Source organism: Aplidium turbinatum, chromosome 8 (genome assembly GCF_918807975.1).
Source record: "Aplidium turbinatum chromosome 8, kaAplTurb1.1, whole genome shotgun sequence".
Lineage (NCBI taxonomy): Eukaryota > Metazoa > Chordata > Ascidiacea > Aplousobranchia > Polyclinidae > Aplidium > Aplidium turbinatum.
In genome coordinates, this window is record NC_137479.1 from 2,390,325 (window position 1) to 2,462,413 (window position 72,089).

Here is a 72,089-nt window from a genome sequence, read left to right on the forward strand (position 1 = left end):
TGGTTTTCAAACGTTTGCAATCCTTAGCGCTACTTCATAGGACTTATGTTAAGATTTTGTATGAGGGTGTCTGTACATATGTTCATGCGCAGCTTTTAACTCGTGTTGTTTCTCCTTCGTTTCGTTTTGTATCCCCTTAGAATTATTTAGACTTATTTTTAACCCTACGTTAGTACCCTGGGATGTAGGAACACCGTTAGTACTTCGTGGTGTTTCAACACTCCATCACAAAAATTAGTGTTCATTACAAACAAAATGAACATATTGGTCTCCAACATTTATTTAATGAACAAAGGTACACAGCAAGACACCATGAAAGGTAACTCAAAGCTGAAAAGGACAGTTTTTTCTGTCTCTATATCCAAATAGTCATTACTCTGATCCATCATCATTTGATGCAGAATCTTGGCAGGTAATGCAAAGCACAAACAACTTGCTGTGGTCACTGCACACGTGTTTGCCACAATTGGTACACACTGTTTTTACTTTACGGTCTCGTTACCTCACACATAATGCACATCTCTTTGCACCTCCTGATGATGTCGGTGTCTGTGAAGGTGTTAAGGATTGTACTGTCTCTGGAAACATTCTTCTGATTCTACTTCTGAGATCTCTGTGTAGATGAGTGTTCTGCAATCTCCTCTTTAGAGCATCTTCGATGAGCTGCATACATATGCCCTTGATAAAAATGCGGCGCTTTAGCTTGTTTTCAGGGTTATGGCAGTAAAGTATGTATGAATTTATGATTGAAATGTTCAGCAAAGAGTAGAAAGTAGTTAAATGAGTTTCGCTTTTAGCAGCATGATCGTTGCTTACATAGCACATGACTAGGGAACTGTGTTCCGAAAGCTAGTGTAATTTGATATTGCCAAAAAGAACTTGCAGCATCAGGCTATAACAGATCGTTTGAATCTACACTGTGAAGTAAAGAGTAGAAAATCGTCAAGGGCCAACGCCGGCTATTTCTTGCAGTGTCGTATTCACCTGACATTTGATCAACCGTATCAACTCCTCCTTTGGTCGAGTTGTAAAAAGTGATAATTTCAGGCTTCTTCATGTCACCAGACTCCGGATCAATTTTGTTACCATGATGCATGCTACTGAAAAGTACAACGTTTTTCTTTTTCTTACTTTGAGGCACGTAGGAGACTAGTGTCACGTCATCTCCAAATCCAAACACACTGTTACATGTAACCCTGTTCTTGACTGATAAAAATTCTTGGGGAATCTCACGTTTGTTTTTGCGAAGTGTTCCCACAGCAGACAATTTATGGTCCTGAAGTAGACTTACGACTAGTGGGTAAGTAAGTGGTATACCAATTATCAAATGTAACATTTCTGCCTGATCCTGAGATTTCCGAGATAAGTCTTGTAACTACAGCGAAAGATGAGTTTTCAACTTTGAATGGTCCATCAGGTTGTTTTCCTGCATAAACTTCCATTTTGCAAATATAATAAGTTTTAGCATCCGCCATTGCTTGTATCTGTATTCCATACTTTGCTGGTTTGTTTGGGATATCTTGTCTGAAGGGACATCTGCCCCTGAAGGCCACAAGCATCTCATCAATTGTCACAAACTCCGATGGTGAATAGTTCCTCAAACAATTTTCAACAAACATCTCAAAAAGGTCTCTTATTGGGGCAAGCTTATCCAATAGTCTTCTTGATGGCCGGGTAGCTTTGTCATCAAACCGTATGCAACACAGTAAAAATCGGAAGCGGTGCAGTGACATTGTCAGTCGAAACACTTCTATGCCAGTGCCACCACTTTTCCACAAATCATCAAGGTTCATTCTGTTGCTATGAATGATAGGTACTAGCAAATAGTATTAGACCAAGAAAAGATTTTATTTCTACAATATCAGTGTCCCTTGCTTTACTTTTTTGAGTGTAATTCTCTCTCTTTTCACTGATAAACAAGTTGGTCTTTTCAACTAATAATTTAATCATTTAAGGAGTGATAAATAGTTCCCAAAAATCAAAAGACACCTTTGCATTTAGGGCTGATCCTTTAGGTCCTACTCTTCCACGGAAGATATTCTGAGGTCGGGTACGAACTGCTGAATTAGGCATTTCTTTCTGCCACCATGTTTTCTTGTCTTTTCCTAGCCATCCGTCACACTTTGGTTGTTTCTGGCATGGCTGTTGATCTGGGTCATCAGATTCTGATTCATGGCAATCAGAATCAGAAACAACTTCATTTTCTGATACAAAATCTGATTCTCCTTCACTATCATCGTCAGCATCACTTGGAATGTCACATTCTTGCAACATGCTTTGTATCCTCTCTATATTCCTACTGTGACTATCCATTTTATATCTGAAAAGATAAGAAGAACAAGGCCTAGGACAGTAAAATTTTCAGATTTTTCCTACCTCTAATATTTACGAAGGTACTGAAAAGAAGAAGAATGTAAGTGCTGCCAACTCAAAACAGCAAACAATTTATTACCCTGGGGTGCTGAAACACCCCAGGGTACTAACGTAGAGTTAATTTCATGTTTTGAACATTCGGTACCGTAACTGCTTTGTTTGGATTTAAAGTTTCATTGAGTCATTTCTGAGCGCCACCAACGATATATTACGGTTCAGCACACTATAGCATCACCTGTTGTTATGAAGTCAAATTTTAAATGAGATCTATCGCATTGTTGAGCAAAACGTGAACGAATTTGTTTACCGCCAACACTTTGCTACTTCCAATATCACTTTTATTGTAATCTATTAGGTCTAAAAGTAGATACTGATCAATACAAAAAATACCGAATTATTTTCAGGCTAATCGCGTACCGGAAGTCAAGTGCTTGCGTACCGACACCGGAACTCGTACCACAGTTTGAGTAGCACTGTCCTAGTTCAACATCAGATGACCCATAACTTCTAAGTTCTAAACCGTCTGTATGCAAGATTGAGACCGCGGCTTCCAGTGACATCTTTCCCTTGCCTACCTCATCCCTTTCCTATCGCTACAGGACTTTTGGGGATAAAGCTAAGACCTGAACTTGAGCCTGCGCTGTGGAGTTTTCAGATGAAGTACAGTGTGTACAATCTTAGCTTTACCCTAGCACAAGATTTGTCTGCTCTGGCTCAGCATGCTGAGACGAGGGCAGTGAGGTCCTTGAATTGTAGATTTTATTTCAGACCTTCCTTGTCTTAGTCTTTGGTTTAAGAACCTTTCCAGGAAACCAAGCGGCCAAGATTTCTCCTTGTTTTTAACCCAAACCTAACGCCTACCAGTGACCCTGACAGATACTAAGCCTACAAATCCGGACTATTGCAACCATGAGAATTAAGGGATAGCTCCACATTCATTCAAAGCACCAAGCACTTGATTGGAGATTTCTCACGACTTGTTTTTTTATGTCTTATCCAAGAACAACCAGCGTTCATACACGTTAAATAATTGAAACAATGTTTTATTGCGAATCAACTCAAGAACATTTCAAACAAAAAACTAAAATGACAAAGAAAATAAAACTCTTGGTCTTTGGCTCTCACTGTGTTTATTTCTTTCTCTCGTCTAACCCCACCATCCCTTTTTATGTTTCAGCAAGTTTGTAGCATACTTAAGACATCGAACGATATTTCATGCTGCAGATAACATGTGTTTTGTTCGTAGGTCATTTAGAATTAAATAATGTCAGTGTGATAAATTTTCCAGCAGCTAATAAGCCAAACACTATGATGTGTACAAGCAGTTGCTGGAGCCAGGTAACTATACTTCTGCATAATAAAACAAATTTTCTTTGTAGGCAAACAGTACCCGCGGGCCGCGGCAATTAAAGAATTACATCGAATCGCAGCAGGCAGTAAAGGCTAACAATGATATCTCAGTCATAACATTTCCCAATCTCCCATACTTGATAAACTCAGTTATTCTTACTTAACAGCCCTGAAAAGTACATTGGAGCTAAGACTCTCACAACCAAAACGAGAAATCATTCTTAAAAGTTTTTTTCGCAAATTAACTTTCATGACAAACAAAAATTTGTAATGGTTCTCTAGGTCACTGCAATGAACATTTTTCAAGTGGCCTATTACTTCTTTAACACTAGAACGGCCGAGGTGTCGAAATCGACACTTTTAGAAATTTATTTCAGTATCTTGGGCCTTAATTGTTATCGCAACGTTTTCAAACTTTCAGTAGCTTCCCAATTATGCTTAAACTTGAAAGTTCAGTATTATTTTTCTAAAAAATCTTCTTATGTTATCTACAATATGCGGATATACCGCCAACGGCGGAGGTGTCGAAATCGACACTTCATACAAATTTAATAAGATTTGTAAAGTATAAAAGATTTTCTGTGTGAAAAAAACTAATTCAATAGTTTTCACACTTACTTATAGCGTTTCTCATGGTAATTGTCCAACGCTCGGCTTGATGTATGTTATCTCTCGCCTTGATTTTACAGTAGGTCATCGTACTAAGTTTACAAATACCTTACACAAATCTATCAGCGATTTGCAACAGATAAGTTTATTCATATTCGAGAGCCACTGGAAGGACTTGTTGCTAATTGCATCAACAATTACACTCCGGATTGGAGCCTGCCAATCGATTAACAGCTATTTCCAATAAAAAACAGATGTCCTTTTACCGTGTTCATGCCAAACAAACCAGACAAGTTTGGCATGAAATTCTGGGTGTTAGCCGAGGTTCATTTCAAATACGTATGCAATACCGTACCGTAATTATCGTACCTCGGAACTATTGAAAGAAAGCAACGAAATGGAAGGCTTCTCGCCGAGGATGTGGTGATGAGGATCACCACCAATTTACACAAACGAGGCGGGTACAATGTCACAACAGATAACTTTTTTACTAGGGTGAATCTTGCTGGTTTGCTACAGGAAAGAAATATAACCATTGTTGGAACTGTTCGAGCTAACAGTAAAGGACTGACAAAGGAGATGACCAAGTGTGGAGGAGAAAGATTTTCCAATAAATTCTTCTCCAATTCAATGAACAGCTGCATGCTTCTAAACTATCAGTGCAAAAAAAATGCAAATGTCCTTTCCACTATGCACGACAGCCCCAGTATCGTTGCAGCAGAGAAAAAGAAACCCTCTGTGATCCATTTTATAGCGAGAACAAAGTAGCAGTTGATGTATTTGACCAAATGGCAAGTAAATGCACCACACATGCAGCAAGCAAAAGATGGCCTCCTGCAGTTTGGACAAATATGCTAGATATTGCAGCGTTGAACTCTTGGATTATTTTTAGAAAACGTTCCAGCAGCAACATCAGCTGATGTGATTTTATCCTCCAGATTGAGAGCTTGAGAACTGCTCATGTGCTGAAACGAAAGCCGAGAGAGAGAAGAAGAAGAGCAGGGACGTGCAGGGACTGCAGAGACTACAGAGGGACTGCAGAGAGAAGAAGAGCAGGGACGACAATCTAGAAAACGCAGAAAATGTGCTGGACATTATTGCAAAAACAATACAGTTGCCGCCACTGTCGAAAGTGGGAAGTGTGATAATGGTGACTAGAAAGTCACAGAGTGCAAAGGCTGCACTGGGTAAAGTGGTTGTTGGTTTGTTTGATTTTTTTCTCCTGAATAAGAAAACCTTGCGCTAATTTTATGATAATTATGTCTTCGCTCTGTTGAATTTTTAGATCATCGTACAGAGTCAAGATACAGATACAGTCAAGCTTCAAACTGATCAAAACCTGGTAGCCTACGTCATAATTTTCGTCTAAAACCAAACAATGAACAGCGCAAATGGCTGACAAAAGTAATAAGTGCTTCAGATAATTTTATCACTGCAAAATAAAACGAACTCTCATTGTTAAGTTTGCGGAAAAATAAAGTTTCTGTGTAAAGTGTCGATTTCGACACCAGCGACCGTTGGAGGTATACTTATTTTTCAGCCGTTCTAGTGTTAAAGCTATTTAGTGTATTCAGAGTAATCGAATAACATCAAATATCTGCACAATATAATGAGGATATATTTTTCCTAATGTTCCCAAAGAAACAATTTGTCGAATGCAGGCGCCAGAGGTACACTAGCTTGTTGAAGAAAGGGCAAGGCAGCTGATCTTCATGTTGACTTCCAGGCATGCTTTCAAGTGTCCTGCTAAAGACAGAACAGCATGCTCTTGAGCGATGTCGAACCGGCGCCCTTTCGAGAGTTGTGCCGAATAAGGCACTCACTACCTGGCTATACAGCCGGTGTAAGCCTCATAAGCATTTGTTTCAGGAGTAAGCTGGGTTTCGAAGCGGAAGAAGACCAAGTTAATCTTATGACCCTAGACAGTGAAGATTGCTTTAAGGCCAAGAAGAAGAAGGCCTTGCCAACAAACTGCTCTGCTAGGTCCCGGACAGGCACATGGTCCGCGTGATCATGGAGCTCGTTTACAACAGAAGTTTTACCTTCAGCACCAGAAATAATCAATTAAGCAGGTTTGGTGAGTCCCAAACTTGATCCAAGTGTCAGGGGATGAGAAGATAATCCACTACGCCATCCTCCGCCTGAGGTCTCCCTTTTCTTAGATATCTACAACATTATATTACAACATCAACAGGAACCACTTTCTGCTCATATATCATTCTCTGGCAAACACGATAACCGGGAAGTAAGCTTAGGCTAATGATTTGGAAACTTTGCACTTGTCGAATGATTAGAAGGGATCTAAAACCAGGACATGTCGACACTTTCGGCATACCTCCGGAAATGGAGATTGAAGCTTAGCGAAATTAAAACAGTGATGACAGTTTTCCATTTAAACAACCGACAAGCGATATGTGAGCTCAAGATTAAGATAGATGGAAAAGCCCAGTCTTCCTGCCAAACTTGAAATAGGTTACCTAATGGTAGCCTTGGACATGTCGTCCACTTAAACATTTAGAGCCATAATATCATAATTTCAATATTATTCAGGCTTGTCTGAGTTCATAATAATAACATTTTGAAAGCTTCTGTTTGGACTCAAACGTCATCTGAGTCGAGCATGAGCATTGAGGTCTCTTTTGTTTAGCGATGTCGACTCCGAGAATATCGTCTTTTCAATGGCGATGTTTTGTATAGTTCTCCTTTCTTTTATGGAGTTGTGGACTGACGATGAAAGAGACGATGAAGCAGGATCTTCCAAGGCTTACATTTGGCTGGGAGAAAAACAGGTCGAACAGAAAGAGCAATCGGTTGGAATTTTGTTACATCAGGTTCCCTGCAGAGACATGCTTGAGTAGGTTCAATGCGAAATCTCAAACGGCAAAAGATTCAATGACAGACATGTTAACACATTAAGAAAAAATTTACGCAACAACCACAATAACAACATTTGCTATAAAGATTAATCTCACAAAAACATAGCCAAAACATTCACTAAGTGCGTTCGCACCCTCTTCAGCCCTAGGGTATCGATCAAACCCAACTTAAAACCCCACTGTTCGACATTAACAATTCACTGGCATAGTTGCGACACATTCCATTAAACAGGTTGGCCATCCCTGGATCATTAGCTGGGAAGGAATGAATGATAACTAGCATGTAAATAACGAAATTGATATTTAGATAAACCTACGTATTGATTGCAATAAATGACTCAGTAAATTAGGCTTTTATTGCCTTGCTTCTGTGCAATTAGGGTCATAGAATACGACATTTCATGGCGACGTCTCATTCAATAAAAATTAATGGAATTCATAACAAACTATTTGAAAATATGTTGTTATTAGAATCAATTAGTTAAGAATTAGTTGCTAAAAGTAGCAGATGTTAACAGATTGTATCAGACAACGGAAAGATCGGATATTCTGAGGTGAGGATAGAACGGTAGGAGACCCTACACATCCATCAACGCTCTGTACTCGCAAGATCCATCCTGCACATCTTGTTATTCAAGGTCCAGGCAAAGTAGTTGGCATGACGTATGTGGAGGCAAAATGTCATGCAAAGGCATCTTCCCTGTGACTTTGTCGACGTATTCCTTATACTTGATTTCTTTCAGCATTTTGTAACCTAACTTTGCTGCAATCTTTTGAGTAAAGTAGGATGAGGACAGGCTGGTCAGGTACCGTATCTTGTTGTCTCTTGCCACCGAATCAGCCCTTCAAAACAGAAAATCGAATTAAGAAACAACACTTGTCGCCTTTCATTCTGATACGCTGGAAGAAGTAACTAAAATGACTTAAAATAAAGTTGCCGTAATTTTCCAATATGGCGTAACCACAATGACGCATCTATTGAAAACTGGTTAACTCTGTCTTGAGATGACGCTTATAAAAAGGAAATATTTTGCAGTTATTACACTGTCGCTAGCTTTTAGAATGAACTGATGAAGGCTTTTTTCGAAGTGTCAAAATTTTTTACTTACAGAAAAAGCTTTCATTGTTAATTCAAAATAGATTAATTACACAGCATAAACAATAAGCTTGTTAAAGATTAGTAGGCTACATCAATAAAAAGGTTTCAATGTTTCGTTACAAAAGAAACTGAGCCACAAGACTGAATTGATCATGTAGCAAAACAAGGACAAGTTGCAATCGTTTTCGGCTATTCATAAAACCTTTTTCGGGCATTTCAAAAACTGATTTAAATTATACTAAAATAACATCAAGTCAGAAAACAGATGACATAATGATTTAATTGAGCATATGCAGCAAATAAAATTCTTCTCTGCAAACAATTCCCTGTTGATACCTGGGTTACAAGATTTGATCAGCAGAACTTCATGAATTTTCGTTGGCAAAGCATTTACGCTATTCCACATAAAACAAAGCATCGCGCAAAAGCGACAGTTTGAAAATTTAAGGAATTTGTAAGAAGAGATATATTATGCAATTGTTACTGAAACGATTGTCTGTTATGTTAAACCAAGTTTGTCATAATATGGAAATGAAAGTTGGACTTACAACAACAAAATTCACAAAAAGTAACGTTTTTCAACTCTGGTGGTATAGCAAAATACTAACATGATCAATTGATCATATACAAAGCACATGACAAACGAAGCCGTAAGAAAAAAATTGCAGTGCAAGACAGGGGGGCAAACGATTAAGCAAAAGAAAAATGAAATTTGTGAGAAAAATTTTGAGAGGATCAAAGGCCAGTGGCATCAATTGGTTATTGAAGGTATGGCGGAAAGAAAGACGAAGATGTGCAGAGGAAGGAGACGAACTTGGGGAGATGATGTAAAACTGTGAACTGACTTGTTAAGCATCGGAGAAGCAAACAGAACAGCAGAGGAACTTGACATGTGGAAGAAAATGACAGTTAACCTTCGGCACAGAGACTTCACATGATGGTGAGGATTTACCCTACAAACAATTTCAGTCATTTACTGAAATTTATTGTTTGCTAAAGCGAACTCACACAATCAACATGTCTTCATAATTTATTTTTTCAATAAAACGCATATACAGACTGTGTTACATATGTTTGTTGATTCAACTATGTATTTTTGTCAAACAAGGCTGGATGGTAATAGCAAGTTGTAGCCTCCAAGAACTCAACAAGGGAATTTTCAAAGGTCGAAATTATCGACACCACTAGACGCGCCGAATTATCTTTGTGAATTTTATCCAACTCACATCAGCTGTTGCCTCTTTCAAACGTGACTATAGTCTATTTTGAGCATGTGGGGTTAAAGGTTAGTCCTTTTTTAGCATGTTGGGTTAAAGGTCTGTCTGAACAGCCTATTTCTGGTTTTGCTGAGAATAGTCTATTGCCTGGGCCTCGTATTTCATGGGCAAAACGTATTTTGACAAGATTCAATAAAAAGTAGCCATAGCTGAATGGAAAGATGAAGATTGTTACTTACATGAATCACATTATCACGAACTAACAATTTACAATGTATTGTAAAACATAACAAAAATCATACTATTCATAGTTATTTTAAAAACAAAATAGAGAGATAGGCTACATCGAAGTAGTGTAATTGTAAAAAAGAAACTTTTTTTTTAATCAAAAAAATGGGCTAACAATTGTTTGAACAAAATCTCATTTGTAGTCATCACAATCCTACTTAGTTTGTTACAGCTGCTGTTACTTGGGACTCGAGTTGCCAACCTCCTCGTGGTGAAGTTTTTGAAGCGAATGGCAACGACCAGAGACCGCAACACACAGGACACCCGGGTGGTAAAAAGATAAACCCTCAGCTCGGGATAAACCCATCCAACGAAATGAACTCATCTTCCTGATCTTGAGCAAGTGCGCTTCTCAGTGCAGGGAGCTCCACCTGTCGTAAAGGTCGAAGTAACACTGCTGCAGTTAAACATGAAAGTTGCTGTTACTTCAACAATCTTACTTCTTTCTCAATTCCGTCATAATGCCCATTTTGAGGTAACTATCGTCAACTGCTGATATCTCCACCATCAAGGACTTGGTCTTGCCGATGTGACAATCTAAATCTTGACCAACCTCGTCGAGGAACTGCGAAAACATAAATCTGGAATACAGTGACGCAAACAGCATAAAGAAAACATAAAGGAAACATCGACCACACTTTCTATGAGTTGATGACCAAGGTTTGGTGTGTTCAAATTCAAACGCTTTCTTAAATACATTGTAGCAAATCTTGCTTACAAATTTACCTGCAATTTTAAATAGAAGAACTATATCAATGTTTCACCGTATAATCAGTGTTGTTAAATATCCAAAACCACTTGTTTTCTACGTTCAACACCCCAGGTTTAGGGAATCAAGCACAATGATGTGAATATCTTTTTCATCTTTCAGAGAATCAAACCTTGTTTGTTTGTTTGTCATATCTTTATCCTGCATTGCGGGAAAGCGGACTTGAGCGCTATTCATCGGTCTACGCCCTCCGACGTACACCTGACCCACGCTGCAGCCGACGGCAATGTCTGTTTCCGATTGTCTACTCTACTTATGACTTAAATTTGGTACTACCCATTACTCGAAATCGATCACTGGGTAGAGGCAATTATCGTAAAGTTTCTTGCCCAGAGAAACAACAGCAAGTGCGGGTGGCTGGAGTCGACTGCGAGCTGCGGTGAGGTGAAGGCGCTATTGCTGTGAAATTTTGTTGAATCAGTTGTTAGTAGATTAGGTGACGTAGTTCTTTCTATTCGGCACGGTTGTTGAACTACGTCACCTACTAACAACTGATTCAACAAAATTTCACAGCAATAGCGCCTAACAGCACAGAAACTCAACAGCCGGCAGCTTCAAGCTAAACCAAAGAGCCACATGAAAGAACCACTCACTGAATTCAACACCATTCGTCATAGCACATGACTAGGGAACTGTGTTCCGAAAGCTCGTGTAATTCGATATTGCCACAACTAACTCGCAGCATCAGGCTTAAACAGATCGTTAGAATCTACACTGTGAAGTAAGCAACGATCATGCTGCTAAAAGCGAAACTCAATCAATTGCATATTTAAAGAATACTTGTTTGAAAAGACAGTTGAAAGGTTACCAGTTAGCTGGGGGGTTTTTGACAAAACCTTTGCAGTTGGCTAGGTGTAAAGGAAGTATACGGGTAGTTGAATTAACAAGTGATTATAAGCATTCATTGAATAGCCTATCCATACCTGGTCGTAATAGTGCAATGCAGATTGTCATAACAAAGTTTATTAAATTACTATATGTGTCAATTGTCATTTTACCATAAACAGAGATTAAGATAAACAGAAGCCCTTCTATTGTCAGACGTAATAAAAGCCTTCGTATTCCCTTCTCTAGATATCCCTGAATACAGGCCTAATGCAGCCTGAAGATGCAGCAAAAAAACAAGGTCTAAATTTATTGGTCAGATGTTGCCCATGAATACTAGTTGCACTGTGACGCAATCAATCGTGCTCATGTGAAAAAGGCAATGAACTGAACGCGGAGGACCAGAGGTGCCTTGTTCACTGGCTCATTCGTGCTTGGCAATCCAGCAATGAAAGGGGGAGTGGGTGGAAAACTCATTCATTCATTTGTATGTTTCAAATTAAATTTAAAATACATTAAAATTAAATGCGGACACAACTATGCAAAAAGGAGGACATTTGGGCATTTTTGAGTGTCTTCGGAGGACAAGTCATTTTTCATGAAAAAGGAAGACAAATCCTCCGAAAGGAGGACATATGGTAACCCTAAATTAGTGAACTTCAAGTATTTTTATATTGTTTGCAAATTTATAGGAACTTTATTTGTGAGGGTTACACTGTCACAAAAATTTATCTTTACTAGACTAAAATGTCTTGATATTGCCTGCCGTTATCTACCAATAAAGTATTTTCATTTTAGTGGTATTATTTATTGAAAATGCTTGGCAACTCTGGTTGTTACGGTGACGACATTTTTGCGCGAAATTCAAAGCTTCTAAATTCATATCGCTGGGCAGTCAATACACATTCAGGCAATGCACCGGTAGTAGGATACCTTCTTATTATTATTATTTATTTGTATCAGACAAGGTTGTCCATATTAAAACCAAAACACAAAAAGACAAGACGTAAGGAGTCACTTGGATGACATGTGCAACATATCATTATAGTGTTTAAAATATGTCGTTTTATAGAAAGCGTCTGAGGACATTAATGCTATGATAAGAGAATTGAGAGATTTGTAACAACGTTGCACAAAGGCATAAACTGTTTTCCGCAATAGAGCATCAAAAGTTGTAACATTTGCATTAACTTGACATTCACGTGCACTAGTAAAGCGAGGCACATTGTGCAGAACTCGAAATGAGTCATTATAGGCAATTCTAATCCGATTGATCGAAGAACGGCGATAAAAATTGTGCCAAAGTTGACAAGCACAAAGAGATGTAGCCTACAGTAACAACGAAACACATTTTTTACTCTTCGTGAACATTTGCTATATTTATTTTTTAATATGTTTACAGTAGGCTACAATAAAGAGATTTAACTTGTCGCAATATGTCGTTGTCATCTGATAATGAGGACGTGATATGCACACCTAAATACTTAATATTTTCAACAAACTCGATTGGTTCTTGGTCAACAATAATCCTTGGGGAAGCAGACAGATCAAAATGTTTGGGCTTAAATAACACCCCAAAAGATTTACTACAGTTAAACGTAATGTCATTTTGCTTTGCAAAGTCTTGGCAGATTTCAATCAATTCACGTAAACCAACAAGGCTTGGACAAAAGCAGCAAAGGTCATCAGCAAACATAATGTGATTTACCAATGCATTCCCTACATAGCAACCCACTTTAGACATGTTAAGCTTTTTGGATAGATCATCAACATAGAGGGCAAAGTTATTGGCATAATATGCATTCGCGTGAAAAGGTACATTTACGACGACTAGCTTTGGAAAAATTTGATGGAAGAAAGGAAACTACTGTATTAATGAACTTGGGCATGAAGTTGATAGACATTGAACTGATTCTGATAACATTGCGCTGTATTCTGATGCAGATGCTGGTGCTACTGACATGTCAAGGTAGGAATCGAAAATTAGAATTTATGTAGAGTTAATGGCTGCCAGTAATAGGCTAGTACTTAACAATCTACTACCAATAGGCCTACGCCACCCTGCCGTTAACATTTGCAAATACAGTTTTAATGGTGACGTCTTTATCATTGTGCCTAATTTATGATGCAGCAAAAGGAGTTGATGAATAATGTTTGATGACGTGTTGAAACCAGTCCCTGCTTCATCATCATCATCATAATCCATCGTCGGTTTGTTCCCCACTAGTGGGGGTGGCCGATTGTTTCCGCGCAGCAATTGTTTTAATCCCTTTTCTCCATTTCACCCTGTCCCTTGCATCTTCCTCCTTCAGTCCGACTTTTTTAAATTCATCCTTCACTTGTTGTTTCCACGTTCTTCTTGGACGACCGCGTTTCCTCTTCCCATCCACCTTTAGATCTAGTGCCTTTCTAAAAAAACTTCCTTCCTCTCTCCTTATCACATGTCCATACCATCTTACTCCATTTGCCCTTGCCAGTTGGTCTATGGTCTCTCTCATCTCTAGCATGTGAGATAATTTTAAGATTTCGAAGCGAAAGTAAAACCAGCTCAAGTTTATTTGAAATATTCGTTCAATTAAGCCTACCTAGCTGAATTAATAGGTAGCCTATAGGCTGTGTAGACTATTAGTTTTAATCAGTTAATAATTAAATTAGTTTTAATCACAAAAACTTGGGAGTGAATATTTTGTGTTTGATTGCAACAATGAAGACACCAATAAAGTTTTCACCTCAAGCTGAAACCCAAGATGATGAAACTGAGTCAAGCGTTCCTACTCTTCTCCTCTTAAACTGCGCAACTTTGACAAGTGATGCAGAGGAAAGACCAAGGTAAACGTTTTTTTTTTCGTGGAGGGCTAGAAGTCAAGAAAGGACGGCAATTTTTTTTTCATGCGCTTTATTCTTTGTGATTTTGGATCTGTTAATGGATCAATTTGTCTTAATGATAGCTATCTGTTTATTTTCAGCAAAAGACGGCGATCTGCAAATGAAAAACAAAATTTCAACACAGAAAAATATCCCCTCCTGGAACCTTGCCAAGCTAATTGCAGAAAACTATGTAGCACAAAAATCACAGAAGAAGAACGAAAAGCCATTAATAACGAATTTTGGAAGCTCAACTTTACTGAGCGTAGGATGTGGTTTAATGCCCATATCATCGTTAAACCAATTGAAAGAAGAACATCAGCACCCCATTATTCTCGCTTTCACTCTCTAGCTTATGAACTCCCATCTGCTGATTTTTCGAAGCTAGTGGTTTGCAAAACTATGTTTCTTCGCACACTTGGACTAAAAACAGATGGCAGAGTGACTGAATTTGTTAAAGAAAAGATTAACACAAGTGCAAGTGTTGCGAAGCACGAGGATAACAGGGGAAAAGTTTCTTCAAAAAATAAGAAGAACAGAGAGAGTATTCAAGACCACATACTTGGTTATCATCTACAACTTTGTCATTATAATTTGCTTCATGCTCCAAATTGGAAGTATTTGTATCCTGGGCTGACTATCACCTCAATTTGGAAAGATTATCAAGACAAAGGGTATGATACAAGTTATCGTCTCTTTCGACAAGTTTTCAAAGAAATGTAGATTAGATTTGGGAGGCCTTCTCAGGATGATTATAACGTCTGCACTCAACTTGAGGCACACAAATCATCTCGATTAAAAATTGCCTCCTCCCAAAACTGACAGAACAGCCAGTTGGAATAAACGCTCGTCTGATGACACTCTGAATCCAATTGGCCAACAAGCAACTGTTATCAATGCTTATGTCCCTACACTTGATGCAGAGGATGCAGTCAAGGAAGCTTTCTATAACCAACGATCATGTTCTGTCCCACACTTCACGAGAAGACAAAGTTATTCTTCTTGGAGACTTTAATGCAAGAGTCGGAAAACAAGTGGATCTCTGGAGAGGTACAATCGGAAAAGAGGGAGTTGGGAAGGTCAACTCTAACGGAACCCTTCTTCTCACTAAGTGTGCAGAGCATAACCTGGTGATAACCAACACTTTATTTCGCCAAAGAAACCGCCTGAAAGTTTCTTGGCAACATCCGTGGTCAAAACATTGGCATCTCATCGACTATGTAATTGTAAGATCTCGTGACCAACAAGATGTGCTCCTTACTAGAGCTGCCACTGGAGCCGATGAGTGCTGGACAGACCATCGTCTCATTGCAGCGATACTAAAAATAAGACTGCATACAAAAAACACCACGATCAAGCAAAAGTTCCACAAAAATACAATATTGAAGCTCTTCAGAACAAGAAGTCAAGTGAGACTTTTCAACAGTGCCTCCAAACTCGTCTTCAGGAAAATTCGATTTCTGACTCTGTTGAAGATTGCTGGAATCACCTTAAAACGGCTATCCTCGACACATGCAAAGAAACGATTGGCCATAAGAAGAAGAACCACCAAGATTGGTTCGATGAGAACGATAAAGTTCTTAGTGAACTAATCGATAGAAAGCGAGAAGTCTTTATCACGCTCCAGAATGACTCTCAATCTGATATAAAACGTGACCTGTACAAAAAATGTAAGGCTGAAGTCCAAAGAACTGCTCGTATTCTCAAGGATCAGTGGTGGGAAAAGAAAGCCCACGAAATGCAACAGCTGGCAGATGCCAATAACACACATGGCTTTTTTAATGCAATGAGAGAAGTCTACGGACCATCCACGCATGGACAATCCCCTCTGAGAAGTAAGGATGGAGAAACGATACTTAAGAGCAAAGCCGAAATAAGATCTTGATGGAAGAAACATTTTGAGGAGCTTCTCAATCATACAGCTGTTATTGACAAATGTGTGATTGACATCATTCCCAACATGACACAAGAAGACTCTCTTTCTCAGACACCATCACTCGGAGAGGTCAAAACTGCCATCATGGCCTTGAAAAACAACAAAACAGCCGGCCCTGATGGAATACCAGTAGAGATTTACAAAGTAGGTGGCAGTTTAATCCAACATAACCTTCATCAACTGCTAATCAAAATCTGGGCAAATGAAATCGTTCCATCTGATTTCAAAGATGCTAATATCATCACCATATACAAACGCAAAGGTAATCGATCAGAGTGTGGAAATTATCGTGGGATTTGCTGGCAAGATAGCAACTGCTGGCAAGATCTTAGCACGTATTTTGAACAATCGCCTCAAACTGATATCCGAGAAGATTCATCCTGAATCTCAGGCCGGCTTCAGGCCATCGCGTAGCACCACAGACATGATATTTTCCCTCAGACAATTGCAAGAAAATTGTCGTGAACAACATCAACCACTGTACGTGGCGTTTATTGACCTCTCTAAGGCTTTCGACCACGTCTCAAGAGATCTCCTGTGGGATGTACTTTTTAAATACGGATGTCCAGACAAACTTTTTCGTATTTTGCGTCTTCTTCATGATGGTATGTTTGCCAGAGTACAGACCAGCAACAACAGTTCTAAACCTTTCCTGGTTAACTCTAAAGTGAAACAGGGCTGCGTAATAGCACCAACTCTTTTTGTAATTTTTATTGCATCTATCTTGGAAATAGTCCACCATGACCTTCCATTTGGCATTGACATATCTTACCGCATGGATGGAAAGCTTTTTAACCTCGCTCGCCTTAAAAGTAAATCAAAGACTACAACACGGAGTATCATGGAATTTCAATATGCCGAAGATAACTGTGTAGCAGCACTGAGTGAAAACCACCTACAGCAGATTCTGATTGCTTTCCATCAAGCATACAAGAGGCTTGGACTTAGCGTCAATATTAACAAAACTCAGGTCCTCTTTCAACCACTTCTTAAAGATCGTACCAGTGCTCTGCCAGAAATCCTTCTCGATGGTACACCTCTAAAGAATGTGAAACACTTCTGCTACCTCGGAAGTGAAATTTCAGACAGCGTTGACCTTCAGGATGAAATACAACATCGTTTAAATTGTGCTATCACTGCTTTTGGAAAACTTCGCTCACGAATATTTGACAACCATAACATACAAAAAAGTACAAAGCTCGCCGTCTACAATGCAGTAGTTATCACAACACTACTATAGTACTATATGCTTCCGAAACCTGGACCACCTACCGAAACCATATTACAACTCTTGAAAGATTTCAACAACGCTGCCTGCGAAAAATTCTGAATATCAGCTGGGAAGAGAAAAGAACAAATTTGAGCGTGCTAGAAGAGGCTGAAACAACAAGAGTCCCGCATTGTTCAAAGTCAACCAACTCTAACCAACTCTCCCAAAGGATCTTAAATGTACCAAATGTAACCGAACTTTTAAAGCCAGGATTGGATTCATTAGCCATTTAAGCATTCACCGTTAGATTTTATTTTATTGCGAAGGCCATCATCCTCGAAGACGAGGGATAGCCATCATCCTCATCATCTGGGAACTATGTCATTGTTTTCGGGATTGTTGCCATGCTTATGCTGTAGTTACACGCAGTGACTAGCTATGCTTTGTCAAAATTAGCAATGTCTTTAGAAGCTTAACTCTATCTGTAGCGACACGGGGTTTTATGAGGACGCCCCACACTAGTAGTGAAATATTACACAGAAGGAAGTATGCTAGAAATGTTAAATTTCTTGACTTTTAGTTTTTATTCTTTGTAAATTTTCTAAACCGACACTGGTCATTTTTCTACCTTCTTGCCCTTCACAATAAGCATTTCGTCTCAGGTGGCTAGACATTTTCGTGCGATGCTAGATATACATAATTTAATGTTAGTACAATATAAATGTTAGTGCAATTACTTTGAAAATGTAAAAACGCCTAAAAATGCCTTATATTTAATTTTTTGTTTAGTTTAGCATTACTTTTAATTCAAAAATTTCAATTATAAAGCTATTTTTGGGAAAGTACAATAAAAACAGACTTTCTGACGCTTTTTCATCTCAAAAATTTATTTCAATAAATTTGTTGGGTAAAAATTTAATTTCTATACGCACAATACACATGGCTATTATCTTGTAAAGTATTTTTGCTCTGTGAGTTTCATAGCTCCCGTTATTAACGATTAATTAGCACGGGGCTAAGATAGCCAGTGACGTGCTTTCCGCGTACGAAACAGCTCGTATTAAGATAGGGTTAAGTTGTACAAGGTAGCTTTCAAGTTGCTGTATATTTGTTATAAGCATAGCTCGCAAGAGCTATTCCAACAAGTAAGAGTACCAGACCAAGTAGCTCCTGACGATGTTGATTGAACATCCAACCAAATTTTTGATTCATACGAGGAGAGTAGACCTACACTTTACCTTCTGAATCTGTGAAGCTGTCCACCAGGCACAAGCTTGCCTACAAGCAATACTTTATATGAAGTTGGGGATCAAAACAAAAGCCACACTTTACATATTGCTATAGATGTAGTAACACAGAGCTTCTGTTGTGGCTTGACGGTAAACGGAAGGCTATGTATTCTGCTCTGTCAATGGTATGGCATGAGTAAACTACTATTACTATAGAAATATATAGTTGCTTTTGTAGGACAAAAATATATAAATTTCAAGCAGAAAGAAATCTAAAGTATCCAGCTTGCCTTTTAACTCTTTATCTCCTACCATGGTTCTGAGATAGCTATTGAACTTCCTCCATCTAAAAATGAAGAGTTCTTATTGATTGATGAACCTGTGAGTTTCTTATTATGCTGTAAACGTTTGGCCACCAAAGGAAAATTGTACAATCGGAGGAAGCGTAGCCTACATGTCCAATTTAGCCTTCCAGAAATAGTAGCTAGACATGCCTTCTATTTGTATTGAGAATGGCTATTGAGTTTGACTATGGATTCAGACGAAATGGGTATGTTTATTTGAAAGAAAACTTTACTGCTAGCAAAACTGATGCCAAACTATTTTTTATATTTATTGGACCATGAATCGGGCACCCATTGCTTGACGATGGCAAGGAATCGTTAAGCCTTCCACGTTCCATGCTAGAAAGATGGGTTGGATTAAAAGCAGTAGTTGACCATCTTTTTGAAAACTTCAAGCATGAGCAGTTTAGTGACATTGTTGAAAACATATTGAAAGCATTGTTTTGCTTGTTAACATTTTTTTGACTTTTTATCGTTGTTTTTGGCCTTTAAAATATGGTGCTTATTGATATCTTAAAAACTTTACGTGATACTGAAAATCTGACTTCAGATTTGAGTTCAGCGGTCGAATTTCAGCTAAGATCACCTATTTACATAATTTGTGTAAAAATATTTTTTTGTAGACCAGTGTAGTCAGTGTACTTAACACTGGAACATAAATATCCAGTCAAGTGACTCTAATCCTCATCTCAGTGGTAAACCGATCGTGGCTCATCGGCAAAAACAGTTGGGCTTCCATAGAGTCACCACAAATACGATTCACGGATCCTCCTTTCGATTATATTTTCCATTTGCTGCAAAAGGTGTTTGAGTTACTTTGTCATAAATTCACTTTGATTGTAACATCCTAACTCTGATTATCTGCATGCATCCAGAATCATCATCCGGCCTTTCTCCTTCCAAGAAGGCAGCGTAGTCATGCTTCTCGTCTGAAGGTTCTTGTAGTGACAAAAGCAACATCGAGCACAATTTGTCGTCCTTCATCGCGTCGTAAGCGCCGATGGAATAGTTCTGCTTCAATACCATCTATACAAAAATGAATTAATATGAACGATTTGTTTAGAAGAAAAGTGAAGCTTTGGAGAAGATTTTAAGAAATTTAACCAAGCAATGACGCCACCGAAAGCAAATGACGTTTAGATTGTTCTGTGCATGGGTTGCGGATGATAGGCTGCTAATAAGGCCTCATGGGAGCGCCACCGTGTTTTGGTGTTTACTTGTACACTCGACCGCCGAGACACATGGATGATTATATTACCAATAAATCTTCATTTTCCGCTTGCAAGGATCTTAGGACATTCAGGCAATAAACGTTATGGGCACAATTAACCGTACCAGAAATGATTCAACACAACTTAGTGCAGCCTATAGGCTATATAAGAAAGAAGAAATGTAATACCTATTGATTTATGTGTTTTTAGGAAGTTTTTTGTATGCTTACACTTACACCGCATAATAAACAATGTACTCTTTAAATACTATTAATAGTTTTAAGTTTTTAACATTTCAAAAATGCAACTTCGATTGTTTACCCACCGATGGGACAGGCATCACAAACCGCATCACATCTTCAGGAGAATAAACTTCCTTCAAAGTTGCGGTTATTGGTTCTCTATGGAGTACACACTCCGTCATCCTCTTGACTTCTTCGAGGTCTTCCGGCATCAATTTTCTCCAATAAATAGTTTTGCCATTTTTTTCAACTAAAATCTCATCAGTGGACATTATTTACATTTAAATGAATTAAAAAACACCTCAAAGCTACAAAACATCAATAAAATAAACGCTATTGCTTGTTTGGCAACTTAGTGCATCCACAACTCTGAACTAGGTTCGAGCTGCTTGATTTTCAAGGAGACCCAACCTAAGCGATATTTTGAAGATAATGTGCTAATCAATCACCTGAAGCACTCTACCAAGCCGCACTAGGGATTACTTTCATTCAATAGCACTGAAGATGACAACAGTTTAGTTTTCAAAACGTTTACTGAACATGAGTTTAGTGTCTACTGTACATTTTGGATGCCGTACTTTTAGATTAGATTTACCAGGCGTTCAAACCATTTTGCTTTTAATTGTATAAATATGTTACATAAACAAACTATACCTCACGTAAAAGACGACAAATGCTACCTCATCTAACCAATGTCATGCAACTTAGTTTAATTTTGCAGCAACCATTTTCTTGCAAACAATGAAGTGGTTTTATTAAAACCAGTAACGTAAATTTAAGTGTATCGGTAACCAAACTAAACAAAAATTAGATCGAATGCCCCTAAACGCAATTTGAAAAAACACAGGTAGAGAATCATTGCATAAACGTAACGTAACTAAACATACACAATACCTTCCCGATAAAATTGAAACCACCACACAACGCAGGAGTGGTTGCCATCTTCATCGCCTCAATATAAGATCGGCTGGCGAGGAATCGGCAATCAGTGATTGTTAAGGTTGAGACTGCAATTGCAAAGTCGCCTTAGTGAGCAATTGGCAATGATGTGAGGTGAGCGTTAGAAGACCGTGGTCTGTGATCAGCGATGAAGAGAATGCAGTTCCCACCCGCATCATCATCGTCACGTGAGGAAATACGATGTGAGCGCAACAGGTTAAGAAACGATATCGACAATAGGCTACAAAGCAAAGGGCTGTAGCCTACTCTTATTTTGAACTCGGCAAAACACATCCTGCTTCACAGCCATGCTTTACACTGCGCATCAGCCACAAAACGTCAGACATGTACGAAGATTTTGTTTCCGGGTTTTATATCACTGATGCCCGAGTTCTCTTTTGGAGTTTTGATCAAACGTTGAACTACGAGAAGTGAGATTTTGTCGAACAGTGTCCTCAAAATGTTGGAAAAAGGAAGACGGCATACAAGTCAGACTTTCAGTTCAGTAGGCCATAGCCCTAAGAAGGGCCCTAGTCATTTCTCTCTAGAGCAGCTTGCCGCTCACAAGCATGAGAGAAATCAAGGGCTATAGTCGAAGGGGCGCCACTCTGCAATCGACGATACGCCTTTAATGTCTTGCCGAACACACAACCACATGCTCTTGAGCGGTGTCAAACCGCGTTTTCGAACCTGGAACCATGGCTCCCACCAGTCGGCTATGCATGATATTTCTCAAGAAGTTTAGAAAAACGAGATTTACCGCTAGATTATGTTGTCGTTAACTGTCAAGAAGAGGGTGCGTTAAAAAGTATTGCCAGGTGTTTTTCTATTGTTGAGCAGAAATGCTAGTTTAAAGTATCTTTAGAGCATATTTTTAGGCAATCCCTTCTCTAAGATTGTCAATTGTTGTGTTTTGACCTGGCACGAGCCATTGCTTGCCCTAATCAGTCTCTAGCCCAAACTTCGCGGAACCTTCGAGATCACACGGCGCAAGTTCGACGCTCAGGGCTTGCGCTTGAGCAACGCATTACAGGACTGCTTTCCATTCAGTGGCATTTAATGGATGGAATAATTCCCTGGCAACAACAATCGGTAACTTCACTCTGCCAATCTCGGTAACCAGCCCTGCGTCAAGAGCCTCTACAAGTATGCGAAGCTATCAGGAATAACCGATCAAGGCTTTGTCAGTCCGAGGATAAAAATTCAAAACCAACCAAACCAACTTCTGTTTTTTCGGAAATTCTTAAACATAAGCAAGTTAAATAAACTGAAAACTGAAAAATAAAAATAATTGCAATTGACTCATTTGGCATCTATTGTATTTATTGCACCAAAAATAGTTATTACTTTCTAAAACTTCTCTACATAACCTGTTTCACCCTAAAGGAGGATCATCAGAAGGTCCTTATTCGTATGGAATTTTCTTGTATTTATTAAAAACGCCAAGTACCATGAATTTTGGATCAAATTAACTTGTTCGCTTTTGTTTTTATAACAATGGACAGGTTGCTGTGGCACAATGCAATAGCGTTAGCATTTATCAACATTTATCTTCCATTTATCAACGTATTCCGTTTTGGTTCCAAAAATAAAAAATTTTCCGAGGGTATACATAAGCTGAGCGCATTGCTTGTGCACACTGCACAAGCTGTGCGTAGGTTCATAGCGAATAGTTGCTACTAAAACTGATCAAAGACAAACGAAACCAAGTGAGACCAAAGCAAATTTTTATGCGAGTTTTACTCTAATTCAATCCTTTCCAGAACTACAAAATATGGATTGAAAACCGCCGAATACATGGAAACGTTTTTTGACCCTATTTTGCACCTTTAAAATAAATTATTAACATTGCAGCTGCTACAAATCTACAATGTGCAATTGTGCATGGCTGTTTGATGCATGTTAGAAAAACTTGCACGAAGTTTTTTACTTCTACCAAATTAAGCTTTTTATTAATAACTTATGTTGGCAATGAATCAACCAAGGCGAAGCATCCGAAAAGAGATCTGGTTGGCTTCCCCCAGAAGTTTTTAAAAAGTAGCCTATCTTAAAATTGCTCATTCTGGGAATACATTCAACATAAAGCAATAGTAAAACTCTGTCAAAAGATGGAGGAACATAGGTTGAAATGTTTATTTAAATTATTTCGGGAAGGCAATTAACCTCTTTGGCCCCTTCTTGATACGCCCTTGGGTATACCTTCAAAACATAGTTTTTTTAAATTAAAATGAACTTTGCATCGCTGCAACGCGGTTGTTTGGAAGCTTCACGGTCATCATGCTTTTAAATTATGCAATTTCAAGATGCGAACAAAGTTTATGTAAAGAAGAAAATAGATTACATACCTTTTTTTCTGAATTGTTGGTCATAATTTTCAATCTTTGTTTATGTTTTGATAGACATAGGGTTTCCGTAGGCTGCTGCTTAGTCTGCCTTTCTCCAAACTAGAAAAATTTTGATTCAAAGGTTATAGCAAAAAAGAAACTAACATCTTTATATTATCACTATTTGCTTTCAACTACGTCTGAACTGTGATGTCATAAACATTCTACCCATTTCTTAACTTTATAAAATGTGTTAATTGCTGAAATTATAACAAAGTTGAATTCCATTTAGCCACTGAACAATGCAGAGACCACTTAACACTGTGGACACTGTAAATCTTTTGATTTGTTACAGATTGGTCATAGGCCTACTTAGGATAGGGATAGATAGCCGCAATGGCCTTTGCTTCAGAGGCGCATGTAACATGGGGCCTTGCTGGGCTCTTGTGTGGTTGTCATTGCATTTGTTTTTGTCGTCCTTTACAGCAAATAATAATATTTCATTTGAAGTGCTGAAATTTAAAGTTAAGTTATAATTTTGATAAAGTTCGAAACGGAACCGATACCGCGGTAGTTTTGAATACACGTACCGAGAATGGGAATCGAATTACGTTTACCCACCTATGACTACAACCTAAACAATGCCAGAAACTGCAACGAATGCTACTCATCCTCTCCCTCCCTCTCTCTCATCCTGCGACAAACATTGCAGTCGCAATAATCAAGGAAAAGAAACCAACAAACTGACAGGCGACAACCACCTTTGTGTAACGATGCGTTTGTTGAACAATACACACTCATGCGTGACAAGTTGGCGGCGATAACTCCGGTGACACCCGACGCACACAATCAGAATACACGACGTACATTGAAGAGAAAGGGGGCGTAACAGATTCACTTTGTTAATCTTTAACGACGATTAGGCTACGTAACCCGGTATACGAACTTCACAGTGTAGATTTTAATGACCTGTTTCAGCCTGACATCAGGCTAAAACAGATCGTTAGAATCTACACTGTGAAGTAAGCAACGATCATGCTGCTAAAAGCGAAACTTAATCAACCGGTACACGAAGTTTATCAGGCAATCAGTTAGCCTTGAATTCCTCGTCACTCATTTACCTCATGTAACTATACTGGTACACTGCACTAGGAGTAGGGAGTCAGGGACCAAGAACAAGAGTATTACTACATTAAGTGGTAAAATAATTTAGCTCCGCCTCGTCCGCCACATTAGCTCAGTGGTTACGCGCCGGTTCAAGATCACACGGCGCTGGTTCGACTCTCGGGGTGTGCGCTTGAGCAATGCATTTCAGGACTGCTCTTCATTTAGCGGCACCTAGTGAATAGAATAATTCCCTGGCAACAAGACTTCAACAATCGGAAACTTCACTCTGCCAATCTCGGAAACCGGTCCTGCGTCAAGAGCCTCTACAAGTATGCGAAACTACCAGAAATAACCTATCAAGGCTTTGTCAGTCCGAGGATAAAGATTCAAAAACCAAACCAACCAGCTGGAAATTAACGTAGCCCTAATCTTGTTATTATTTTATTTAGAGTCAGCACGTGTAATTTTTTCGTTCAATACTGTCGTTTTAACATCATGCAACACACTCGCTTTCTTTTTGACTTTGACAGCAGTCAAGCCAAATATAGAGAGTTTGGCTCCTCGGCATTTGGTTAACTGTGAAAGATCAGCCTTTTATGCGTAACCCAGCCAGCTATGCATATTGACTAACTTGATCCTATGTCCATAGATGCTCATTTGACTTGTTTGATAATTACGAGTAAGCGATTGCCATTACTAGGCTACTTTTCTAGCAACAGTTGCAACCATCACTAACTTACATACATTATGTAATTGATTGAGTTTCGCTTTCAGCAGCATGATCGTTGCTTATTTCACAATGTGAATAATAACGACCTGTTTTAGCTTGATGCTGCGAGTTCGCTGTGGTAATAGCAAGTTGCACTGGCTTTCGGAACACAGTTCCCTAGTCGTGTGCTGTGACGAAATTCGTCAAATTCAAGATTTGGGTGATAAGCTGGAAGACAATCTTCCATTATGCCATCCCAATTCCATCATTAAATTTCTAACGCGACATTAAGACATACAAAATTTGTAAAATATGTTGAGTTAAAGTTTCCGTTTGATTACGTTGCTTAAACTAAAATAATTTGATTTTGATTCGTATTGAACCAACTTTGACGTTGCGCAGAGGGTTGTTCGCAAACGAGAAGTGAACAACATTCACAGAGAAATAATCATCCTCAATGGCAACCTAGTTTCACTTCAGTTATTTAAATGCATCGCTCTTGAATCATTCTATTTGAGTGGACACTTGAAATGATATAATCAGTCAGTCAAATTTATTTCACTATAGCTTCTCATAGCCTACCGGCACGGTACATTGTACAATAAAGTATGTAGTATAATATGAAACACATAACTTTCATCCATATGGAAGTTACACCGTGGAGGCACTGAAAAACAACATGCGGTTTTCTATGCCAAGACGCTCTCACAAAGAATAAAAAAACGTAAGCTATAGAAGATAAAGTAAGCTTTTCCGCTACAAACTCCATACACGCACTGAACAGAAATCACCGCAAAAACAAAACACACAATAGCAGCCGACCCTGCGCTCCACAAGCCGCAAAAATATGTTGACCACATATCGGGAGGCATCAAAAAACCAGTTAGTTAAGTCAGATGCCTAATGTGATGTTTCACACGAATTGACAGAACACATAAAGAGCCACTCCAACCTATTTCATCTGGCTGCTCAACAAGTATTAAAATTGCACCGAAACAAAGACACAGATATTGAAATTCCGGTTATAATTTTAAACACCAAACTGTACGTAATTCTTACAAAAATACTGCTGTTAATTTTTTAGCTTAAATTCAAGGTATAAACTCTGGGTTTAATTGCTGCGAGGGGAGCCTCTAGGTCTTGATTAACAAACAAATGAAAATATAATACATAATATCATTGACAATAATAATGTTACAAATTTATATATGGTGCCGTATGATAATTTAGAATATAGCATCGGATACACCATGCTTATGCAATAAATCAAAACATATGCACTAATATGTAACTGCAACCGGTGGGAAAGGCTCTAGTGTGGGAACTCTGGAGTTATGGGAAATATGGTATGGAGTTACTCTTCATTTTTCTTTTACTCCCAGGTCTGCTCTGGCCCGTAACAGTAGCACCTGACAGAACCCCAGCTATGGGTCAAATAGCACTATTAGGCTTGTCACCTTATTCAAAATCTGGGTGTGTGGCAGACTGTACGGAAGAAATTCATGATTGGTGTAGTTGAACAGACAAGAGGCACCAACCAGTATCATAGTTGCAGGATGTGCCTAAGAGCATGACATGACACGAAAGCTGTCATAGTCATCTTGTTGCATCTCATGCTTCACCCAATCGTTCCGACCATGTCCTGCCGATGGATTCTGAAACCTGAGACGAGAGAGTGAGGTTGGAGTCCTGAGCAGCCCTCCCTCACTTAAAACAATATCACGCGCAAGTTATGTTTCTGGATCCCATGTTCCCAACCACGTATTAAATCTTGATTCAGACTTGTTGGTCATCTTTGGAAATGAAGACGAACATTATCAACTGCAAACACCAAGCAGGCTACTGCACTGTAGGCTGAATACCGTGTGTCGGGTAATTTTAGAAGAAATATACCAATTATCAGCAGTACCGGTACTTGTGTTTTGAAATATATTTTGCTTGTCCTAAATATTTGCCCCTCACAATTTTATCTGCTTCCATCTCTTAAAACAGTTTCATTTTTGTTACGTCACTGACTGCAATACAAAAGAACTTGTCGCGCACTTTGTACTACAGCACTGTGTGTCTTTTATTTTTGTTGTATTTTTGATCCAATGTGGGAAAACTTTACTGCTGCAAATAAACACAGCTAAGTGATTTTCTAAATGTATATCACAACTTTGACGAACCCCTACAACCACCCTCTTCAGCCCTAGGGTATCGATCAAACCCAACTTAAAACCCCACTGTTCGACATTAACAATTCACTGGCATAGTTCGACACATTCCATTAAACAGGTTGGCCATCCCTGGATCATTAGCTGGGAAGGAATGAATGATAACTAGCATCTAAATAACGAAATTGACATTGAGATAAACCTACTTATTGATTGCAATATATGAGAATAAAATTCATCAGTAAATTATATTGCCTTGCTTCTGTGCAATTAGGGTCATATGACATTTCATGGCGACGTTCGTTCGATAAAAATTAGTTGAATTCATAACAAACTAGTTGATAATACAGTATGTTGTTATTAGAATACAATTAGTTAGGAATTAGTTGCTAAAAGTAGCAGATGTTAACAGATTGTATGAGACAGTGGAAAGATCGGATATTCTGAGATGAAGATAGAACGGTAGGAGACCCTACACATCCATCAACGCTCTGTACTCGCAAGATCCATCCTGCACATCTTGTTATTCAAGGTCCAGGCAAAGTAGTTGGCATGACGTATGTGGAGGCAAAGGGTCTTTCAAGGGCATCTTCCCTGTGACTTTGTCGACGTATTCTTTGTACTTGATTTCTTTCAGCATTTTGTAGCCTAACTTTGCTGCAATCGCTTGAGTAAAGGAGGATGAGGACAGGCTGGTCAGGTACCGTATCTTGTTGTCTCTTGCCACCGACTCAGCCCTTCAAAACAGAAAATGAAATTAAAAAACAAAACCTGCATCATACAAATGCGTTGATGATGGCACTGTTGATGGCAGTTCCAATGCTGTGGCAGTGAGCACTGGTGCAAACTGGTGCACAGTACTCCGCTAAAGAGTAGACAAGAGCTAGGACGGTGGTGTGCAAAGTGTCAGCTCTCTCTCCTCAGCTGGAGATTGGCAGACGCTTCAATACCGCACCGTCTGCCGACAGTTTTTTATGTAGTGACACCAAATGGTCGCGTTGCGTGAGGGATCTGTCAAATGTCACCCCCTAGGTACTGTGGTTCGGGACAGCAGGGCTAGCCATTTTCTAACTAACTGGCTAAACATTTTTTTTACTTGAGTGCTGTACAGTCAGTGGAGTTGATTGAAGAGTTCGTGGGGTGCTTTTGGCCTCTACCGGGACCTTTTTGGACGTTGAAATTTTCTCAGGAGCCCCAGAAACGAAAGCAGTATCACGCATTTACAGAGCACCATTGTTTTTTGAGAAAGGTCTTGTTTGAGTGGTCGGGCCTATTTATTGATAGCAGGCCCAAATTATTTTTTCAATGATTTAGAATAATTCCTTGTGCTTCCTGCTTAAACTCCTCGATGGCAGCGAATAACTTTTTAAAGTCATGATGCTGCTCACGTTGTTGGAAAAAGCACAAGTACAGAAACATTGTTTGGCAAAACTTGAGGTGTTGTGATGCAGCATCCTAACTAATTTAGTTATTAACACAATGCTACTAGCCTATAAGATGCTCACTTCTTTCTCAATTCCGTCATAATGCCCATTTTGAGGTAACTATCGTCAACTGCTGATATCTCCACCATCAAGGACTTGGTCTTGCCGATGTGACAATCCAAATCTTGACCAACCTCGTCGAGGAACTGCGAAAACATAAAAATGGAATTCAATGACGCAAACAGCATTGAAAGTTGTCCTGGGTAGAAATTTAAAGCTTCAAGTTGTTTGTTAATGCTTTGGCTTTGGTATGACGTTCATTTTATTCTTAGCCTCCTTGATCAAGAACAAACTAACTCTGATCATCTGCATGCATGCAGAATCATCATCCGCTCTTCCTCCTTCCAAGAAGGCAGAGTAGTCATGCTTCTCGTCTGAAGGTTCTTGTAGTGACAAAATCAACATCGAGCACAATTTATCGTCCTTCATCGCGTCGTAAGCGCCGATGGAATAGTTCTGCTTGAATGGTACCTGAAAAAAGAAGAAAAATATAGCCTAGACATTTTCTAGCAGGCCGGTCACGTTTTAAATTGGAAAGCTTTAAGAAATTAGACGAAACAAAACGCTAGTGGTGTACAGATCAACCGATACATGGATGATTCTATCCGTGCAAATCCCGCCTGCGAAGATCTTTGACCATTCAGGAAAACGAACTTCCTGGACGCGATAATTCGGCAACTCGTAGCCGTAGCCTAACATGCAACACCGAAAGCAGGAAAACCTTATAGAAGGCCTGGATCACGTCGTCGCAGTCAGTACCACATCAGATACCAAATTGATCAAGGAAATGAAAAGCTATCTTAGATTTCATGTCGCTACAAGTCCGCATAATAGTCAGATAAATGGCTATTGACATGGAAAGCAACATGCAAATGATTATAGATATTTGGTGTTGATATTTTTTACCAGCAGATGAAATTTTGCTCTGCTTATCAACGTGTTTGTTGAGTAAATAAGCCAAGTTAACCCACTGTTTTCAAATCAGTTATGGATTGCATGTCCAATAAATTGCGGCGCTGCAGAATTGTTATCGGTTCATCTTTGTAATCGCTTCAGGCATATGAACATATTGGCCATTCACAACCAATGATGTTCCTTTTGCAAATACACAAACTAAGTTATGTTCTGTATCCTTGGCTCACAGGACACAAAACCTCACAAAGCAATAAAATGAAACTTCCCTCCATAATGTCTGTGACCGGACTGGCGTCAGTGGTTCAAAGCCTCTACAGGTAGCCTATGCTCTACAGGTAGCCTATGCTCTACAGGTAGCCTATGCTCTACAGGTAGCCTATGCTCTACAGGTAGCCTATGCGAAACTTCCAAAATTATGTTTTCAAACAAACTCAGTCCGAAGGCAAAGGTTCCCACAATCGTTTCTCACCACTTCACATAACTAAGCTTGTAAATTGCCTTTTGCTTCTAGAGAACAACTTGTAGGTTATACGAGCTTCAAATTTAATTAGCCACGATAATTGTAAAGAGGTAGGCTACCAGGCCATTAAAGTGCCTCTGGTTGCCTAAGATCGCAATTAGGCAATAGGTTTTATCAGGGATACCTAGACACTAACGGGATGCGAAACTCAAAATCCGTCCGTCCAACTGAAGGGCTAACCATGTTGCCTACAATGAATTGCACTATGCGGTGTTACTACACAAGAAAATGTTTGTTTTGCACTGGCTGTTTTATTCGTCGTTTCACAAAAGTTGTATCTGTACATTATTGTCAATCTTATGTTGATGACAAAATTATTAATATTGTAAGTTATAACCAATTCATTAGGCTACATGTAGAATCCACAAAAGAAAAAAACGACCAATGGCTTATTGTTCATAAACTTGGCTACTAGGCTATATACACAAACAAAAATAATACCAATAAATATCACTGGACAATCAGATATCATAACTTCACACTGTAACCACAATCAGGCAATGACACAAATTCAAGTATTTGCAGTCTTGCGTGAACCACCACTCGTACGCTTGCGTACTGTTCAAGCCATCTTCGCGGGTTCCTCGCGCCTGGAAGCGTTCAAACGTTTTAGTTCATTTTTGGCAAAACAATTAAACGAAGTTTTTCCAATCAACACGAAATTGCAGTGGCCTTTTGAACAAGCCACATCAGCCTGCAAACCAAATGACGTCTCTGCTGCGTTTTTAACGGCTCGAATAAAAGCAGAGCGTGAGTTTGGTAGGGTGAGCATTTTCTTTTTAGTGGAAGGATTGCTGAGTACGACATCGTAATACTGAACAGCCATTGTCGTTACAGCAAAGCACAACTCTGTTGGCACTGAAGAATGTACATCAATCCCAAACTGTCATGCAAATACTGAGCAAGTTCGGGCACTGCTGTCATCGTTTGAATGTATGCCAAGAATGTTTGGTTGATCCTCTCCTTCTTTAGGAAATTTCCTTGGCATGCACATGTCATCCTTTTTTGCTACACCTTCAAAACACACAATGCAGTGAGTTAAGTGAGCATTTCACAAACAAAAAAGAAAAAATGTCATCAATAACATTGCTTTAATATGTAACCATTTATAAGAGAGTGCGACGCCTGGAAAGTAACATGTCGAACCGCTATCAGTAGCAAATGTTTCCTCGTGTAGTCTACAAGTCCTGAATTTGGCTATTAATGTGTTGGAATAGTTGCTGGTGATAGTGATTCAACCACTTGCTCATGATCTAATTTGATTGAAAAAAAAAACAGAAAATTTTCACAAGTAATGTTGTGGACAGGAAGCATAATAAACTTTAGAACAGCTTTAGGGTCGTATGCACCAATAAGATTGATCCAAATATGCTGGTTCACTGTTTTTAACTTCTTCCACTGACTTCTGTAAACTTCGCAGAAAAGCTGTTGTTGGTTGTACGAAGTCTGCTTTATATATATGTAAAATTTGCGATATCAGTATAGTGACATGACATACCCTTAAATGGTGATTTAACGGACATGATTTTCCAAATGTTCTATATGAATTTCACAAATCTTGATGTTTCCAGGAACCCAGCATTGCTTTCAGCATACAACTCCAAGGCATGCGCACTGCGCAGTTGATTCACAGAACACACCTGAAAATTATAATAGCAAAGGCCATCGTTGGCTTGCGGCTGGCAAAAATAGTCTTATTCAGTATTTTTTATTCTATGACTTTAATTTCGTACACAGTTTCCAGTAATAGTGCTAACCTAAGTTACTAGCATATTATTACTTCCTTTTATATTACTTCCTTTTATATATGTCTTTGTGATGTCATAACCGACCAATTTCAAATGCTATTTTAAAATGTTGTTGTGCTCAATGCTCATATCATCCGGACAAAACCTTTCTGCATACAAGACAGAAACTACACCAGTTGAGCACCATTTATGTGTATGCATTACAAGGCAGTGAATTCTATACTCAATTCACAGATGGGTCTCTGTGTCATTAATACCATATTATACAACTTTACTTACTTAAAGCATGTTGCCCGGTGATGTATGTGCTATGCTGCTGGGATTTAGCGATGCTTTCCTCAGTGCAAATGCAGCCTTCAGAGACTTGTGTTCCTCAAAAGCATACAAGCGTTTTATATGCTCAAAACGAGCAGTGCATTTTTCACCAAGGACGTGTCTATGATCTTCACCAACAGGAGGAAAGTGCATTCTCTTTCTATTCAGAAAATTATTGAAAATATTTTTAAAATTGTGTATGAAGTCAAATAATAGGTACAAATGCTTTTCTTTCCTTGTAGGATGCACAATGCAACTTGACAATTTGTTGTTCCCGCACATATCCATGAACATTTTTCTAAATAAAATAGTATGTACATGTACATTGTTAGTTAATTTGAACTATGTGAAGCAAGGCATTACTACGGTACCAATAAAATTACACCTTTTGTCCAATAAATTCGTATATACATTCAAACTGCATAAAAGTACACCCAACTTACACGGGTCGACGTCTTTTAGGTGCAGACAGTTAGGCGCCGGTCAAATAGGCGCGCACATGCGCAAACCATTACCCTTTAACGGCACTGGGAACTACTCTGGGTCTAGTGACAAATTAAAGCATGTCAAAAATATCATTACCCCGCTCTCATCACAACCAATTCATGCAGACATAAATACCTGTTGCAAACATGATTGTCAATGGAGACAGCAACAACAAAGAAGATTTCATCTAATGCATTCATCACTTTTTTCAAATCATTAAACGAGTCTTGAATTGTAAATTGTTCGGTTAGTTGTTAAATCATTTTCCTTTTTCAGTCTTGCAGACGCTGTAGATGTAGAAGTGGATCTTTTAGGTGGCTGTTGCTTTGTCAGATAACCAGAAAATATTCTTGGTACAGCTAACGGCTTTAGGCGAAGCTTTTTCAGTTGCAACAATTCTCTTTTTGCAACTCTTCTTTCCCGGACATCGGTAGTAAGTTACTTGTTATAAAGTCTGAATCATAAAAATGTTTTGCACAAACACTACTGGAGGAAGTGACTGCATATTGTTCTCTAGGAATAGCTTTAATCCAAGCTTGAATTGCATCTTGATTGCAAGGAAATCGAAAAAGTGACACTTTTGGTCGATTACTTTGAGATAAACGATAACCAGTATTACAATTAGGAACGCAACAGGTAAACCCCATATTGCTAAACAATTTGAATGACCTATAACATTCAAGCACAAGTACTTAGTTTCAGGTATATGCACAATGAGATATGAAAAAGACTTGGTAGCATTATATCATACATTGGCATGAGTAGAAATGATGTGTAATTGTGTATTGTTAGCCTACCTACCAGTGTTGGTGTTGGGTCTACGTCTTTTAGGCGCAGACAGTTAGGCGCCGGTCAAGTAGACGCACACACTGTGGCGTATGTATATTTAGGTGCGGAGCACTGTGGCGCCCGTTCATTTAGGTGCTATTCCTAGTAAAGTCTGCAGATTGTATCAGCTTGGCAGGTAGGGCAATGCTTTTCACACAAAATGTTATATTGAACAGAAAAATATCTTGTTTTGTTAATGCGCGTGTGGATATGAGGTGCGAGACAACGCTCTACTACTCTTGATTTTAGCTCATCTCCACAGGACATTTGCTATTCATGCTGAACACAGGTTGCAGCCAGACGGACCTTTACTTAATCTGTTATCTTTCACAATTACTTCTACTCGGATGGATTGGTCTTGTTGCGATTACGTATGAGACAACGCTCTACTCTACTACATGAATACACTTCTAATCTATAGGGCATGTGAACCCTGGTTACAAGTTGCAAGCATAATGGTGCGACTTTGCTCGTTATTCAACCTAGTCAGGGTTCTGACAGAAAACTAAGTTACTCTTCACTCAAGCTTACCACCCGCTTGAATATAGGCTACTGTACCGGTATATTTTTTACTGATGTTTAGTGTAGTTATTAATTGACTTAACTAAAAGTGAACTCAGTAATGTTCGGAAACTTGAATAATTTATTGATAAAACTTTCGCCGACGTAAACCTGGACTAACAACAAATAAATGCCAAACACGCGCATTAAAATACAATATATTTTTCTGTTCAATATAACATTTTGTGGGAAAAGCATTGCCGGCATAAGCAGCTTCACTCACGGAAGCCATGACATATTTTTTAGTTCAATATAACATTTTGTGTGAAAAGCATTGTCCTACCTGCCAAGCTGATACAATCTGCAGACTTTACTAGGAATAGCACCTAAATAAACGGGCGCCACAGTGCTCCGCACCTAAATATCCAGACGCCACAGTGTGCGCGTCTATTTGACCGGCGCCTAACTGTCTGCGCCTAAAAGACTTGCTCCCCCAGTGTTAGCCTACTAATCTCATTGGTCATTCGCTGCTTCCAGCTGATTAGTACTAAACTCAAGTATGTTTTTAATTATGAATAAACTTGGACCGTCAGTTTATAATGAAATTAACTATTTCATTGAGCAACGCACGTTAAGGGTTGCTCTCCATTCAGCGGCATCTAATGGATGGAATAGTTCCCCGGCAACAAGACTTTAACAATCGGAAACTTCACTCTGTCAATCTCGGTGACCGGGCCTGAGTCAGTGATTCAAAGCCTCTACAAGTATGCGAAACTGCCAGGATTAAGCTCTGCAAGAAGCTTTCCCAGTCCGAGGATAAAGATTCAATCAATCAACCCTTCAACATACAAACATACCGTACTGGTACCCTAAGGTCTAGAAAATGACCACTCCAGGCAATAGCAGATTGACACTTCACCCAATCAACAGAATTTTGAAAATTAAAAATCTGCTCGGTCTAGCCTATCTGACAGACTGACACTAGTCACAACTTTGTCTTCCATATCCATAACCTACCAGCTTAAACCAAACTAAAAACGAGCACACCACGATTTAGGAAATTAGGCATGCCCTTCAGTTGGACGGAATAAATGAAAAAACGGATAAGCTTCGGATCCCCTAAGTCCAATATCCCTAGTTTTATTATACAACATTATAAGTTACAAGTGACTCGGTATCGAAGAAAATTTCCAGTTTGGTGCTGCATAATTTCAAGATATATTTTGAAAGATGATGTCGCAACTTCGACTGCTCACCCACCAATGAGAGAGGCATCACGAACCGCATCACATCTTCAGGAGAATATACTTCCTTCAAAGTTGCGGTTATTGGTTCTCTATGGAGTACGCACTCCAACGTCATCCTCTTGACTTCTTCGAGGTCTTTCGGCACCAATTTCCTCCAATAAATATTTTTGCCATTTTTTTCAACTAAAATTTCATCAGTGGACATTATTTACATTTAAATGAATTAAAAAACACCTCAAAGCTACAAAACATCAATAAAATAAACGCTATTGCTTGATTGGCAACTTAGTGCATCCACAACTCTGTGTGAGGTTGTTCAACCTTGCTTCTATCGAGTATCGCATACCTTCCCATATTGGGCTCTTTCATCGAGGGCTCTTCAGTGTACGCTTTGTCAATATGTTTAAACAGCTTAGACAACCACACAACGTATATTATAGAAAGCACAGGTATAGCACCCCAAGTCACGACTTCCATTCAATGAAAGCAAAAACGGCTTTAAACCTGCAGCAAAACACAAGTGACTTTGATAATGACGTGTAATTACGTGATTCTGATGGCAGGCCAAGAATTACCATTTGTTGTTTATCAATTAATCACATACTGATGTCCATTGTCCAATCATCAGTCACATAGCCTACTGATATCCAATCATTTGCTACCAACACTGTCCGTTGGTGAATTCATTGTGTTTTTTGGTATGTGCTGAGCGTTCCCACACTGGGCAAGCATATTCTGCAACCGAATAGCATAAAGCTAAAGCAGTTGACAGTATTGTGTCAGGGAGGGCACCCCAATCAGAGTTTCCTTGTTTCTGTTAGATCTTATTTCAAGAAGGCACCTTAGCTCTTACTTTTTCGATATGGGATTTGTATGTGAGGGACCTATCTAGTTTAACACCGAGGTATGTGGGATTGGTACAGTTGGTCTGTTTGGTTCCATTCCAGGAAATGTTTAGTTGGCGTGATGGGTCCCGGAATCTAAGGAATGCGCAAACTTGGGTTTTATTGGAGTTGGCACGCAGGTGATTCTCCGTGTAGTATGTTGTCAGTCCATCCAGAGCATCGCTGAGTACTCTCTCCGTGGAAGAGAAGTGTTTGTGCTGCTTTGTTATACAATATACACAGATCGTCAGCGTATAGGAAGCTCTTTGTACCAGGATGGCTTGGTTGGTTGTTACTTAGTATAAATGTTGTACAAGATGGGGGCTAAAACATTCCCTTGTGGGCGGCAGACCATTTTTTTGCTGTCTCCATCTACTATTTTGCCACAAAAATAAGTACAGTATAGAAGCGGCCACAGCGGCGATTGCTAAGCAACGATTGTATCAGCTTAGTGAATCGAAAGTTTTCGGTGATATTGTGGATCTTCGAAATGAGGAAACGATGGTTGAAAGATGTGATTGCACCTTTTCTTTCCAGTCTTCATAGAGGTATGCATAGTCTGAATTTAGACCAGGGTTGTAACGTGCCTCAAAGCCTTTAGAGATGCTTTTTCTTGATGCTCTTCGTAGCTTACAACTTCTATGAAGTCAGAGTATTTATCTGGTGACGCATGCAACTGGGCGATGTAGAAGTCCAAATCCGAAATAAATCCCTTCAAGTTAGCTTTTTAAAAGTTACATCGTCGATGATATGGGACGTCCTTTTGAGCGACGGCTGTTTTGATTTGAAGGCACATTGGGCGATGTTGAATGCATCGGATTGGATCTAAGATATGCTTCACACAGCCCGGAGTGATCGAGTCACTTGCAAAGATGAGATCTTGGTTTGAACCTCGCATCCATCGTCCCCTGTAAAAAGAATAAGACATCTTGAGGTCATGTATGAGGTGCAGGTTGTCATATCACCAGCCCATTTTCAACAGCTTCTCCATCTTTAGAGGTGTTTCTACAGTTCCAGCTCAAGCTGTGGCTGTTGAAACAGGGCCACCGGAAGCGGGAGTAGGGGAGGCGGATGCCCCTACCCTCAACTTTTCTGTGGATGGGGGGGCAGAGGGGGCAATGGTTCCCTTTTAAGGTCATGTAAGCTACTGCACGTTTTGCAGTTTAACAATTTCTGTTATTCGCTTTTAGCCTAATTGTAATCTTTCATCATTGCCTCAAAATAACATTCACGACACAAAAGTCTGTATCATTATATCATAGCATGATGCCCTTTCGTGCCATTGTGTTTTGTATACTTATTACTTATTATATCATTACTCGATAATGAGCTGATAGATGAGCAATATCGCTATATCTTGTCTTAGAACTTTAAAAAAAATGACCTTTCAGCAACAAAAGTGCCCTTTTTCAAAATTTTACCCTCCCCCAGTCAAAAATCGCTCCGGCGCCCCTGTGTTGAAATCACCGATAAATAAGCTAGGCGTGCTGCCATTTTGCACCATCAGATCGTTTGGTATGAAGGGTTCATTTGGAGGCTTATAGACTCGAGATGGAGAGTCAGGCATCCAGTGTTATTGCTATCATCGGATGAAACTGAGTTAATGCGTGATCCAGATTTTACGTAGATAGCACTGCCATGTTTCTCATGAGGGATTTAGTTGACAAGGTCCATTCCAGGTATTCTTGGCCTGTGGTGTGTAGCACTTCGGTGGGTTTCCTGTAGGCAGAGGTCATTGCATTGGTGGTTTTTGCGAAGTTCAGCAAGGATGGTTGATTTTGCTGAAGAAAATCCTTTGATGTTAGCCGAGACCACCGTTACAGCAAGCCCTCGAAAGGGATGGCTAGGCGTTAGAGTGGGGCGATTGTCGTATGACGTGGTGAGACATCGGCGCTTCTTAACTATGGTCGTACTATTGCTTCGATATTTACGATGCGACTATTGCTTCCCGGCACTCAATTCAAATCTTCAATGACAGAGCCAAAGCCTGGATGGGACAAACAACTAAACCCGGTTTTTTTAAATAGCTTGCGTATCGAAACCAAACAAAACTCTACGTTTAAAAAGTAGTCTTGGCAACGAAGCAATACGTCATGTAGTCTTGGCAACGAAGCAATACGTCATGTTCTTCTGCATCGAATACATCTCGTAGCCTAAAACTTTTGTTCCAAACAGACTCAAATTATATCACAAGTGTCGCACTCAGTATTTCATCAGCTTGTATTTCTACCGGAACCCTGGTAACATGTCGTCGGCCTGCGTTGTGTACGTGCAGGCAAATAAATGTCGTCGCTCATCCCCGACCTGCAGTTGCGAGACGTGCATACAGCGCCACGCGTAGTGAAGTTTCCGATTGTTGAAGTCTTGTTGCCAGGGGATTATTCCATCCATTAGGTACCGCTGAATGGAGAGCAGTCCTTAGAAGCGTTGCTCAAGCGCACACCCCGAGACTCGAACCAGCGCTGTTTGATCTTGAACCTTTACCTTGAAGCTTCTTTGTTTACGAAGTCACGCGCTAACCAACTGAGCTACCTGGGCGGACAATCTTAATGTTTCTGCTTCAGCTGGAAAAGTGTGCACCAGCTTCAGTGCAGCCTACTGATTCAAACTGTGCTTTGCTTGAACCCAAAAGATCCCACTGTTTCATAAGTTTCCTCAGGTTGTGCACAAAACTTCTACATTTTCTAAGATTTGGAGTTGGAAACAGAGTTGCCAGATGTTGATAACAATATATGCAAATCTAGCAATAAAGCTTTGGCCAAACGAAAACCAAACCAGACAAATATGAATATCTGTTACATATATGACATTAAAAAGGTAACAAAAGGCTGAAAATATAACTAAACATAAAAGTCACTCTTTGTAGGCTACATTCATATAGATACGTAAGGTAGGTATTTTTCCATACATAGCCTATAGCTAAGCTACATATCCATGGATAAACTTGAAAACCAAAAAAACAAGCTGTTATTGCGCAGCAAAGTTTCGTAATTGTTGGAATATCAAAATTGATTTTGTTTTCGTGTTTGATTGGCCAAGAAGCCGCCAATTTCCATCTCCATCTCAAGAATCAAGCGACTACAAGATCTACAAAAGTCACTGCTCGGTTAAGACACCGCACCACAGATCTAAGACAAGAAATCGGAAACTACCCCTATAGCAAATCCATCACTTTTTACATTGATTTAACGTCTGCAGACGTTGAATCAATGTAAAAATGATAGATTTTACTGTCTGGGATGTATTTTACTGTCTCTGTCTGACATGTAGGTTTAACGTATGTTTGCATTATTTATTTTCGCCATGTGCAACATGTCCTCACTGTTTAATGATTTACTATTTCACTTTTTGTTGTTTGTTTGAAAAAGATTCTGGCTGCAATGCATCGTTGTCGTTGACAAAGACCAGCAACGGCTGAATCATAAAAACATCATGTTCGACTTCGGCAAATTACTAACCAGCGCTGCAAGAGTGAAAGCCAGGACCTTCGTCGCCTGACAATCGCCTAACCTTCCAAAAGTTGACAGTCAAACAAAAGAATGCAACGCTACTCATTCTGCAATGAACAGGTGTTTGCGATCGTGCCGTATTTTAAACTGATTGTCCTGCTTTGGTATCATGCACGCTATAACGTCCTCATTTTGTCGATTATGCCCTTTTCTAGACCTCCGCTATGTTTGGCATATATTGTTTTTTTTTCGTTGTGATGGTCAGAAATAAAAACAAGCTGAACTGAACTGAACAAGTGAAAAAAAAAGTAGGCTACTCAAACGCGACAACCGCCTTTTGTGTAACGATGCGTTTGTTCAACAATGCACACTCAAGCGTGACAAGTTGGCGGCGATAGCTCCGGTGACACCCGACACATATAATTCACGACCTACTTTAGGTAGCAAAACGGTCGTAACACATGCTTTTTGTTAGTTTTTGGCGACGGCTACTTGATCCGATACTATTTACTTGACAATAAGTAGATCAGTTGTCATCGCTTCGATGTGCTGTGTCTCCCACCACAAAGTTTCCACATGTTTATGAAATACGTACCTTCATGAGATGTAGCACAATTGCAACTTTCCAACTTAAATTGGGCATCAAGGTAAATTACGTACCAGCCTAAATTGGCTCAAAACAATCATGCTTTCCGATTTCAAAAGTTAATTTGGATCATCAAATTATAGAAAAAGGTTTCATACAGAAAACGTTCTCAACCATAGATTCATGTCGTATACAATGTAACCTCAACTGTAACCTCAATCATGTTGCATAGAATCTAAGTCATCGCAAAACTATAATATAGGCCTAGCTACCAAAGATTGAAATGACTTATGCTGTAATTGCAAACAAGTAACCAAAACGAAAAGCAACAAATTCAAATTGTTTGCCATTTAGTGTTCAGAGAAGCTCACACGTTTTTCACAAAAATGTCACCTTTGCTTTTAAGTTTGTATCAGGGACATTTGACAACACGACATCATCAGAATACACGATATACCTAGATTCTAGGAAAAACAATTCAAAGTATGACGTACATTATTATCAGTGTCAGAAAAACTGACGTAACAAAACCAATTGCTACCTTAGGTTTTTAGCCGCAGCAATCGACAGATGCAGACTTAATTAAATACAAAACAAACTCAATTAGACCTAGGCTATAGCCTAACAGGGTGAACAGAAAGTCCTTGGACCAACTTATAAACGATTTATTAATAGAAAATAAATAAAATCTTATCAAAAAGGTATCACAATAAGAGCTTACAATACTACGAATAAATTTCTTTATTTTCAATGTGGTCGCCCTTCACTTGGATAACTCTCTCAATTGTTTGTCGGGCGTTTTCGGCAGAGGCAGGTGGCTCATCCTGGGTATTTTGGCCCATTCCCGCAGGAGTGATTGCTTCAGAGCATCAGCACTTGGGTGACCAACGTAACAGGTCTTTGCCTCCAATAACAACCACACACAAAAGTCCATGGGATTAAAATCAGGCGATGAGGGAGCTCACATTTTCTTCCTTCAGAATCTTGGAAGTTGAAGTGAGCACCAGTCCTGAGTCTTTCTTGAGGTGTGGGCTGGTGCACCATCTTGTTGGAATGTGAAGAGCTGATCTTTGAAGTGTTTCTTCGTTTCTTCAAGGGCTGGAACCAAAATATCGTTGATGTAGTGACCTTGAAAATCAGAGGAGACTTCTAAGTTTTGGAGATGGCGCACCATGGGAAAAAACTGTTTTTGACGGCGGTAAACTCTTCTCACAGAATCTTTAATATCTGCTGAAGACGGATTATTACGTTTGATTCTTAAGGCTTCCATGATCTAAGATTAAGATCATAGAAGCCAAATTCTTTCCAGATCATGGATCCCCAAATTCTTTCCAGATCTGCTACTGCATTGTCGGCGTATTCACTATTTTTAAAATCTGAGAGTAGTTTACTCTTTGCTGAAACGACAAATGTGAATTTTAACTCACGTTTTCTTGTCCTACTTTTAAGAGCCATCACTAAACATAGGGGCCCACTATTTGATTTTGGGGGAGGAGATGATGCTCACATAGCCCTGTGTATGACCTTTGAATGCACAAAATATTTATGTTCGCCAAGCTACATGACACGAGCGTTACGTTTATTGGCACGTTACGCTTACGCGTTTGTCATCATTTCCGCCTTCTAAGATTTGGTGGCTGAGATGAAATACAAAATATAAATTTCTGATTTATTTCGTTGAAGAATGTGGTAAAGTAAACTTATAAAAGGTTTCAAATGGTCCAGTAACGTATGAAATAGAATTTGGGCTCACCATGGTATGTTACAGTGGCGTATTTAGAAAGTTTCTTAGGGGGGGGCCAACATATTGTGTCAGTCAGCCGCGTAGCGGCTGACTCGGCGGCTGGAGGCCAATGGGGGTCTCGGAGTAGTACACACGGGGTACCGGTAGTCTCAACGGTAGTAGCCTACACAGAAAGTTCAAATTTGGTGAAAATGGATGGCTGTTAATTGGTTTAAATTTTTTCTACTTGGGTTACAATTAGACTTCTTTGACCCTTTTAATAGGGGGGGTATACCAAAATGTCATATGATGCGTCAAAACTGGGGGAGGAGGTTAAATGAAACCGTCAAAATACTGTCAGGTAGGGGGGAAGGAGTCCAAAATCAAGAGCGAATCCGCAGAAGTAAGTTACTTTTCCAATCAATGAACCAACAAAAGATATCAAACACTTCAGAACATAAACAATAAGTTAGATCTTCCGACCTCGAATACCTTTTGAACATTCTCGGCGATTCGCAATGACAATCTACAGTTTCATGAGAGGGCTGCGCTTGGCAAATATATCAATGACTGCATTATACTCGAGTACAATATCCTTGCTTAAATACATCTGAGCTAGACCATCCAAACGTGGCTCGGTATTATGGTCGTGCGGTAATAATTTTTCAGGTAGGCTACTTTAGTGAACTGAAACATCGCTCATTGGAGGCAGTTGTAACTGGAGGCGTAGCAAAGATTCTAAGTAATTTACAGATAATCTGATTAGTGCCGAGTTGTTCAGCAACTTGACACGCATCCACAAGAGTCGCAGGCAGAGAATGGGATGTGATGGAATGGAAGACAGATTTTGGGATGGAAGATGGAAAATGTTAAGGATGGAAAGGAATGGAAGATCTTAATGATGGGATGGAAGACAATCTTCCATCATTCCATCATTAACTTTCTAACGCTTTATCAAGAAGAAGCTTAAATTTAAGCTTAGAATTAGCTTAAATTAAATTGTTTAGACGACGATTTCGAGTTTTGCTTCGAAGGTTCAAGTAGGCCTACCAACGGAATCGGAAACTTTACCATGAAGGCTTGCCGGTTGAGTAGCCTGGTGAGTGCTCAGTTTGGAATAATGTGACCGCATGAGAACAGTAGTCAGCTAGTCATTGTGCCCTCCCCAAATGGGATCATCAATAGATCATCATCAACATTGAACCAACGTAAACCGATGGTGGCATTTTGGGTTATAATAGCCTAGCTCACAGAGCGGTCGCCAACTAAGGCGCAAACTGATTCGGTGTTCTCGGAAATCTTTTTCAAGCAAACACGGCGTGTGTGGGGAAGGATTGATGCTGCACCACTCGGGAGGGCCAATGAAAATTAGCTTAGCCTATGGTTTTTAGGTTTATTTATGGCATATTCAACGCGGAGATCACAAAATGTGAAGATGGAAGATGGAATGGAAGAGATTTCTGAGATGGAATGGAAGATTTCTAAGATGGAATAGAGATGGAATAGAAGATGGAAAAAACGTCTTCCATCCCATACCCTGGTCGCAGGTCGTTTATCTACAGAAGCTGCAGGCCAATTCGCTCTCCATCTTCGCAATTCAATAGTAGCTGCAAAGCAATTGCTTGGTTCAACATCCAGCATTTCATGGTAAAATTCGAAAATCTCGTCGATCGGCAGTCCTCATCTTCATGAATCAACGAAGGCAGAAATGTGCTGACTTTAAAAGCTAGCGAGCAGTGCTCATTGAATCTCTCGTTAATTTGTGCCATGCAATTGTCAAGAAAAGGAAGAAAAATTGTTCGTTTGAAATAGATCTCCCGTTTCAGCTGGAATGTTGGGTTGATGTTGTTGTCTAGGTGCTCTCCGGGGCATTCGGATTTCTTCGCCAAAAACTGAGCAAGCCTTGCTAAAAGGTTGGTGAAAAAGCCTATTATCGCCCCTTAGGTCTTGCAACACAGTTACGTTTAGCTTCTAACATTCACCATTGCAAAATTCAACGTAGCCTATGTGTAGGTCCTTGCAGGAGCTTATTTGTTGTGCTGCAGCACCATTACACGAGCCGTCACTGTATGCAGTGTATAGGCTAGTGATTGCTTGCTTAATTAAATATTTTTAACTTACTGTAATCAAGATTAAACTAGAAGTTGATTTGGAAACTCAAAATATTATTAACAAATTACATCGCAAAAAGTATACCCACCCCCCCCCCCCTCCCTCGCGCTAGGATGAATCATTCAAGCAATTATGTCTTGTGCTACAACTTTTTTTTGCAAAATTTGTAACTTATATAATTATTTTTAATTTTTTTACCTGATCATTAGGGGGGGCCATCGCCCCTTATCCTCCCCCCTAAATACGCTACTGGTATGTTATCAGGTCATTGAGCAGGTTCGGTTTGCAGCCATGTCTCGGCATCCTGCAAATCAGTATTCTGTGGCACCACGCCTACATTAACATTTGCATCCATGGCAACAACACTCTTAATGAGGTACCGAGATTGAGGCAAATCACCTCTGACAAACTGAATGTGAATATGTGATCTAGCCTCCTTTTCTCCGTTATGCTTGCATATAAAATAATGTTGCCACTAGGCCCATTTTACAGATATGCTTTCACATCCTTCCACAAATCGTCAGTTACCTATTTTCATCAATATATTATTACATTAATCAATGATCCATTACTTACTTCACAATGTGGATATTAACGATCTGTTTTAGCCTGATGCTGCGAGTTCGCTGTGGTAATAGCGAATTGCACTAGCTTTCGGAACACAGTTCCCTAGTCATATTCTAAGACGATAGTGCTGTGAGCTATTCATAGCCACTTATCCAATTCATGACGATAGAAGGTCATAGGACATGACTAGGGAACTGTGTTTCGAAAGATGATGCAATTTCCTACTATCACAACAAACTCACAGCATCAGGCTAAAACAGGTGGATAATAACTACATTGTTTAAAAATTTCTTAATTTTACTTCTAACAACATTTTACATCGACCAACAATATTTTGTGTTGTTTTATGCAGCAGCCTTCAGTTTTTGACGAAAATATTGCATAACAAGCGATTTACACGAGATAGAGAACGACAGCAGCACAATTGGATTTTAAACTATTTTATTGATATAACCCACAAAAAATGCTTAGAAAGAAAATTTTCGTTTTTGCACTAGTGGCCTAAATTCTTTGTCCTCCTCATCTTCAGATGTGGCTGATTGTTGTTGTTGAGCAATTTCCAATAAGTTCATATATTGTTGTTGGTCGGCGTGTTTATAATCTGTAGGTCGTTGCAGCAACCACGTGATATTGTGAGCGCTCTTGTCGAAACTTTCTGATATGAAGTAAATTAAAGTAACGATTAGGCATCCAAATATTGGCGTTATGGTTTGGGAGATAATCATTTTGATGACGTGAGGTTCAATTCCCCCTAGGGGCTCCGAGAGGGAGGAAGTCGGGCTACTCCCCCCCCCCCCCCCCCCCCCCCCTAGCATAACATGGTAAAGGAAAAACGAGTAGTTTTTTGTTTTGTCACTTTTGAGGGGGGCCCATTTTTACTACTAAAATAAAAATTTATCAACTTAAAAATAAACAAATGTTTGAATGAAATGCGTAGTTACATGTATTTTCCGATCATTGTAGATGCTGCTTGTTTCTTATCAAGAAAAAAACATTCTCGTATTGAGTCCGGCTATATTAAACTGCTTTAGCTGTTGTTTCTCTGGGCAAGAAACTTTACGATAATTGCCTCTACCCAGTGATCGATTTCGAGTAATGGGTAGTACCAAATTTAAGTCATAAGTAGAGTAGACAACCGGAAACAGACATCGCCGTCGGCTGCAGCGTGGGTCAGGTGTACGTCGAAAGGCATTCCTCCGATGCATAGCGCTCAAGTCCGCTTTCCCGCAATGCAGGATAAAGATATGAAAAACAAACAAATAATATGTTGCTGTTAAGCCTGATCTCTGTATCACTGAACGTTTTATCTTGTTCTACTGTAACTTGTAAACTAGTGCTGCTTTGGCTAAGCGTGTATTATGTTTGCTTGACCAACTATACCTTGACATGAAAAACTGCGTTTGCCAGGCATATAATAATGGATCCAAATCCAACATATTTGGTGAAGTGTCCATGCAAGATTGAAGGAAGTAAGCCCTTCTTGCCTATTTTTTGCTTATGGATGTCACTAGAGTTGGAGTTCATGGTACTGTGCAGTGTTGTCCAAATATTATATCATTTTTGAGTAGTCTAATTGATCGACTAAGCTTATGTCATTTTCAATTGCAGCCCAGCCAGATAGGAAATTCTAAAGAAAGTTATCCCATTTCCAAGCAGCCTACCTGAGCAGTTTCAAACCTGTGCTTCTCTGCATTATGTAGATCACAGTCCTAAGCGAGATTCACTCTACTAACCTATTTATGCAGCGATAAAGAACTGTTGAATGTTTTTCGGCCCAAGAGGAGGCTCACACGACGACGACGAATGGACAAAAAGCTGATGAATTTAATGAAGTTAAAGAAAGATGTAATCAAAGTTACAGAAAGCTGGAAAGTAGGCTACTCGCAAGATTAAGTTGTTATAGGAACTATGAATTAAAAAAAGTATTTTATTTTTCTGGGGACGGAACGCTCCAACAAGTCCGCTTCACCAGCTCAATCTTACAAACGAAATTTATTCAAGCCTACTGTACGCTAGGCTATGTTGCAAAGGATTGTCTAGCTGTTGGTAGTTTATTCACAAATGTATCAACCCGGTATCAACAAACTCAAAGATATCGATAAGTTTGAAGTCCAATGGAAATATCCTTGTATGTCGGATGTGTAGTTGCAGGTATGTGGAACAAATTTAAACAAGTTGTACAACAATGACATTTTGGATGAGTTTGTAGGCTACTTTTGAAAAAAAGCTACCTAGCAAACTTGAACTGCAAGCCGGAACGCATCACCCCATGATATCTACTCAAGGAAATCATTGATTGCAACTTTCGAAACACTTTTCCAAGTATTTTTGTTGCTCTGAAAATTTGTTACATAAACCAGTACCTCCAACGGTTGCGAGTTGAAAACGTGGTTTTAGCACACAGAAATTTGTAAGAATTGTTTACGCTCCACCACGACTCAAAACCGAGTGAACAGTTTATGCATGTTGTGCATCACATTAGACCTTGCAAAATCTTTATTATTTGATGCTGTGATCCGTAACTGCATTGCAAAAGGTTCGGAATGGATTGAATGCTTTGTTGAGCTATTTTCATTGCCCGCATTGTGTGTTTACAATTCTTCCTCTATTTACTGTAGGTTATACTAAAATTACCACCTATAACAATTTCGATTCACAACATGACTGGAACCAACGCAGACTTGTCAAAGTAGGAGACGTTATCACCAACCCAAAAGCGGCCCTTCCAGGATTCCACACAACAAACAGACAAGAATTCATCAGCAAACACGCCCACACTGCCCAAACACCAGAGAGTTTGCACAAACTACTGCATTCTTTGGATATGGTGCATTTTTCTTGGAAGTGTCTTTATTTGGGGCCAGAGAATCGGTTTGGTACGTGACCAAAATTCTCCTCCAAACAGCCGTGGCCAAAGGCACCATGTATGAGATGTGCATGTACACATCATATAACTTCACTGCAATTCTTTCAAAAGAAAATATTGAGCAACAATGGCAATTTTGCTGCAAGTGTAGTCGAGTGATTTTTGTTGATTTTCATATTGAAATAAGTTTTTTCATATAAATATATACGCTGCTTAAAATCGAAATTTTACGGTTCACGATGAAGAAAGTAGCCAAGTTCGGCTTAAGACACATGATGCAAGGCATGATACAAATTCGTTACTTGTATTTTTGCTGAAAAATGTTTTTTATGGGGCCCACTTTTAGTATTGTTTCCCGACCAGTCATGATTTTTCTCGGAGGCCCTGATTCCCCCGCTGCCATTATTTTTGTTTCTTCTTGTGTTAAAAGGATCACAAGGACTGTAGTCAGCTGCTGGTTTATCGGGAAAATTGTCGCATCTTTATGACGTCTATCGGTCAAAACATTCCATCTGTTGAGCGATCTGCAGATTACAAAACGCGTTCGGTTGTCACTGTCACGACCATCTCCGCCGTCTTTTTCTATTTCTCCCAGACCTTGAAACTTGTAGTTTTTTTGCGATTATCTTCGGTACAGTCAACTAGCTCGTGTTGACTGATGGAATTGAATAAGCGGCTCCTGGTGACTTAACCCAGGAGGTTGGAGCCATTGCGTCCAGGGTTTGAAAAAAAAACAGAAAATTGTTTAGTGAGAACTCTTCGTAGCCGATTGGCATACCCAGCACTGCAAGGTGGTTCTCGAGTTGGGTATGAAGGACCTGGTTTGTCATTATTTCTATTATTCTCACTTGTCGTTTAATTTTTGTCCGTTTGAATAAAATAATGTTAAATGTGGTTATGTTACTTTATCCGGTATTTTTGTTCTCGATTGGAAAAAATGCGGCCTTCTAAAACCATCGAGTTTACTGCAAAGTTGCCATCACCAGACACGAGCAACGTAGACGAGAAATACTATGGCTTCTGCAATGCCATAATATCTGCGGCAAAGGCCACAATTAGAGATCCAGGATAAGTAGCCTATTTTTATACTTTGATAAATATTTATTGAAATTTTCAAGTGTCACAAATAAATTTCATGGTAAACTGAAGATCCACCATGAAATACAGAAAGGGAATTAGCGTGGCCTCCTTTTATTTGTTTGATGGTCCGATGAAAGGGCAAAAATATTAAATTAAAATGCTTGAGAGTAATGATAATTAAGGCATAACTCCCTATTCCGCAAAGCTCCAGATACTCAAAGAGGAGCCTTCGCACCGGTTGCAGCTTTATATCGTACTCAGATTTATTGAATGCTCACAGCTCCTAATCAATGAATCATTTCGTTGGAAACAGAAAGTGGCATTGTTAAATATCATACGTATGATGGCGCTGAAGAGCTATCTGGTGGCCTCAAATGGTTCAAACTATCACCTGCGCACGCGTTTGTCGTTTAGAGATGAGGGGTTAGAGATTTGATTAAGCCTCAGCAACGAAAGCTATTTGGTTCAACTTTATTTCTCGGCGTCCATGATGGTTTTGGCTCAAGCCTAACATACATCCCGAGACAGGCCCGCAACCAGCAAATATTTTCGGGGGGGGGGGGCATTTAATTTTTATCAAAGAACAAACATTAAAATGATGCATTGTGACATTTTTATGTTAATGTCCACGCCCATTGATAAGGGACAAGAGTGTGTGGCACTACCATGTTACGGTTCAGTGGTCATAACTTATGTCAATCACGTTTTTGTTTAGTACAGCATTAAAGGAAACCAGCCTTTGTAACCTTTTCTCATTTTGCTATGACTACCCAAGGAAGAAAATTACGATAATACAAATATTTACAAATGCCTAAGCCCAACTGAGTAGCTTATTCACCACGCTGTCGCAGCTGCTTTTGATCTCGAATTATTTAGTTGTTTTTAAACGCTTTTTATGGTGATGATGGATGCTGACATTATGTAGGCTATACGCTTACGAAACAGATAATGAGGATGCCAGCCTAATTTATCGAACAACATCGTTAGCATGGCTTCCAACCAGCGTAGCCTACTTTCGGTTTCGATAGTCTACACCAGGGGTTCTTAACCGGGGGTAAATTTACCCCCTGGGGGTAAATTTCACCTACCGAGGGGGTAAATTTACTGAATTATAAATTAAAGCAAACTTCATTTTTTCAGTTATCAGAACAGAACACTCTGTTCTCTGTTCAGAACACTCTGTTCTCCTTTATCACACCGAAGTTCGGTGGCTCCTAGGGGTCTTGTTTTGTCTCGAATTTTCGAACTACATCGTACATGATAAAATTCAGGGCTTTCAGACAAAATTAGATCTGTGGAGTAGAAGAGTTCAAAAAGGAATTTACGCAAATTTTCCAACATTTGATGATTGGAAAGTCAGTAGAAGTCGCAACGAGATTTCTGGCCTCGAAATCGAAATATGCCAGCACCTTGCCGCCTTAAAAAGAACTTTGACGGTTATTTCGAAGGTGAAAGTTTTAACAGTATTGCTCTTTGGATAACTCATCCCTTCGAAGCCAAGTTAGAAAGTATTGCTAACGATGATCTTTGTAAAGATGAATTGATTGATCTTCAATGTTCAACAACGCTTTGTTCCAAATTCTTATCGTGCAATGGTAACTTTTCCAAGTTTTGGTGTGGATTAGACGAAGAGTTTCCTACGCTGACTAAGCGTGCATTTGAAGTTATTATACCTTTTCCAACTACTTATCTGTGTGAAGCAGTTCTCTTCATTGTTGACTATTAAACAAAACATCGATCTCGCTTAGTTCCCAAAGACGACATGCGAGTACCGGTAGGTCTTTCTAGCTCATTCAATGACTGTTCCAAGAATCTCCAAAATTGTTTGTGGAAAGCAAGCACAAAAGCCTCACTGATTGACTGTTGAAATTGCGTGTCAGTTATTAATAAAAGAAAAAACCTTAAACATTCTTGTGTGCTTTTATCATAGTTATTTAAGACATTGGAGTAGACATTATTTTTCACTGGACCACGTCAAGAACAATCGTGTCTTCGGCAAATAAACAGCTTGTTTTTGAGATTTGCCAAGGTAAATTCAGACAAAAAAGGATGTCAATAAAAAATCAACCGCAGGTTTGGTAACTATGAAAATTTATTGGTAGAGCTTTCGCCGCCGTAAAGGCGACTTGGCTTCATCAGTACTCTTATTCAAATAGAATAAATGATTAAAAATAGGATGTTTTGCATTTCTTCGCATGGTTGACTGGACATGATGACATCACAAGGGGCCACCAAAATGGTGGGGGTAAATTTTACTTTTTTCATTCGGCAAGGGGTAAACGAGACAAAAAAGGTTAAGAACCCCTGGTCTACACTCTACAGTATGGCTGTACGTGTACGACGTACGTCTTATTCATAGTACATTTCATACTGCATAGAACGCTTAAAATTTTTTCAAAAAATTTCGGGGAGGGCAAATGCCCCCAATGCCCCCCCCCCCTCCCCTGGTTGCGGGCTTGTCCCGAGATCAGCGGAATATTGATTTTCAAAATCAATGTTATTTTGGTGATCGTGATCTACCAATCTACGATCATTTTTTGTGTGATTTTGATAATCAATAAGATTATTTTGGGATTTATTTTGATATGCTAGACCAGTGATTTTCAATGTGGAGGTCTCGAGGTGCGCGAGACGCCTGAAAATCCAATGTATTTTTTTAATTCTGTTTTTTTTTTTTAGGAAAAATAATGAAAATTTTGTTTTGCAATTAATCCTTTCTTGACCGGGGGTTACCCTATTGTTTGAGCTTTCAGACGTTACAAAGTCTCAATAGGAAAGTAGCTCAATTGGTTAGCCCCGATAGCTCATAGGTTAGCGCGTCACTTCTGGAACGAAGAAACTTCAAGATCAAGCGGCGCTGGTTCGACTCTCGGGGTGTGCGCTTGAGCAACGCACGTTAAGGACTGCTCTCCATTCAGCGGCACCTAATGGATGGAATAGTTCCCCGGCAACAATACTTCAACAATCGGAAACTTCACTCTGTCAATCTCGGTGACCGGGCCTGCGTCAGTGATCCGAAGCCTCTACAAGTGTGCGAAACTGCCAGGATTAAGCTCTGCAAGAAGCTTTCCCATTCCGAGGATAAAGATTCAATCAATCAATCAATCAAGTAGCCTATACGATGTCTTTCATCCAGTAGGCCTAGTTGTCCGCCTTGCTAGCTCAGTTGTTAAGTGCCTGACTCAAGTATCACGCAGCGCTGGTTCGACTCTCAGGATGTGCGCTTGTGATGCTTGCTTATCTATTACCATAATCGCCGTTTGGTTTGCAAGTCGCACTGTGGTGTGGGATTATACCGTTGCCACAGTGATATCTGGGTGGTGACATGCAGTCATTGCAGTGTAACATTATCTGGGTGGTAACGACCATACAATGAGACTTACACGAGAACATGAGTGGTTACATTTCATTCCCGAAACAAGAAGGTAGCTGGTAGTTTGTTTCAGTTTGAAACCGATTATCATGAAGGAATCGTTGTTTTTCTTTATCTCAGAGTAACATGCGATTTATTGAAGCAGGGAGGCGTATCTATGGGAAGGGGGCGTAGAGAAGCAATACTCTCCACCCCTCGAATTTTACATTTCTCTTCTCCAAAAAACATGTTTTCAATATTATTACCTACAACGTTTTAATGAGGTTGCAATACATGTTGAATGACATTTCATGAATGTTTGGCTGCATTTATCACCGATATATTAAACACACTCTTTATTTCGAACTTTACAATATTTGCCCTATTCCAACAGTTGATTTGCGCCCATAAAGTTTTCTTTCTAGATATTTCACTGCATTGAAGCCGTCTCTCATCGCTGCATTTTTACTTTAAACTCTGAAGCCAAATGCATTTCAAACTGTACCAGCTTTGGAATAAGCTCGAGCATGTAGCCTATCCGGAATAACTGATACAACGCACGTTCTTGTGATATCTGATATAGCAAGCTGATGCAATGCACACATATGGCAATGTTGCCCAAATCTAGTCGCCGTAACGCCACTCACGTTTCAAAGAGGTGTTCTGATGTTAAATTAAAAGTCTCTCAAGATTTTGACTACCATTGTTTGTTTGTTTGTTTGTAACATGGGAACCTATAGGCACTGGCTGCGCCAACGTGCAACTTTCAAATTCGACTGGAACCCTGCATACTACGCCTGATAGCAGTCAAAATCACTAATATAAGTTGATAGTTTGAGTAGTAGTTGATAAATAATTATAGTATTTATGTATAGTTTGTGTAAATATGAATTAATCACTTTTGTGCTATTGTTGTCATGGAAATTATGGATTAAATTTTTACGTTTGTGCTAGAAATTGAAAAGAGCGTTTGGCAACAATGTTAAATGATTAAAATTGTTATTTTTTAAAAGTTAAAACAAGAAGTGTGGGGATTTGAGATTGACTGCTAACAGTTTAGCAATTTCTTTTTTCAAACCTATCTTTTCATATGGATATAAAGCCAAGAAATCGAAATCAAAGTAGCATCGTCCTCCACCCATTAACGCGCTGGCAAGGCCTGTGTAACATAGATAGGTCGCTATGGTTTCAAACTTTGAAATTAATTTATAAAATTTTAAAGTTTTACAGCAATTTAATGTTTAATATAAAAAAATTTCTCTTACGTCTAGTTGGATTGCTTGCAACACTAGAGGAAAAAGTTTTAATGGATTAATTTTTTTGATAATTAGGCTGTCCGCATTTACAAAGATTCGGAGAGACACATCCAAGAATGTCAGCATCATATTCATACAAGAACCAGAGTAAGTTTTTGTTGCAATAAAAATGTAAGAAAATGACACTTTTTTTAAGGAACGTCGCATTTATGCCGCAACATGTGAAACCACAGTAGTTTAATCATTTGATTTATTCTCACGCAATGCCAAACGCTTCCTAAGATTCTCTGTTGAAAATTGACGTCTAGAGGTGTTTACCTGGCATGCATGGCTGGCTGCGCAGAAAACTGCACAAAGTCATCAATATAAAATCATAAGTAAAAAAAATAACATTATAAGTTAATTAAACAATAAATACTATTAATACTACAAAAAGTGTTTATTGCCAAGGAACAGCAAGGCAAATTACATCAAATGCAAATGCAGTTCATATTCACTAAAAACTTGAATAGCAATTTGTTCCGATCTTATTGGGATCATCAAAAGGTTCTAATTCAAATAAAATCAGTATTTACTTATATTATTATTTATTTACTAAATAGAATCATCATTATTCGATCTTATTCGTAACTAACAGGTAAAAGGTGGGTGTTGTCTTTTAGTAACGCTATAGGCTTTGAACCCTATAAGGTACGCCTCCTCGTTAGTCATCAATGTCGGACATGAGAGAAAAAGTGAGGACAATATATAAGAAGCCGTTCGATTGCGTTGACTTTATTTGACCAAGTAACAATGTGCATCGAGACGGCGCTTTATTACCTTCCTCTCATCTGTTTGCTGGTAATCCCTGCCTTGACGTTGTGGGGCCGTTGGACCCCTCAGAACTACCCACCAGGTTCAAATGGATTTCCAATCTGGGGCTCTCTGCCCTACATTGGTGACCACTTAGAACGCTCTCTTGCTCAATGGGGTTGGGAATATTACGGCCCAGTATTTTACTACACTTCATCTGGCACCAGAAGTGTCGTTCTCAATACTTTTGACGCGGTTACTGAAGGCTTCATCAGACGAAGTGACGCCACTTCCGGTAGACCAGCAGGTGGAAGTAGCAACGTTCTCTTCCCTGACTACACGGGGTCATGGCAGAAGCAACGAGCTCTTCGGTCACTCACAATCAAGAACTTTTCCGGTCTCAATGTCAACGCTGTCCTGCAGGAACAATGTGCCAAGATGTGTTTGGATTTCGTTTCAATCGCGGAGGAAATCAATGTCGCTAATCTCATCACCATGCCAACGTTTAATGTCGTCACTTCCGTTATATTCGGTAAGTCATTATCGAAGTATTGAATTGTGTGATTTGTCAGCCAGAAAGTTGGAACTTGTGTCTATTGTACCATGTGGAAGCGGATTAATGGGCTAGCATTGCATGCAAGTTCCTGTGCTCATCTATTGTGTTGTCTGTGAAAGAAAAAGTATTAAAGTAAAATAGTCAATCAAATGTGACGTGCACAACAATGCGTCAAGCTAGCATGCTTCGATCACCTGAAGAGTTATATGGAATGTAAGAACGAATGTTTTTTGATTAGCTGGTCGAACATAAGATTTTATTAATTCACTATAGCTTATTAGTTCTTAATCTGGGGGGCACGCCCCTCCATGGGAGCGAAAAGTTTCTCTTTATTTATAACTTTAATGAGAAAAAGGGGGCACGAATTTTGCAAGCGATAAAAACCGCTGCGATATCTAGCACAAAATATGCACATACCAAGGTACCTGTTATTCTTGCCTCGTGAAGGCGAGGGCGGAGTCTTTTTTTAAAGAGAAAGTTTTAGGTTAATCTTTATGGGTTTCAATTGCACCTTGTTTCTTTTAACGGACATAACAATGATAATAATAGCATTTGTATAGCAGTACATCCATAGCGCAAACTATGTTCATTGATTTACTAAAAACTAGTTTACTGCAAGTTAATTCAGCAAACAGTTTATACTTAATTTTACTTCGAAAAACAACGGTTAAACTCGTCAACTTTGCCTGGCTCATTTTATCCCTGTTCCATCTTTCTTATGCTGTCAATTTATATTGTGACCCTGAAGATGGAAGCGGTTCTATATTTTGTAAAAATGTAACATGAGATCTGCCAGGGCCATGTTAGCTGCCCACTGCACCCCCAGCCTGGAAGGCCAAGAGGCATTTAGGAGCGCACTTATTTTAGCCCACCCAGTTGAAACAAAGAAAACTTTATTTCATATAGGATGATCTTATATAAAGTAGTTTTATGGAGGAGGGTCAAAATGAAATAAAGCTATTTTTTTTAAAACAAAGATAATATAAAAGAATTAAAAAAAAAACTTATTTTGAAAAACATCGCGAAAACACTTCGTAAGCCCGATTAGTGAAAACATGACGTAAGGCGTAATAAAGTTTAGTACGTTTTCTGCCTTTAAAGATTGTGGTCCCTTTCGGTTTAGTTACCAGTTGGCAACGACATTTAGTGTTGGAATAAAATCTGTTGAACTTATGAAATGTCGTTGTTACGAACAGTCTTGATGGAAAGAATATGGTGTGTACGTGTAGGAAGAATAAGTTTTTTTTTGTTTTTGTTTGTTTGTTTATCTTTATCCTGCATTGCGGGAAAGCGGACTTGAGCGCTATGCATCGGTGTACGCCTTCCGACATACACCTGACCCACGCTGCAGCCGACGGCAATGTCTGTTTCCGGTTGTCTACTCTACTTATGACTTAAATTTGGTACTACCCATTACTCGAAATCGATCACTAGGTAGAGGCAATTATCGTTAAGTTTCTTGCCCAGAGAAACAACAGCAAGTGCGAGTGGCTGGAGTCGAACATGCAGGCTCTCGACTGCGAGCCCAACGCGCTAACCACTCGGCCACGGCTGCCGACGTATTTTATTCAAACAGAAACTGCGACGATTTAATAGTTTCAAATTGTTATGAAATCTGTAGATCACTCACTCTTGATAATGTTACGCTGTGGTTGTCATACTAGCCTGTTACATTTCCTATCTAGAAAGTGAGAATATTTATTGATGAAGTCCTTATAACAAAAATCTTGTGCTATAATCGCACTAAAAGTTTATTTGTAGCCTAATTTTGGCTGCTGTGGCTCTGTGACTAAACCGCTGTGTCAACAATGGTCAAAGAATTGCAATTGCTTTTTTTTTGAAAGGCAATTTCGTTTCAAACTGCAAGTAGCGTACAGCCAGCCACTATAAATATAATGTAAAGTATCTATTCCAACAACTGCAAGGTTATGAATTTTGAAACCTCCCACAAAAATGCAAATACCATTTAGCAAGGTCGTGGGGTCGGGTAATCACTGGCCCAGGAGAGCAACATCAGACAATAATTGAGTTCGAGGGTGCTCTAATATCTTACTGAGATTGGCCAACACGTGTGCGATGATTGATGAGCGCACGATGCACACAACCCGTAACACGCTTGTGACGTTTTAAGCATAGCGATGACGTCGTGACGGCTTCCTTGTATTTTGTAACTTACTTGCCTTGGTTGGTTGGTTGGTTTTGAATCTTTATCCTTGGACTGACAACGCCTTGGTAGGTTAAGCCTATTTCTGGCAGTCTCGCATACTTGTAGAGGCTTTGAACCACTGACTCAGGCCCGGTCACCGAGATTGAAAGAGTGAAGTTTCCGATTGTTGTTGAAGTATTGACCATCAATGTATTGGTGGTCGATTTTTCCAAACATATCGCAACATCATCACGCAACGATAATAAAACTGATGACTGTGCGAACAAGCAAACCTCTAGTCTAGAGCAGAGCTTCTTAACCAGAGGTGCCACTGAAATCTACTATACATTGGTCTATATGCTAATCACAAAGCAGTAAAATATCAAGTTATGCCATTCTACTGTACAAAAAGTAACTAATATCTTCACGTTTTTGACGATAATAACAGTCCGCCTCGATAGCTCAATTGGTTAAGGGCCTGACTTAATGAAAGAAGAAACTTCAAGAGCAAGCGACGCCAGTTCGCTTCTCGAGGTGTGCGCTCGAATAACTATTTCAAGGACAGATCTCCGTTGAGCGGCTGCTAGTTCTTGGAAATTTAGAGACACTTCAACAACAAGCCGAAATTTTACTTTGTCAATTTCGGTGACCGGGCCTGGGTCAGTGGTTCAAAGTCTCTACTACGCGAAACTGCCACGCTTAAGCTCTTAACCCTATCTGTAGCTACACGGGGCTTTATGAGGACGCCCCACTCTAATAGTGAAATAGGTAGCACAATAAAAGTCAAATCTGAATTATGAATGGAAAATGTTTTCATTTGTCCGACTGTTGCTCACCAGTTAACTGAACTCACATTTTCCACTTTCACTGCCTCCACCATATAGCACGTCATGTTATTACTAGGGTGTGAAAATAATAGAAATTTACCTGAGACTTTCACTTGAAATGTTAACAACGCAGCCGAGTTAGTAACGCGTACCGCGGAAGGTGTTCGCCTTGGCAAGATCTTGCTACTTATCTAATAATTTACCGCATGAGATGTTAGATGTTTTCTGCTTAACGCGATAAAGCTTGTTCTAATATGTTCAGGTCGCCATGATTCGTCCATACAGCCAGAGATATTGACCGGGCCGATATATGACGAGGACAATGCGTGGTGGCGTCTTGGGAAGAGACGTTGTTCGCAACGTCGCATCAACGCGTTAAAAGCGATGATCGCGACTTGGGGTCTGCCAGAGAAAAAGGATGAAGAAACTTCGGATCGTTTCACCAAAGAACAGCTTCTACAATTCCTCGTTGATTTGCTGGTTGCTGGAACGGACACCATGGCAACAACCGTGCACTGGTCCTTAACATTTTTGGCTTTTCATCCCGAGTGTCAAAAGAAAGTCCACGAAGAAGTTGACAAAGTGATTGGATCAAAACATCCGTCGATGCGACTCCTTGACTCCATGCCTTACACTCGAGCGGTTATGCAAGAATCCATGAGAATGCGACCCGTCTTCCCACTCTCCATTCCTCATATTACCACCGATGACGTCACAATAAAAGGACACTTGGTCCCGAAAGGAACTCAAATAGAGGCCAATTTGTGGGCGGTGCAAAACGATCCCAAGCATTGGAAAGAACCTGAATCTTTTCAGCCCGAGCGACATTTAAACAGGGAGTCAGGAGCTTTTGTGAAATCCAACAAAATAATGTCATACTCTGTTGGTCCAAGGTTCTGTCTAGGGAGCCAGCTCGCTTCCTTGCATCACTTTATCTTCGTGGCTGGTCTTCTGCAAAAGTTTTCGTTCCATTGTTCAAGTAAACATTGGAACATGGAAGGAGTTACACGACAGCAGCTGCTGGCCCCGCTTGGAGTGAAGCTGAGAGTAAAACAGCGTTGAGAGAACAATGGAAGTGGATCATAGCCTTGCATGCCAGCGAGCAAGGGGGTAGATCCCACCTGCTCTCATGAATATTAATTGATAACGTTTGTGGAAATTTTTGCCTTCTTTAACCTACCTTCTCTGCCGCAAAGTATAAGTAAAGCACTACAACAAGTATTTGAAACGTCTGTTTGCTACGAGATGCAATCTAACATAATTTAGATCAAAAACTTCTTCGTATTCCACAGGAAATACCGCCCACATTCCGGGTGGACAGTGGATTGCATGCATGGATTACATTAACCAACAACTTTTTAATACAAAAAACTGTAATGTTAGTGACGCTTACTCAACCATCTTGTAGCCCTCATAACCAGCGCAGTTACAAGATTAAGTTTGGTGACCTGCCATAGGTCTATTCCACAGTTTCGTTTCTGCCGTAAAGTAAATGTTGGTTACGTTTAAAATGGTCAAGCAATTTTTTCAAAATCCCCTCCATAAAAATGTATCTGCATACGCCACCGTAGCTAGGGATTGTAGATCATAGGGATGCGAAACTTTTTCCGCTTTTGGCTTATCCGCAACACTAGAAGCTGGGAATCAGCACAAGGCTGAGCACTCGCTAGTACAGCGAGCAGCTGCGATTCGCTAACCACAACGGTGTAGCTTCCACGCAAGCCATTCAGACTTTCCAATCAACGATATGTTTCTCGGCAGCCGATTTGTAGCAAGAATTGACAGCGATAGACACCGTGTTTCGCCCATGAGGCTGGGCTCGTCAGTATCGCACCACTAGTGTTAAACTGTTTTATTTGCATCAACAGCGCACGGGTACAAATAACTGACACGGCGAGAGAGCACAAACAAACATAGCCAGGTCGAAGACTTTAGAAAACCGGCCTGCCACACCCCGCGGCGGCGGGGAGCGGCGTGATTTAGGGGTGACGATGCACCCGGAGGGGTAAGTCCACCAGCTTAGCACAAGGCTGAGCACTCGCTAGTACAGCGAGCAGCTGCGATTCGCTAACCATAACGGTGTAGCTTCCACGCAAGCCATTCAGACTTTCCAATCAACGATATGTTTCTCGGCAGCCGATTTGTAGCAAGAATTGACAGCGATAGACACCGTGTTTCGCCCATGAGGCTGGGCTCGTCAGTATCGCACCACTAGTGTTGAACTGTTTTATTCGCATCAGTAGCTCACGGTACAAAAGATTGACACGGTGAGAGAGTACAAACAAACATAGCCAGGTCGAAGACTTTAGGAAACCGGCCTGCCACACCTCGCGGCGGCGGGGAGCGGCGTGATTTATGGGGTGACGATGCACCCGGAGGGTTAAGTCCACCAGCTTAGGTCGCGAGGGCCAGGCTGGGGAGTCGAGGTACCTGTGGAGGGAGAGTGTGGATCGAAACACTATATGGCCCGTCCGCAAATTTTGAATGGCGGAGCGGGCCAGGGAGACAGGCTCTTTCTGCATAGCCCAGAAAGAAGCCCTGCGACGGACCGGGCGACCCGTCGCGTGTGGACGCTGGAACCGGCAGTAATTGACCGCCGGGCAGCGCCCACGTCTCCTTCACGCGTCCTCGCGCAGGTACTTTGACTCTTATACCCGGTCTGCCAGTAGGCAGAGCGGATAAAATTGGGGTCTCCCACGAGGAAGAGAGTCGAACCATTTAAGGATAATTTGGCTCTCGTGGCAGACGAATATTCAATAAAAATGTGGAGCAGAGGCTCGATGAATCAATATACTGTAATCAAAAAAAAAATATATATATATAGGTGGGAGTGTAATTAATACTCACTGAAGAAGAGTAAGCTTTCATTCGGCGAGCACGGATGTGCACTGGCCAGACGTTGAGGCAGGTTCGCCCAGCTGGGTCGGGGAGGCTAGCGATCGAAACCAGAGGCACTGATAGGCTACATTACCGGTAAAAATAGAAAATTGGGGTAGAAGTTTTGAGGCTGCATCGAGTTGATCAGGGGATCGTGTTGATCAATGCATTGAAAGCGGAGCGATGTTGATCCGAACGGGCAAGAACAGCGTTACAAGGCGAAAGCAGCGTATGACAGTTCGAAACAATTGATTGATTAGTACATAGAGAATCTAGTGATGATTGAAATTGCTTAATTGCTATTAAACCAGTCTCAAGTCACAATGTACATGAGGTATTTTATTTCCTTCCTTTTTACTTTAGAATGATTGTTTTTGAAGAGACTGGAGTATCATATAAGAGAAATGGCGCAGGATTATAGAATTAAGGTGATGACATAAGGTGATCAATTTTAAGCCAATATTGTTATAAGGTTATAACGTCTAAACGGTTTGCTGTCTTGCGCGCCCGGATACTTACTGCAACGTTATTAGGGAATAAGTTTCTGATCGCTGATGTCGTCTTTTCTATGACGTAGCCCCTCCACAAGTGAGCCCGGCGTTCCAAGCTTTCCAGACGCGGAAGGATCCTTCGATTGAGAGGGAAGCCACTTTTCTAGCCACCTCTGCTACCCCACGAGCAGGAACGCCCAAGGCCGTCAGAGCTCGAGAGCTCGTCGGGGCATAGCTCCCGAGGGAGCCTACGACGAACGGAAGTGACAGGACGTCCCTGCAAGGGCGCTTCCTGTCTTCCTTTATGTTGACACATAACTCGCCGTACTTGTCGTGTTTCCTGTCGGCGGCTTTTCGAAGAGAATCCGCGCCATTGTCGAACGGACATGTGACGTCACATACGACCGTGACACCGTCAGGGCGTTGCAGGACGATGTCAGGACGCAGATCGGCACCGCCCGCTTCCACGTGCTGTGGAACCGTACTATCTATGGAAAGCCCGGGTTGCCATTCGGTAGGCACGTGCCCCACGATCTCCCTTAATACCGAATTGTGTCGTTCCGTGATGACAGTCATCACGGTAGGGCAATGATTCAATATGTGGGGGAGAGTCTCTTCCGCTTTCCCACACGCACGACACATGGAAGGTAGGTAACGGCGGCCATGGCTTGGTTTTGATTCAAGTGGCATTAGATTCAATCTAGCTTTGTACGCAAATACTCGGTCCGCGTGATCCAGGAGCTCCGGGCGCCGGGTCCAGGAATTTGAAAATCCGGACAGGCAGTGGGCACTGACCGTCTTGCCTTGGTCAGGTTTGGATTCCCACTGTCTCCTCCACCACAAGTCATTGTGTTGATGGAGGGTCGGCACCACTTTTTTCCTTATAGGAGGGGTGATTGTGGAGCTCCCCGCGGCCAACTCAAGGCCGCCATCCGGGCGGGCGGACCAACGTACGTTCAGGCGACGGGTGGCCGCCGGGACACGGCCCTACAGGCTCTCGCCTGTAGGGCACGGTCTAGGACGGGCGCCGTCAGGAGGGGGGTCACTATTCAGATAACTGGCCAGGTGGTCAGTCGTGGGATCTGGAGTGCCGAACCTCAGACAGGCATGACGCCTAAGCTGCCCGAAAGCGACGGCAGAGACAATGCTGTCAGGTGACGTCAGCATCTTGAAAGCATGAGCTAGCAAAAGCGTGTCACTTTCGCGACACAAGTTCGTGATGCCCAAACCTCCCAATGCAGGCTTACAGTAAAAGAACGCGCTGCAGGCCCACTTGGGAAGACGCCACGCCACCTTCAAACACCGCAAAACCAGTCGGTCAAGCTTCAGAAGCTCATACTGTCTAAAGCACCGCACTCGCAGATGGTATGACGCGGACGGGAGAATGATGGAAGTGAGTGCCAGAAGTTTCTGGCTTGGGCTAAGAAAGGATTTCATCAATAAGGAAGTGTGTTTCTCCAGAGTGGAGATGAAGGGTTGGGTTAGGGATGCGTCCGAGGCGTAACCGGTTCGAGCGCCGAGGTATTTATACGTCTCGCCTTTGGGGATGACTCGAATTTCCTCCCCGGCAAGGGAGAAAGGTTTCGGGTCGACCCGCAGACGGGACGACGACACTTTCCCATAGGAAAGGGTGCCACACTTGCGTGGGTTGAACCGTAACCCGGACCAGGAAGAGAAGGGTTCAGTAGCAGATAGAAGAGAGATCATCTGCTCGCGATCGGAAGAAACGAGACAGATGTCGTCCGCATAAGCCATACAACGCACTTTGATGTCGTCTTCTTTGGCAGGAAGGTTGTAGCCGCAATCCGTTTTGTCACGGACGCCCCTGAGGAGCACATCGATGACCAAATTGAATAGCAGCCCCGACAACGGGCAGCCCTGACGGACTCCCCGCCCCACAGGGATACGGTCGGTTTCACCATTGCCGCAGCGGACGGTGCAGGTGTTGTCGACGTAAATGTCGGAGATGCACTCAATAAGGTCTGTGGGGGCGTCGAAATGACGCAGGACCTCGGCTATGCATTCGTGCCGGACACTGCCAAAGGCGTTTCGAATGTCCAGAAACGCAACTGACACAGGCCTTTTGCGTGACTGTGCATCCGAGAGGATGGTGTCGAGCATGAACACATGCTCATAGACACCCTCTGTGGGCATGAACCCCTTTTGCTCTCGGCTGATAACATTCCCTTCCACCGCCCATCGCTGCAGGCGCCGGGCCAATACGGCGGCGTAGATTTTATAAATGTTTCGGCAGATGGAGATGGGCCGCCAGTTGCTGACGTCGTGCAGGTCACCCTCAGGGTCTTTACATATGAGTGTGATCCTGCTGGTTCTCCACTGGTCCGGTACACGACGGTTGATCCGGCAGGTCTCGAAAAGGCTGGCCAAGAGTCCCCCTCTTGGGTCCAGGGTCTTCCAGAAACCGTAAGACAATCCGTCAGAACCAGGGGCGGAACCGACATCAAGCGACTGGAGGACCGCCTCCACCTCCCGGGCCGTAATGGGACCTTCACCGTCATCGACGGGGAAGAGGTTCACACTATCATGCTCGTAACGGTGGGAGTTCATCCACTCGGGCATCTGCGAGCAACTCCCAGCTTCAGGAGCGGTCATGTCGCGTCGAAATCTCTCCTCAATTTCTTGAGGTGGGATTTCGCAACGACGGTCACTGTTTTTTCCTTCAACGATCCGGCGGACTGTTCCCTTCGCGTCCCGCGAGAAGGCGGCTCGCAAACCCACGCCCCTACGATATCGGGCTCCGTTCCCGCGCGAACCCCCGCCGTCCGACCGAGGAGAACCCCCGTTCGAACGACGGCGAGCCGCGCGAGCCCGGGCGCCATGATTGAAGCGTGGTTTGCGAGGACGTGTCTTCTTGGGCGGCGAAGTGCCAGCGGTCCACTCTTCCAATTCAATGCAGAACCGGTCGAAGTTTATGCCACCCGCTAAAGTAAGGTTCACTAAACTGCAAAGAGCCCGCCTGGAGCTCTTCGTCTTACTTTCCCTGACTGGTTCAACAGGGTCTTGGATGGATCGTTGAATGTTGGGTGAGATGGACATCCCTGGGGTAGTCTGTGGGAGTCCGGAGTCAATCGTGGCTTGGTTGCATGTCATGGTGTCACTTCGGGGTCGGGTCAAGGTTTGGGAAGAGATAGTTGGCAGGAATTTAGAGTGGGTGATTTGGGTAGGTGGGATAAAAGGTTGGGCTTCAGCAGACAGCGTCGAGGTACAAGGTTGTATAGGACAGATGGGAGCAGGATTAAAGGGTAAGGAGGAGTGAGATGAATAACGCTGAAGAGAATTAGGAGAAAAGGTTTGCATGGGCGGCTTGGAGGAGCTGATGGGGTCCCCAGCTTCAGCTCCGGTGGTAGCCGTCAGAGGCAGAGAAGAAGAAGGGCGCGAAGCCGGCTTGGATAAACCGAGCGAGTCCACTGCCACGGCTCCGGTGGAGGTCGGCTTGCGCAGAGGTACATGTAGAAAAGGGTTCGCGCTAACAGTAGGGCCGTAACAGTCCGTGGTCGGGCTATCGGGCGAAGAATTGGAGGAAGAGGAAAGAGATTCGCCGTTCGACGAGTCAGACGAGTCGGAGGAGTCCCCACTTTCCGACCCAGGTCCGGCCGAAGACAGATGAGGAAGAAACAACACATCTAGGTCAGGCAAGCTGTCAGTGTCAGCAGGGCTGAGCGAAGTCTTGCCTGGATGAGATAGAACAGTACGGAAAAGTTGAGGCATAAAGTCAGGTGGGGGGGGCAAAGTAGAAGTGCTGTCTAGGCCTTGGCGCCAGAAGACTTGAGAGCGGATGACAGAGGAAGGGGGAAGAGGGGATGACCCCTCGACCGATGCGCCTGCAGTCGAGGGCCGGCGCCTTCCACGCCTGACAACAGAGGCGTAGGAAAGCCCAGGCTTGGTCATCATGGGGGGTCTGGTTTGGCTCTCCGAGGGTGTCGGGTCATTGCTCGGCCAGCGAAGGCAGGTTGGCAATTGAAGGCCCTCGGGGCAGGATGGCCAGTGCTCTTGGGCCCCATCCAGCTTGTAAGCTCGAGGGAGAACACGGCAGCACCTGCTGCAGGTGATCAGGAACTCGGCGCGCGAACCATGAAATGCTCGCATATGGTCCTGATACGCCTGCACATCTCGGTAAGGTTGAGATGCCCTCCTGCAAGTGGAAAAAGGACAGAGAAGGGGGAATAGATTCGGGAGGGTGAGGCGAATAGGGCAGACGGACTGCAGTCTATCCGACCTCTGGAAGGGTGACTCGAAATGGGTGGGGTGGCCACGATGTGGTGTGGAATTGCGGATCGGACCCTCGTCACCGTGACGAAGTGACGAGTTCGCAAAAAGCAGTGAGTCTACCGGGGAGGCTTCACCATCTGGGTTGAGTGAGTGACCACTCACAGGAACCTGCTTCCTCGTCGGCCAGCCTAAGCCAGTGGACTGAGAAGGTGGGAAGGAGAAACCAACACCGGCCAGGTTATCTCTAGAAGTCTTCAAACCTGTACGACTTAAAAAGCGAGACATGGTTTAAATAAAATAGTTCTAAAAAGCTGGTTATTACAAATTGTTTAAAGTTTAAAGCGACGTTTCTATGTTTTGGAGAGTTAGCTAACAATTTAAATAACAAGTGACAGATTGCAATCAAATTAATTGTTTAAAGTTTAAAGCGACGTTTCTATGTTTTGGAGAGTTACAGTAACTAACAATTTAAATAACAAGTGACAGATTTCAATCAAATTGAGGGTTGAATCAGAGATTTGCTAAAGAATTGACAAATAAAATAAAAAAAAACAATTTACGTTGATTCTACGTTAATGAATAATACTAAAATGGAAATGTCGGTTAAAGTTGAAAAGAAAACAAAGTTTGATTACGAATTAGTGAGACAGATTGAAAAAGGATAATTAATGCTTTAAAACAGGGGTCACCAACTGGCGGCCCGCGGGCCGCATGCGGCCCGCCACGCTGTATCGCTGCGGCCCGCGGAAGGTATCAGCGTACAAGTATAACCAAAAATACTTTTCTTGAGGAGTTAAAGAGCACGAAGGCAAAAAATACTTTCCGGGAAACATATTTTCGTTTTTCATACGATTCCACCGACCGACCAATCAGATTATAGTTCTAGGTGGGGGTTGCTTAAAGTTATTCCAATGCGATGTCCAGCCACATTATCCCAGTGGTTGATTAAAACGTCTGTTTTCAAATTTCTGCGAGCATAGGGTTGCTTATTTTAAGTTTGCAAATGTCATGTAAACACTAGTGTGTGTTTCACTGTTATTGTGTTTCACGAGCAGTGTTCCTTTTATGCAAGTTTTTGCCAAAATAGGTCGCTGTGCTAAATCAATTCATAATAACTTGGCAAAATATGGAACGCTTCACGATTTTGCGTGTCATCCTTGCGCAGGGACGATGCTAATCTTCTCTGTATGATTCCAATTTTAGTATATGTACTGCCAAAGCAAGTACTGCAAAATGTTGTTAATCAACAAATTCTTGCCACGCTGATAAGCACCGCAAGTGACAGTTGTCTATAATAAAAGAAAGACGGTTTTATAGACTCTCACAAAAAGGATGAAAAACCAACTCATTGCTTTTTTAGAGGGAAGACTGTTCATGAATTACGATAGAATTAAGATTTTTCGGTGATTTCCACAAGCGTTTGTTTCATGGTGCCTGATGTCTTTCTCCTTGTTATTGAAGCCTATTTTTCGCTGATATGTTTGCAGGTCACTAGAGATGCAGCGAACCCAAAATTTTTATCCGCACACCGCACCGCAACTGACTCATCTATCCGCGCACCGCACCGCACACCGCAATTTATCTGGAACTTTGACACTGCACCGCACCGCACACCGCAAATTACAAAATTAAAAAAAAATATTTTAACGAGTTATTGTTTAGAAAGTCAATTGTAGGAAAAAGCATCCATGGCATATAACTGGTAACCTAGTACCAATACAGTTGTGCACTAATTGGCCAGGCTAACCAGATCATATTCTCTTATCAGCAATGCATCTAAGTTCTAAGACATAATACAAACTAAGACAAATAGAATGTTCCTGGATCCAGTATCAGGACTTTTGAACACTTTTTGTAAGCAATAATGCAATTATAATGCCAGTGACTATATGAACTACACACACAAGAGTAAAACTTATAGCCTGAACTCACTGGGCTAACTGATATAGTAAATAATGCGGTAGTTGCGCTAGGCCTATAGCCTGGTAACTGAGCTTATCAGCTAGGCTACTAACCAAAAACATTCGTACAGCTTCCCTGACAAGCAAGCCCTAAAACCCTGTCAACTGCAAGCCATTTGCAATTTGCATTTGCATAGCTTTCCATCTTAGGGTTTCCGAAGGGAAAAATAACTGATCCGTGTTTCCAATTTAAATTTGAAGTTTCATAGCTGATTCTTGAAAAGTTGAAAGTTTACGTTTACGAAAGTTTAATTTCTTGAAAGTTTACGTTTACGAAAAATTAATTTCTTGAAAGTTTACGCAGCAAGCGGCGCGGCGCGGCTTTGTCATTTCAACCTTCCACGCGGCGCGGCGCGGCACGCGGCGAAAAAGTCAAAAGCGGCCGCGTACGCGGCGCGGCGCGGCGCGGCTTGCATCACTACAGGTCACTATTGTTGCCTGTATTGCGATGTGTCAAACATTTTCTTGTTTGCTGAAATTGGTTAATTGCAAGATATCATTTGTGAAGCGAAGTGACAATACCACTCTTGCTTGGCGATGAATATTTTGATGAAACCACTCGCCTCGCTATAAGTGCGCAAAACAAGTGGCCTCGTTTATTAGGCATTGTTAAAAAAGTCAAAAGTGTTGTTAAAGGAGCTTGGCCTGGCAGTAGCGTTGCTCGACTAATTGTGTTGCTGCGGTATTCTAAGACAAATATTAACAACATGTAACGCTGGATACTGGGTACGAAATTCGTTCTTTTTTAACATAAGAATCAACCTACCTAAAATTTTATTAGTGCGGCCCGCCACAGCTCTCCTTAGTGCCAAAGTGGCCCGCATGCAAAAAACGTTGGTGACCCCTGCTTTAAAAGCAATTGTTTGAATTTTCAATTGTGACGTCACCATTAAACTTTATGCTAGCTGGCAGAGTGACCATACGAGATACTTTACGGCTAAAATACAGAACAACAATACAATACAAGTTAAAAGGTCGCAAAATTGGTGGAAACAACCAGTTCAGTTCAAGGATGAGAGATTCCAACTTCCAAGTGAAAAGAAAATATGAACAACGTCTAATAATGTAAGATTAAGAAGAAAGAGATAAAATTATATTGAAAGATCACTGGCAACACTAGGATTTTCGCAGAATTAAAGCCACAATGATATTCGAACACCGCTTTACCAGTCAGTTTAACTCTTATCATTGTGGAAACAAAGAAAGAGCCAACAAAACCAGCCTTGTGCTGATAGCCGGGAAGAACGCCTCTCTCTTCACAAGTAATCACTAATGTTAGCTTATTCAGAAACTATTAAGGTGAGGTTGCTAGCTCATGTATGTCTGAAGAAATTTCAGTTTAACTTTTAATGGCGGCCTTGAAGTAAGTTGAGCCAGTGATGTACAGGTAAGTTGAGCCGGTGGCCTATCTTACTGTACCTCACTTCAGCTGCCAGTTTAAAATGATGATATATGTAGCCTAGTCATTAAATACCTAACAAAGTGTATTTTACTCTTTAATCTTCTTCTCTCGTGTTGTCGCTATATGTCAGGGTATCCGTTGGTTAGCCACTGCCTGGTGTCGTCATCGATGGAAACTAGGCCTTCCATACCATGAGGTGGTCTGTATAGCCGGCAATCCTTGATAATGTGGGCTGCCGTCTGTATTTCACCACACTCACAAGCAGCGCTCTCTGCCAAGCCCCAACGCAACATGTCTGCACCATAGCGTCCAACACCAGTGAGCAAACGGTTACGCCTTGATGAGGCAAGTCTAGAGAGACCATGGGCCCATGGCCCAGCTGGTTCTCGAGCGAGGATCTAAATACTTGGCGAAGTGGGGATGTGCTGCTTGACCATTGTTCACACCATGCGCGTGGCACCACTGTTTGCTAGGGCTTCCACCAGAGGCTGCCAGAAGGTTTTGTGCAGCGCGTGCAAATGGCTTTCTTGATTTTAACCGCTGCTTTGGTGGATATCTCAGCGTGGTTGTGTGTAGCAGATGGCCGGGGTTTAGGGCTTTAAGGCTCAGGGAAAGAACAGCACGTTGGTGCCGTAGTGCAGCTGGCTCAATGTTTGCGAGGACAGGCAAGCAGTCAGTTGGAGTTGGACGGAGGCAACCTGTGACAGTTCGCAGGCAGTTGTTGATTGGCACATCGACAAGGTCAGTATGGGCGCTTCTGCACCAAGTAGCAGCGCAGTATTCAGCAGGGGCGTAGACTAAGGCTAAACCACTTGTTCTCAGCACTGAGAGGCTAGCACCCCACCTTGTACCAGCAAGACGTTTCAAGAGAGCAGAGCAAGCTGTCACTTTTCCGCGTAAGTGTTCTAGGTAGGCTACTCTTTATATAGGCCTAGGTAATCTTTAATAGTCTAACTCTCTGGAAAAAAATAATTTGTCCATTAGTGTATTGAAGTTTAAATTTATTTGTAACCTGCAGCCTACTAGCAACATGCAAGGGAAAACCCGACCTGTGCAATGTGCATTACATTGGTCAAATCGAATGCTTCAATAAAGATGGAGAAGTTGAGGCAAAGTTTTTAAGAAAAGTGCCTAGAAAGTCCGAGAAAAAGTTGTCCTTTGTCTTTAAAGCAGACGATGAGGGTGCTTTTCTTAAAGAAGATGTCGTGAAGAAGCTTATTCATCCGACAACTTGGAGGAACTTTCTGCCGTCAGCAGAAATTCCGGTTTCCATGCTCTCTTGATCAGTGACATATTGACAGTGTTGTACGCGTCATTGAAATAATTTGACGGCGTCAGCGTCAGCGCGAATTGCCTAAAAACTTTACGGCGTAAAGGACTGCGTAAGCTCTTAAAGAAATTGACGGCGTCAGCGTCAGCGCTAATTTCTAGCGCTATTTTTTGCCAGCGTCTCATAAAACGGAAATATTTCAAACAAGTTCAGCCTAACAATAGCTATAAATAAAGAGCAGGTATTATGTTTTGAGACTGTATTGTAATTAGCTGCTCAGCCTATTAGTTATTTCCTTGCAAAAAAACAAGCATTTTAAAACGTTTGTCTGACAATCTGCTGCGTTTGGAACGCATATTCAGGGGCGCCGGAGCGATTTTTGACTGGATGGGCAAGAGTATGAAAAAAGGGCACTTTTGTTGCTGAAAGGCCAATTTTTTTTGTAAGTTTTAAGATAAGATATAGCGATAATGCTCATCTATCAGCTCATTGTCGAGTAATGATACAAGTGTCCGCTATACAATGAACAATGGCACGGAAGGGCATAATGCTATTTTATAATGATGTAATATAACTTACTGTGATGGAGAATTTTGTGTCGTGAATATTATTTTGAGGCAAAAATAGAACATTATAATTAGGCTAATAGCGAATAGCATAAATTGTTATAATGCAAAGTGTGCAGTAGCTTACATGACCTTAAAAGGGCACCATTGCCCCCTCTTCCCTCCCCATCCACAGAAATTTGAGGGCAGGGGGGCATTCGCTTCCCCTGCCCCCCCGCTTCCGGCGCCCCTGCGCATATTGTCCTTTCCAAGTGAAAACATGCGTTCCACAGCAGCGCTGGTTGGTATTGGTGTGTTGTATTTCAAAAACAAGTTGAAAACGTTTAGTTGGAAAGGTATCACTGTTCCAAGCGTGCTGTGATAGTTTAGCATGTATAAATCTTTGAACGAGGTCCACTGCACCAACATCGCTCTTTTCAGGGGCATAGAGCTCTTGAAATAAAGTAGGCTATATTCAACGTCCGCGATGCCATTCATAGATTTTTCGCTTTCTGTCTCTGATCCCTCGTTCTCAATACATGGGTGATCACCATTTGGCGAAGTTCTTCCGCATGTATTCCAGGAAGCCATTCCAACCAACGCAAAAGCCGGTAATTCGGATGAGTCGCGCTGGCCAGAATACATTGTGAAACTCTTATTGTGAAACGAGATTTTCCATGAAAACAAAAAATGACGCTTAGCGCTTGACTCTTAAAATCGGCAAAATAGTTGACGGCGCTATCACTTCCGTCAACTGAAAAATAATTTGACGGCGCTAGCCTCAGCGTCAACAAAAAGTTGACGCCGTCAAACGACGCCGTCAAATTGACGGCGTCAACGTACAACACTGCATATTGAATAAGTTAAGATCAGACAGACAAGGAAAATTGATTTAGCAAATTCACATTTGGAGGTTTATTTAATCAGGATGGTGCTGTATTAATTCATCGTTTTATTTTCTGTTCTGCAGCTCAATTAACACAATCTGCTAGTGGCAGATTTGTCGGCTGAGAAGTGCGCAATTTCACAGTCGAACAGTCGCAACAAAATAAATGTATCCTTTCACGTATTGTTTTTTCTTCCTGGTAGCAGCTATTTATTAACTGCTACCCAACCTATCTTCTTCCTAACGTTTGACTCAAGTTTCACATATGTTGAGTGAAGATTATATATTGTCAACAAGAGACAGGTTCAATTGTGATGTGGAATAGTCACTGCACACTCTAACACGGGACGTTCCTCCGATAGATTTGCACATCGTAAAAGGCCGAACCACGTTTTTCACAAATAACGAAAACACGAGTTAGTAGATAAAGAAAAAATAATGAAAGACTGTCGCTTAAGCGTGGCAGTGCATCGCAATGATGACGTCACGATTGCATCACAATCTATGTT

The 72,089-nt window shown here is 40.9% G+C and overlaps 3 protein-coding genes and 1 non-coding gene across 4 annotated transcripts; 1 reads left to right on the plus strand and 3 right to left on the minus strand.

Annotated features, from left to right (window-relative positions):
* Positions 1–6,692: 6,692 nt before the first annotated feature.
* Positions 6,693–21,426, minus strand: LOC145775448 (uncharacterized). The gene is made up of 5 exons (XM_082586744.1): positions 21,338–21,426; positions 20,527–20,693; positions 19,843–20,016; positions 10,253–10,377; positions 6,693–8,051 (listed from the first exon to the last, which is right to left on the minus strand). The coding sequence occupies exons 2-5, from the start codon at positions 20,653–20,655 to the stop codon at positions 7,838–7,840; spliced, it is 642 nt and encodes a 213-aa protein (XP_082442870.1). The 5' UTR covers positions 20,656–20,693; positions 21,338–21,426; the 3' UTR covers positions 6,693–7,837.
* Positions 21,427–26,053: 4,627 nt separating this feature from the next.
* Positions 26,054–36,676, minus strand: LOC145775977 (uncharacterized). The gene is made up of 4 exons (XM_082587388.1): positions 35,736–36,676; positions 29,460–29,633; positions 29,184–29,308; positions 26,054–28,415 (listed from the first exon to the last, which is right to left on the minus strand). Exons 1-4 carry the CDS (start codon positions 35,925–35,927, stop codon positions 28,202–28,204), a joined length of 705 nt encoding a protein of 234 aa, XP_082443514.1. The 5' UTR covers positions 35,928–36,676; the 3' UTR covers positions 26,054–28,201.
* Positions 36,677–54,389: 17,713 nt separating this feature from the next.
* LOC145775429 (cytochrome P450 2J4-like) lies at positions 54,390–58,980 on the plus strand. Its single transcript, XM_082586724.1, has 2 exons — positions 54,390–54,921; positions 58,181–58,980. Exons 1-2 carry the CDS (start codon positions 54,390–54,392, stop codon positions 58,978–58,980), a joined length of 1,332 nt encoding a protein of 443 aa, XP_082442850.1.
* Positions 58,981–66,636: 7,656 nt separating this feature from the next.
* On the minus strand, positions 66,637–66,743 carry LOC145776466 (U6 spliceosomal RNA). The gene has a single exon (XR_014290254.1). It is a non-coding gene; the product is annotated as a U6 spliceosomal RNA (small nuclear RNA).
* Positions 66,744–72,089: the final 5,346 nt, after the last annotated feature.

Coding starts and splice junctions, on each gene's coding strand:
- LOC145775448 (XM_082586744.1), bottom strand. CDS start 20,655: ATGCCGGAAGACCTCGAAGAAGTCAAGAGGATGACGGAGTGTGTACTC. Junction 10,378..19,842: donor GATGCATGCAGATAATCAGA/GTTAGGATGTTA, acceptor ATGTTTTCGCAG/TTCCTCGACGAGGTTGGTCA. Junction 8,052..10,252: donor ATGACGGAATTGAGAAAGAA/GTAAGATTGTTG, acceptor TCTGTTTTGAAG/GGCTGATTCGGTGGCAAGAG.
- LOC145775977 (XM_082587388.1), bottom strand. CDS start 35,927: ATGTCCACTGATGAAATTTTAGTTGAAAAAAATGGCAAAAATATTTAT. Junction 29,309..29,459: donor CATGCATGCAGATGATCAGA/GTTAGTTTGTTC, acceptor ATGTTTTCGCAG/TTCCTCGACGAGGTTGGTCA. Junction 28,416..29,183: donor ATGACGGAATTGAGAAAGAA/GTGAGCATCTTA, acceptor TCTGTTTTGAAG/GGCTGAGTCGGTGGCAAGAG.
- LOC145775429 (XM_082586724.1), top strand. CDS start 54,390: ATGTGCATCGAGACGGCGCTTTATTACCTTCCTCTCATCTGTTTGCTG. Junction 54,922..58,180: donor CGTCACTTCCGTTATATTCG/GTAAGTCATTAT, acceptor TAATATGTTCAG/GTCGCCATGATTCGTCCATA.